Source organism: Emydura macquarii, unplaced genomic scaffold (genome assembly GCF_026122565.2).
Source record: "Emydura macquarii macquarii isolate MOO-44397 ecotype Brisbane River unplaced genomic scaffold, CSIRO-AGI_Emac_v2 contig_2676, whole genome shotgun sequence".
NCBI classification, from domain to species: Eukaryota; Metazoa; Chordata; order Testudines; family Chelidae; genus Emydura; species Emydura macquarii.
In genome coordinates, this window is record NW_027132813.1 from 13,867,883 (window position 1) to 13,939,971 (window position 72,089).

Sequence of the window (72,089 nt, forward strand, 5' to 3'; positions counted from 1 at the left end):
GCAGCGCTGCAGAAACAGGCAGAGCTGGGCGAGCAGCTCAGCACCGCCCCCCAGGGAGGTGGAGGAGCGCAGAACCCTCTTTCCTCTCAACCAGTTTATGGGGGGTCCTTATGGATGTAACACAACCGGAAGCGTGTTTGTGTGGGGGGGCAAGCTGGTTGCTTGTCCCGGAAGTGACGAAAGAGGTGGTGCCCAGTCCAGTGGCAGCCGCGCAGCCGCACTGGGTAGGGGGCGGCCCCTTGAACCTCGGGAAGGATCCGGCGCGGCCGGGAAGGGGGAGGAGCTGCGTCCGCCTCGCTGCGTCCTGACTCCCGCCCCGCCCCGCCCCGCCCTCTTTCGGTGCTCCACCGGCGACGGGCAGGCGGTGGCGGCGGCGCGGCGATGGCCTTGAGCTTGACGGTGAACGCGGAGGCTCCCCCGCTCGGTAAGCGCCGCCCGCCCGCCTGCCCCGCTGTCAGCGGAGGCCGCTCGCCCGCCCGCCCGCCCGCGGGTTGCTGTCATGTTGCATCATGCGGCGCCGGGTGGCGGCCGGTCCGGCTCTTCCATTCATTGCCGCGGCCGTGCGCCGCCGCCTGGCCCGGTGCGGCGGGTGACCCCTCGCGGGTCTGCGGAGCGAGGCGGTTCCTGCGGCCCGGGGGCTCTGTCCCGCTCCCGGCCTGAGTCCTTCTGCCGTCGCCCTGGCTGAGCCCGCTCCCCCCGCGCACAGGGCGTGTGGCAGCCTCGCTCGGGGCTGCCCGGCGGCCGAGGAGACCGAGAGAAAAGGAAAGCGCCCAGGGGGCCGTTGCTGTCTTGTTGGCCCACAGAGCAGGATCCTCCGGCCAAAGCTGCCCGCAGGGAGCCCCCGCCAGCGGGCGTCTCCTAACCTTCCCGGTGCTCAGGTCTGCCTTGCTCGGGGCAGGGCGATGGAGAGGTTTGTGCTCAGTCACTGGGGTTTCAGCACCGTAACTGGATCTTGTCACCCGCCTTCGGAAAAGTGACTGAAATACTACTACTAGCTTTCTGAAACGACGTGGCATCTGTATGATTTACAGTGGGTAACCTTGTAGTAATAGAAAGCTGGATGTAGTAAACACTTATCTGAGAAAATAAACCAGGAGCAAATTACAGATTGAATTACAGTATGGTCTTTTTCAAATGTGGCATTTTATTGATAATGACAGATTAAATGCACACACAACCCTAATGAGCGAGGGAGATGCTCCTCCACTTTTGCTAATGTAATTCATCCCTGACTTGCAACAGCTTGGCTATTGCAGTGCTGAACCTCTCTTGTGGTGGCTTCTCTCCATTAGACTGCCGGCTCTGTAGCTGTTTTTAATATTTAATGGAGATATTGGTGCATTTAGTGGCCTACTTAAAGACATATATATGATTGAGCTTCTTAAGTTACTTAACATGCTGTAGACCAAATTTTTGAGGTGGCCTCAATCCATCTTATAATTTATTTGCCAGTTGTTTCATACATTGTGTACAAGTAATTGTATTTTGTGTACAGATTTCTGTGTACAAATAATCGTATGTGCAAAAGCAGAGAGTATGCTTTTTCAAAAGTTTTTAATCGGTAGTCGCCGTCTGTATACAATAGTGTTGTAGCTGTGTTGGACTCAGCATAAGAGACAAGGTAAGTGAGGTAATATCTTTCATTAGACCAACTTCTGTTGGTGAGAGAGACAAGCTTTTGAGCTTACATAGAGCTCTTCTTCTGTAGTGGTACATGTAATTAACAATCTCCTTGTATTTAGCTGAGACACAAAACTTCTCCCAGACCTGAAGAAGAGCCCTGTGCAAGTTTGAAAGCTTGTCTTTCTCACCAACAGAAGTTGGTCCAATAAAAGATATTACCTAGTGGCTGTTCACTTCAAGATTTAGTTTGAAAAAGCATGTCATATTCTCTTTGCTCTCTTTCCTGCTCCATTTACACAACTACCTGGGGCTTCTTTGTCGCTATACAGAGTCTTACCATTGTAGGTGCAAGAACTTCTCTGCAACTCTTGCTGTCTTGCAGCCTTTCACCCTTCTGCCACACTGATTTTCCATCTCATTGCAAATCACTGCTGAAAATGTACATTCTTGCCTTGCCTCTGTGTCTTAATTCTTTTTATTCTATGCTTTTGTAAATTGCATTATTCAACTCTAGAAAGCATTTTGAGACTCAGGTTGTATGACAGATGATTTGAAACATATATGGCTGTATATTTAAACAAAATCCTGCAGAATAAAATTTAAAGTTTAGGGACTTTCAGTCTCCTGAACATTTTCTAATAACATTTGATTAGAGAGGCATTGTGGTCTAATAGATAGAACACTTGCACAGAAGAGCTGAGTTATATTCCTGGCTCTGCCATAGGCCTGCTGGATGATATTGGGCAAGTCACATCACCTCTCTGTGCCTCCATTTCTCCATATGTAAAACAGGGATAATGATGCTGAGCTCCTTTGTAAAGCATGTTGAGGATGTGCTGATGAAAAGTGCTATAACGCAGTGGTTTTCAACCTATGGTCTACAGGGGTCCGCAGACTGTCATAGAATCCTTTGGAAATCTTAATCTCCATTTGAAATTTTGTAGGGGTCTGCAAATGAAAAAAAGTTGAAACCACTGTTATAAAGGGTTAGGTGGTGGTGGTGGTGGTATTATTATGGAAGACATCATACAAAATTGTAGTTTAGTTGAGGACCTATTTTGTGTTTGACAGATGCTACTGAGTTATACTTAGAGCATGGATTTTAGATAAAAGGATTCTTAGGCCTGGTCTAGACTAGGAAATCAGGTTGGTATAACTAATTTGCTCAGGGTTGTGAAAAATCCATACCCCTGAGTGATGAAGTTAAACTAACCTAACCCCTGATTTGGACAACATTAGGTCAACGGGAGAATTCTCCCATCAACCTAGGTCCCTCCTCTCAGGAGGTGGATTACCTATGCTGATGGCAGAACCACTCCTATTGGCATAGATATTGTGTATGCTGAAGCGCTATAGCACCCCTGCAGCATTTTAAGTAAATAAGCTAGGAACTAGCCCCAAAATTAAGGAGCCAGACAACATGGGCCCAGCGGCTGCTCTCCCTTCCCAGCCCCGCCCCTCTCCCACAACGTGGGCCCAGCGGCGGGGCGCCCTGGCTGGAGTGCGGCAGCCGCAGCGCTCCCCCCTCCTGGCCCTGCACCCTGGCCGGAGCGGGGTGGCCACTCCCCCCAGAGAAATACTAGGTGCCAGAATTAAATTTCTAAGAGCCATGGCGACCTGGCGCTTGGGGTTTGTCGAGCTCTGCCTTTTGCTATGGAAACCATTGAAGAACATGGAACATTTTGAATATAACACTTTAAGGCAAAATAATGATGTTTTTAAAAAAAATCACTTTCTTTTCATAACTCTTTCCTAGTTCATATTAATAATAGTGCTTGTGAACTATGGAAAAGTACTAACTGAATGTAATTTACATTAATTACACAGCTCAGCACATATGGAGTGCTTTTTATCTTCAAAGCATTGTGAAAACATTAATTATTTCTTGCCCATCTCACAAAGATGCTGCAAGTAATACCCCATTTTTACAGATGGAGAACTGAGATGAGGGTCATTAATTGTCAAGCTTAATGCCACAGGAGTCTGACAATTGGGATCAGAGCTTGGGAGTTCCTTGCTTCTAGTGGTGTGTTGAGGCCAGTTTTTTTAATACTACCCTCTGTAACTTAAAATACAGGCTACAGTTAGCTTTATGACAACAAAAATATGCTAAGACAAAGTGGAGTGCATGACTGAGAGCTGTAATAGGCTACAAGGCCTTTACAGTGTAAGGCTCTGATCCTGTAATTGGATCTGCGCAGGCAGCCCCTTATGCATGTGTGGAGGCCTGATGACTTCACACAAGGGTATCTTGATCAGAGAGGAGAGGCCAAGGGCCTCGTCTCTGGAGGGTTAGGGCCCAAGTATGTTGTATGGAAGCTTTCTGTAGTTTTTCTATAGATAAAAAACTGATTTCAGTCTCCAGGGTGGCTAAGCCTTTCACAAGCATTAAATCTAATTAAAACAATGAGCCTTGCCTTTTTTTCTCTCTCCTTTCCCCATGCCACCAGCGGCATTGGTGAGGTGCACAGTAATGATAGACAAAATGTTAGTGTAGTACAGCTGTATTGTGTGAAGGCATTTGTCCAAGATGGTTTTCCTACTGAGTGTAATCTCTTTAATGGCATTTGGATACATGAGTGAGTATTTTTAAATGATGTGTTTAGCTGCTGCTGCTTTAGGCCTGTTACCAAGAGCATGTGGCAGGCCTGTGCTGAGGAGTAGATGACTGCGCTACTCAGGTCAAACAATTTGAGCAAGTCTTTTCTCTAGCTTGGTGGGGAGATGGGATGAATTTTCATGGTACCTTTGGGAACCAAAATAACATTAAAAGCAGCTCCTTCTGAGATCACTACAGATTACTGTGTGCCAGCTTTTATCCCTTCCTCCTAGACCATAAGGACTGCCAGGAAAAAGAAGCTGCATCTTTATAGACTAGAACATAGAGTCCTTCCCCTCCCTCCCCCTGGCCTTTTAGTCTGAAGGCACCAGTTAACACAAATGCTGTGAATAAAAAAATGTAATTGTAACCTATGAAATATTCCTTACTTAAAATACGGCTGACCATTCCTCTGTCTTTTCTCTTTTTTAGGAGCTTTACTGACTGTAGAGCATGTGAAAAATGATGTCAAAATTTCGGTTGAGGAAGGCAAAGAGACCATCCTCCGTGTTTCTGAGTAAGTGACTTTGCATCTCTGCCATCAGCACTGGGTCAGCACTTTTTAAAATTGATTTAATGACAACAGTAATCTTTTGTAGAGGAAAAAAGGAGCAATAATGAATTTATCATTGCACTGTATATTTTTTTGCAACAGTTGCAATTCTTACTTTTTTTTAAGTTTTCACCTTCTAATGGAAAGAGTAGTGGGTGGGAAACATTTAAAGAAAAAGGTTAATAGATCTTTGCTGCTTGTGATGTACACATTAAATAATATTTAGTCTATGTACTCCAGTTTCTTATGGTGACCATCACTGTATTAGCTAAGCATTCACCTCCTCCATGTGCTGGGGATTCTCATAGTGGTAACCATTTTGTGATAAACAAGTGTCTTTATAAATGTGTATTCAGCACTAGCGTGTGTGTATGTGCATGTGATGGTGTGTAAAGGATTTTACTGGTATTAGTTTGTGTTGACCACATCACTCTTGAGAAGTGAAGCCACAGTGTCATCCCCAGAAGGTGCCAATTAACTCTATAGCATGTCATCTCATATTTTGTTTACGCCACGTCTTCCAGAAAGAAGCTATTTTAGAAAACAGTCTTTTTATTGATGCTGATTTTGTATCCTTCCACTTCTAAACCATATGCTGCTTTGTTTTCTTGGAGTAAACAGAAAAAATAATACTAATAAGTGCTAAATATTTTCAAAGTGGCTTCTTTTAAATTGTAAAGTTAAGGATTTTAAGTCTTAATACCTCTTGGCCTGCCAAGAATAGAAACATAAGACTACACATGCTACAGATACAACTCTTATTGACTTAAGTTGAGCTGCACCATTGTCTGTGTACATCAATGATATCATAGACAATTGTACCAGTAGAAATCTGGGACAGGCAGGTCTCCTGTGAGACAAGCATTCTTCTGGAGTTAAAAGTTAACACAATATTGGACTTTAAAACTGTCACTCATCCAGGACTTATTATGCTAAGTATAAATTTTCAATACCTAATTTTTATTTTATCATATTAGAGCAGCTGTGGAAAACTACTGACAGACTAGAAGTTTGAGGTGCTCCAGTGGAGCCCAGACCAGAGTGCACTTGAGGTCAAAGATGCAACATAAATGCAGGTTATTCGATGGTTGCAGAAATACCATACACATGTAGGCATGACATTTGGAGGCACTAGAGTGGCTCTAGAGTTGGTTGTATCAGGCTTTTTGCCTTACAGGATCTTTAAAAAGGGACTGTTCCTCAATATGAACCTCTACTAAGAACTGAGACAAACAAATGAGTGATACAACCTTCAGTTACAGTGATCTCATAGTATTTGTTCTGTGTGATGGTCTTGTGCTTAAAGAACTGGCCTTGGACCCAGGAGGAGTGGAATCTTTCCATACCTCCGGCTTCTTATGTCATACTCAACCAGGAATTTAAACCTAAGGTTGCGGAGATGACCACTAATTAAGGTTTTCACTTTTTTGTAATCTGGATTATTTTAAAATGCTGTTTTTTGTCTTCTAAAATCAATTCTAAACTAAAATTATAAATAATTACAGAATACACAGTAATTGTCATTTTGACTATTGTACCATAATGCATGATGACATGGAGTAGCAGTTCTTTTCAGTCTTTTGCTATACATTTTTGATGTCCTTGATGTACACTTAATTATTCAGAGGCTGATCTTTATTGTATGCATACATACAGTATTTGCCCCTCTTACTGGAAAATATATTTTTCTCATTAATATTTGATTACAAAGTAAATACATTAACTTGACCATCTGCATGAATCTGCCCTTGCAAATTATTCCTTTACATGCTAATGTGCATAATAATGTTATTAGGGGGAATAAGGTGTAGGATCTTCTTTTCTCTTCCAGCAGAGCAGTGAAATTGACAAAAATGACAGCCCCACCACCAATGTAGGGGGACGCAGTGTCTACATGGTCATTGTGTCACCCTAACTACACCGACAAAAAGCCCTATATCTCTCGTCAAGGTGGTTATATTTTGTTGAAAAAATGGCACTTTTGTCGGGGGGGGGTGTGTGATTTCAGTGTGTACACCAGCACTGTTTTGTTGACAAAAGTTGACTTTTGTTGACAAAACTCTCTAGTGTAGACAAACAAGCCCATAGACAAATACAATTAGTATCTACTCCTTGATTCTGTACCAATACAGGCTTATATATTAAGGATTCTAGTCTACTTAACATGGCTTTGATAACTATCTACAAGGAATGGCCCTGCTTACCATTTCATTGCCTCCTGTTATGTTGTTATGGGTCACACACAAGTTGATCAGACTGTCATTGTCACAGAAGGATTGGCTAGAGTGTGACACAAGGGACTCTTCCCCTTCTGCACTCCTGACTGAGATCAGGACTCAGATCTTATTTCCTCTACCACCTGGGAGAGATGGCATGTTGCACAAATACGTTTTACATTTGTAAAAGCAAACAAGCTATGGTTAGGCTTAGAAGGATTAGATTTTTATCAGTAAATATTGATTTCACCGTTCATACAGAAAACGATGACAATATTTCCATCAATAATAAAAATATACAGATGGGCAAAGTGAGAAAAATGCTGTTTGAGAACTTATTAGTTTGATTTAAGGATCTTTGTTTTGTATATTTAGACTTGTGATGTTGACAGTTTGTGATTTAATGAGCATAAAGCTTTAGCTTTTAGAATCTGTCTGTCATTAAATGTTTGACTCGCCCTCCATTTCCTGCAACAGTGAAAACAAACAAAAACAGAAAAATTGTTTAAAACATAGAATTTTTCACAACTGTGACTATTTAAATTGGTACAAATTTTAAAATTTTTAAAATAAACATCAATATCTGTCAAAATTATACAAAAATACATTCTGCTAAGCTTTGTTATAGTTGCTATTTCCTATTATTCTTGTATGAGGAGTCCTTTTATCTGTCAAGATTGCATTAACCTGCATCTCTGTCCATCTGTATAATCTTCATAATTTATTTCCTGTAACAGTGGTATCTCTGTAGAAAGATGATTGTAAATTGAGAAGCATCAGCTAAACTGGTCTCTGGGTAGTGCTGTTGGTAAATGGATTCCATTGCATTGAGAATCAGGAACTACTTTATCTTGGTACAACTTCAAATTCATCTGGAGCATTTCAGACTTTGATTTTCAGGAAACCATTGGAGCAGCAGCTTACTTCCTTAAAGAACAGGGAGCTTTTTAAGATTGCTTTTTCTTAAGAGGAATGTTTTGAAGTGCAGTTAAAATCTGATTAAAAATCTAATTTTTCAACCAATAATCTGAAAAGTATAATGTAATTTAGGTTGTAAAATAATGTTTCGATTGGTAAGGTTACCAGATAGATGCAGTTTGAAAATAAGATATTTATTTTATTAAACCTTGATGACTTTGCATAATGTTTTCAGATCCCAGATTCTTCGGATAGGCTGTAAACTGCATTCTGTCTAGAATGTGAATTTCTGTTTGGTGGTATTCTTTGAGAGAGTGGGAGAGACTGATATTTGTTATATTGCCTCTGCAAAGAATGGTTTTGCAACTTTTTGTACAAATGACCTGTAGATCTTTATAACAATGCCATAAATCCTGTATTCCCCTTTCTTCCCCCGTCCCCCAAGGATTTTTGGCTTTGTTGTTGTGTCCGTTGATGTCACTTTCCATAGAATTCCTTCTCATTGCTTTTGCTAATAACATCAGCATGCATGTGGTCTTATCTATGCTAGTGATAGACTGACACTTCTGGAGTTAGCTTCCAACCAGTAGGAACAAACAATCTAAATTCATGATCCCCTTTCTCGAAAGGAAGGAAAAATGAAACGGTCTAGCCTAAAATGGGCAAGAAGTATTAATGATGTTTTCTAAAACAATTAAAAAAATTGTTAATTGAAAATGTTGCAACCATAGTCAGGCAGCTCCTAGACATAACAAATGTCAGGATCCTTTCCCCATATTTGTTCAGAATTCTTTTCACTAGTCTTACTAATCAAAGTTGACTTTTAATACAGACTATTGAAAGCCGTAAAAATGCTTTCTGCTGCTTCGCATTAGAATAAATGGAGACAAATCAGACATAAAAAATGGTAACATCCATATACCAGTCGGAGAGCACGTCAGTATCCCAGGACACTCTGTAGCTGACTTAAAATTGCCATACTTCTAAAAAAAAATTTCAAAATCAGACGTCAGTGAGAAACTGCAGAGCTGGAACTCCTATGCAAACTTGACACAATCAAATTGGGTCTGAATAGGGACTTGGAATGGTTATCTCATTACAAGAAGTAATTGTCATTGTTCACACATTCTCACCTTCTAATCAATGGTTGTGAATAGGCCTCCTCTACTCTAACTGAATGGACTTTGCTAACACCTACCCTCCCCAATGTTGTTCCTTACCCTTGGATGTGTATATATATACCCCCTATCTGATTTCTATTTCTTGCATCTGACAAAGTGGGTTGCAGCCCACGAAAGCTTATGCCTGCAGAAATTAAATTTGTTAATCTTTAAAGTGCTACAGGACTCTCGTTATTACATTCAGACTTGCTATTGGAGAAAGCAATAGTGAATGCACGTGTAGTTGTCAATGTGTCTGTTAAAGTTCTGTTTAAGAAATTGACCCCAGCATGATATAGTAACAGGATTTGTTGCACATTCATAGATGCCATAATTCGTTTTTGCTTTGGATTATGTGCCTGTTGATCTTCCATATCCTGGAGTCTAGAAGTTTGGAGAGGAGAGTTATAAAACCATGCATTCAGATATTTCATTGTCAGTTTTGATATTATAAATCTCATTAGACTGAACATTGAAGTAACCTGTTCTAAAGACTGGTTGCCCTGGTTAATAAATCAAGAAGATTTCTAGATTAAATTAAAGGATTTGAATCTTCAGTTCTGATTTGTGCTACTATGTTTTCCTTTCCAAGATTGTGGAAATCAAGACTGTAGACTTTAGGAAAAAATTTATGATTGTGATGCCTCTTAGTTAGGGGAGAATAATAACTTCCAGAGCTCCTGTGTGAGTACTAAGGAATGTGTTTTTATTCAGTTCAAATCTAAATGCGTTAGTTTTGAAGCAAGAAACCCTAAAAATCAGACAAATGGGCAAGGCTTGTGAGTGGTGAGGATAAAGCATTGAAACAAATATGCTTGTCGAATTGCCTCCCAGTACTGGAGTGTTTCACAATAGTCCCATCAATAAAAGGAGAGAGGTGTCATTATATATGCTGGGCTCTCAAATGAGCTAGTGCCAAGTATATTTAAAGGCAGCCACAAATCTGCATGATCTTGGGCAATTCACATCACCTTTTTGTGCCTCTTTTCTATTTAGATAGTCCCTCCAACAATTACAATCTCAGTCCGTATATATACAGTGCCTGGTATAATGGTGCCCAACTCAGTTAGGGCCTCTAGGCGCTACTGTAATAGAAATAATAAATAAACCCTGTCTTGTAAGCTGATAGGAAAACTGAAACAAAAATACACTCATGGCCTGTAAAGTTTGTTCAGCAGGAGAGAATCTTTATAAATGCAGCAAGGTAACTGAAACAAAACGAGTAACAAACAAGCCTGGGCAGAGACCTCAGCATACCTTCATACAGTCGTCTTTTGTCTCTCCAGCAGCCCTTTTTTTTTCAGTCCTTCTCTATGCACAGGTGTCCAAGGAAGGGACTCGAAAAAGTGAAACTTGGTTTAACTCCTTTGGTATTGGAGACTAGGCAGTGCCTCTGCACTCTGTCTGATTATTTTTGGAAGATGGAGGGCGAACGTTACCTATTTCATTATGAGCTGAAGTAAATTATTTTTCTCCTCTACTCTCCCTCCACCCCCCAATAAAGCATTGATTTATGTTAATGATTTTTTTAATGCTATTTAGTGTGATCAGCTGGAAGGGGAGGATGAGACATGTGACATTAATAGGTGTCTTATTATTCTGGTAGCTTTATGCCACCTAGAAATGTGTAACAGTTCATGTCAACTCTTTTTAGATCCATTTATGTGTAAATACACTCAAACTGTTAGTAATACGTTAATTCATCTTTAATTTTCCGTTTTTATAGCCATGTTGTGCTCACTGATGTGAATTCCATAGTTCGCTATCTGGCTAGAGTTGCCACTTCTGCAGGGCTATATGGTTCTAATCTGCTGGAACACACTGAGGTGAGAAACAGCTGTTCATACTTTTATGTATGTAGTCCTTGAATGATGCAGCATTTTTCTGTGAGGTCCAACTGCCTGGGGTGCTGAAGTTAAATTTTTGTGAAACTGCTTCCAACTGCACATAACCATGCATCGGAACATGGGAGAGTTATTCACAACTGCTCCTATCTATGCAGAACTCTGATAGGGTGTACATTTTTCTCGCTATCTCTTCAGTTTTGATACTGTCACTTCCTCTGTGTACCATTTGTTTTTCTAACATAGCTGTTGCATGTAGCCTACATCAGAGCTGCTGGGTGAGCTATGCACAAATAAAATCTGTTCCTGCATAGAGATCTCTCAAATTCTTACCCTAACCAACTACCATGTCATTTCTCTTTTTGCCACATGGAGGTCTGGGCTAAAAATGGCTTGTGATTCCCAGTTCCACACTGCAGCGAGGCAGGCTGTATTCTGGTCTGGGAATCTGGATGGACATTTGCCAACTTGGCAGGGTTCCCTGCCATGGAGTCCTAAATTCTTCAAAATTTCCTCAAAGTTAAACTAAGAGATGACTTCAGAGTTACCATGACCCAAAGGGATCCTTTTCAATTATCTTTGTTCATATAAATGAACAAAATGAAGTTATCAGGACTTGGTATGATGTGGAATGAGGAGGAATGTTAGAAAAGCCACATGTTGAATTTTAAACCACTTGCTTGAGATTGATAGTGGTAACAGAATCATTTTGAATGAGTTTAGGAGATGTTAATGAGGGGTTTGACCCACATGCCCCCCTACAGTGTTCTTTTAAGGCAATGGAGATCAGTCTTCAACCCTGCTAATTGCCCACTTTTTAACATATGAGAAAAATGCTGCTTCGTTATGTTGCTTGTGACTTTCTAATGGTTCTTTGTGGTTAAATATATTAACTTCCTAACCCAAATTACAACATCAACCAAGAATATTGATTTTATGTGCAAGACTTAAGTGTTCAAAAACACATTTGCAAGATCAGTAACTTCGATAAAATACGTTTAATTCCCAGCTTTTGGTTTTTTCAAAAGTAAAATTGGGCTTTGAGAAATGTTAAGACAGCTGCATTAGTGGTGGGAATATTATAGAACATAACGTTTAAGTGAGAGAGTTGAATTTTATAGTCCTGTGACATCTGTGCCTGCCACGTCAGCTCAACTGTTGGAAGAATTCCTAGTGCACTGTACAGAACTGCTACATATGAAATGGATTTAGGAGGATTTTAAGAGATACTTTGCAACTAAGGTATCAAGTTTGTATACCAAGAGCCAGATCCTCATCTGGTGTAAATAGACATGGCTCCATTGAAGTCAATGGAGTTGTGTCCATTTACACCAATTGAGGATCTGGCCCTTACTGCTTGAAATATATATATTTAAAATGTGGAGATCTTTATTTCTTTCTCAGAGTAAACTTTTTTGGGGGGTGGGGGTGGGGATGGAGAAGGAAGTTGGGAATACAGTGGGGAAAACTTTTTAAAAGTGAAAAACAGACGGGAGAGAGTGGTGCATAATGTCACTGAACTAGTATATACAGCTAGGAAGAATTGATGTAATCCAATGGAACAGGAATTCTGTCCCTTAACTTTAAAGAATAATTAGATTCACCAGTTTTATTGTATATATACAGGGAGGCCCAAACTTACTGCCCCCCCCCCGACCCCCCCGCTGGACAGAATCATCTAGCTCCATCACCCTGCTGCAGGGCAGAAGCTCTGAGCTTTCCACTCCAGTCTGGTAGACTGAGAATAGAGGGTGCATAGAAGGCTTTGCAAGCTGCACTTTAACTGTAAAAGAGCCACATGTAGCTCACCAGCCACAGTTTGGCTACCCCGGTATATAGTTCCTGAAAATTTTAAATTCTCCGTATGAATCTTTAAGTATCAGTAGTCATTGAAGAAGCTAATTAAAAGTGACTTTTTTTTTTTTTTGGTAATGTGCAATCTAAAAGCATATAGTGAAAAGCATGGAAGTCATGTTCTGTTTTAGACCAAGGCAAAATCTGACTGCTGGACATCAGTGGCCAGATTCTATCCCTTCAATCTGAAGTAACTCCATTGTAGTCAGTCTGAATCCAGTCCGAGGGCAGACATTAAGCATGTAATACACAGTTCACAGAGAAGTGCATCAATCAGTCTTGCTAAAATTGTGAATAATCCCAGAACTAACATTTAGTATTCTATATGGACATTAGGAAAAACTTTCCAACTGTCAGGGTAGTTAAGCACTGGAACAAATTGCCTAGGGAAGCTGTAAAATCTTCATCTTTAGAGGTTTTTAAGAACAGGCCAGACAAACACCTGTCAGGAATGGTCTAGATATTATGTAGTCCTGCCTTGAGTGCAAGGTACTGGACTAGATGACCTCTCAAGATTTCTTCCAGTCCTTCACTTCAGTAATTTTATATTCAGAACCACATATTTAATAATCCTATCCACTTTCTCATAAATGATAGACTTGGATGTGGTTTATGACCAGCAAGAATTTCTATAACTTCATAAATTTTTTTTGTTAAATTTAATGTTGACTTTGCTCCTTAAAATTAGATTGACCATTGGCTGGAATTCAGCGCGACAAAATTATCTACACGTGCCCTGTTTACTTCAGCAGTCCTTGAGCTCAATCACTGTCTGTCTCTAAGGACCTACTTGGTTGGAAACTCCCTGAGTCTGGCAGATTTGTGTGTCTGGGCTGTACTAAAAGGTATTGTTACTTGCTTATACAATTATTGTTCTGACAGGTTTGCAAATGTGATACAATGTTAAAATCTGTTTCCTTTTTTCAGTATCAGGTTTCTGCAACTATTTTTAACAGGGAGAGTTTTGTAGGAGTAAGATCTGGAAATCATAAGGGTTTGTGTTTTGATAACAACTGATGTTTAAGAAATATAAAATTATAGTGTGGTGATTTATAATTGAGTGTTTTCAGCCTTTCTGTTAAAATATCAGTTTTTCATGGATTTGTTTCTTAGGTGTGAAAATATACTGTAGGCTAAAATTTTGCCAGGTGTCTTTAACCAGGTGTAAATTGCAATTCAATTATTATACAGAAATGTTTAATTAAACTGCTTTGTTATTAGAAGGAGCAATCTAATTTTGCTTGTTTTGAGCAGCTAAAAGAAGCATAAATGTAAATTTGCAAGCTTCATTTCATAATGTGAAATAAGCCATAGGTGAGTCTGCTTTTTTTAATTTAAAGTCTGCAGTAACTAGAAACTTTGTTAGACAGGTTTCTAAACTTGATATGTCATAACTGAGAGATTTGTATTCATGCCAAAGTCTGCATGGAATTTAAAAAATAAATCAAATTTGCATCATAGGCTAACATCTTGCAGTATCTTTTTAAAGCTGCATCTCTTTGACCCAACGTTTGAAACTAACATTTTTCTTTTAATTTTTCTCCTTTGACAACAATAAAAAATGTCCTTGCTTGCTAAGATGGGTGCTGTGTCTAAGTCATAACACAGTAAAGTGGTTGAGGTTAAACAACCTTCAAAAAAGTGAATAAACTGATTAACTGTAGCAACATTGCTGATAATATGTTGAGAAAATGCTAGTGTTTTTAAACTTAACAACCAAATTAAATTTTGCTTTTACTGCCTAACTTTTGCATCCAATTGGAGAATGGAAGTTGCTGTGTTTTTTGGCCATCTAATATCTTTTTAAACTATTGTGTGCAATGAGGAGGGATGGCCATATTGCCAATGGCTTCAGTTTTACTAATTATCTCTAATATGGAGGTGGGTGGTATACAAAGAGGTTCATAGTCTTTTTTTTCTCTGGAGGCACTAGGAAAGACTGCAGAGTCTTCTAAAGAAAGTGCAATGTTTTCACCCAGTTTCTCTATGGTAAAGAAGTATCATTTTTCACAACTAGTTGAGATATGAAAATAATAGTCTGTTTTTAATCCACACTGTAATTTTTAAAGTGAATATTACTGGAAGTGTAGCTCTTCTAGTTATAAGGTTACAATTTTAAAAACAAAATCTGTTTCCTAACAGGCAGTAGTTCATGGCAAGAACAACTGCAACAAAACAAGGCTCCAGTCCATGCAAAGCGCTGGTATGGCTTTCTTGAGGCACAGTGTGCCTTTCAGTCAGTGGGTACCAAGTGGGCTGCAGCTGCACCAAAGACCAAAACGGTAAGCTTTGTTCTGATTATATGGTGAAGGTGTGTGTGTGCGCGAATGCAAGCATACTAAAGTAAAAGTTTGTATCTTCTTCTGATAGCTCACTTTAGAAGTTATGATACAGGAAATTAGTTGTACTGTAAATGAAAGATTAAAAAAAAAAAATCCTTATTGAACAGTAATCCAAGTAATTTCTTCTCCAAACACTTATGGATACTGTTAGTGTGGGTCAGCTCTGGAAAAGTGACTATGTAAAAATGGCACCTGTTACTCAGAGGTGCTACCTTGTTTGCATTCAGAGTTCAGTTTGCTTTCTTTAGTAACAAGTGTTTTTACAATTTATGTTAGTACTACAAAGTCAGCTATGGTAGAATAAGATCAATATCAACAGAGTTGTTAGCCAAGTTCCATTTGAAGGCAGTCAGTGGAAGTCCACAGATAAGGACAGAACTTGGCTTGCAGAAGTTTTCTTTCTTGTGATGAGGAATAGAAACAGAAAACTCATCTGGATTTTCCAGTAACAGAAGATGAAACCTGAAAACTTGACCTAACTTTGAAACTGAGCAAGTGTGATATGAAAGCCATTTGAGCATAGACTTGGGACCTCATGTTGCCATTTTTAAGTCTCCTTTCAGAGTAGAAGCTTGTTTTAAGTGTTGTATCTGTTGTACAGCTTGTGTAAGATATGTAATGATGTCCTTGTTAATTTTTAAGGCAACAGAAAAGAAACAAGATGTTGGGAAATTTGTTGAACTCCCAGGTGCAGAGATGGGGAAGGTCATTGTTCGGTTTCCTCCTGAGGCCAGTGGGTAAGATGACTGGTTTTAAGACTGGTTTGTTTTTACCCACATTCCTTTCAAAAACTGTAAGAAAGGAGAGGCATTGTATTTTATCTTGGAAATAGTTACCAGAGTAGTGTGTAATAGTTGAATTCAAGAGCCTCTCCTCTCCTGTCCTGATGATGATGGTCATGTGTATAGTTGGTTTAGTCAAGGATGAACAATGTAATGTGTTAGAGTAGATTTCCATAACAAAAGAGAATTTTCAAAGTCACTTACATGTTTTGTAAAAAGTTTTCATTAGCAAAGGTAGACACTTAACAAAGCTGTTCACTACTAAGAACCTCATCTCATAAATAACAGTAAAAAAAGCAACAGTGCAATCACCAACTCCATGAAAATGTTATTTTCTAGCTACTTTCAATGTCCCATTTCCTCTTAGAAGGATTTGATAAGGTTTAAAATTGCTGTTTAATGCATTTCTCTTGTAGGCTGGTTAGCCAACTTGTGACTTGTTTCAGACTTTGCAGTACTGTTTCTCATTCTGTTAATCACATATAAATTATGCTTTTTGAGAACTAATATATTGTATACACATGTAACTTTACAAATGGTGTGGATGAGAGAACTACAGAACAAAATAATGTAGCTTTTGCAATCTGCATGGCATTCTGAAGGGGAGAGATACCCATATGTGTACATTTCTGGAAAAGTTACTGTAGAAGTAACAGTTTGTACATTTTTGTGGGTTTGGATTTAATCCAAGTTCTTACAGGACATCTCTGCTTCTGTATGATGGAATTCACTAACCCATCTGAATTCCCAGTGTTCTGACAGCTACTAAGTGCAAGTGTTTCAGAATGTTGTGAACTTTTAAAATGCCAATTGTCTAAGATTAGCTTTTTATTATTAAGTAAAATCAAATAGTTTATAATGTTGCAAAGAGTAATTTTAGTCATATCTTCAGGTGCATTATGAAGTCCTACTTTTGAGATATAAAATCTAACAGATTGTATTTCATACAAAATATATATAATATTAAATTGCTTTAATAAGTGTTCAGTATTGCAATAAATATAAAGTAGCTTTTGGTGTTTGATTTGTTTTGAGGATTAATCCTTTCCCCCTCCCCCTACCTGACTGGATCCTACAAAAGAAATGGAAATGAATTGGTTGTTTTATTAACCTTGTTTTCTGAAATGTCATGTTTTAGGTACTTACATATTGGTCATGCAAAAGCTGCGCTGCTAAATCAACATTATCAGGTTAACTTCAAAGGAAAGCTCATCATGAGGTTTGATGACACAAATCCCGAAAAAGAAAAAGAAGACTTTGAAAAGGTACAGTAAGAGAATAGTGGAAGCCATTCGTTGGAGAAATCAGTGCAAAATTAGAACAATATGCAGACCTACTCTGTAGAGCTGTAATGCTTAAACTTCACATGAAAACTTTTCCAATCCTTTCCATGTTTGCCTTAAAAACCAAAAGAGCTTTTGGTCCAGTAGCCTGATTATTTTATTACTTCCCCTTTCTTTCTTGCTGTGGAAACGGAGAGAAAAACTCTCTGATAGGTTCGGTTTGGGATACGGGGGTTAAGCGAGACAGTGATGATTCTGGGGGTTTGCTTAATCAATAAACCCTTTATTTTACAATAAACAATCCTATCCTTATAATAAAACAGTTCTATTTCTATAATAAACAGTTTCACAGCAAGCAATTACACAGCAAACAGTGATAGCAAAGGGCAGGAAAACTCCGTGCACGAAAGGACAAAATGTGCCACCCAAGACTTTAGCGTTTTGTGATCTCTCCTGGATCAACGCATGGCTGCCAGCATGTGACACTAGGGTGCCCGGTTTTGGAGTTCCCCAAAGAAGTTACAAGACAAACACAACAGAAAACAGTTAATCCATACTCACAAACATTATATACACGTATACCATGCTGGCCAAACTCAGTTGCCGTTTGCTTTAGATACTGCAGACGGGAGAGAGCCACTGTGAGTGATCAGTTCACAGTGAAGCGGGCTGGGGAAGATACGTCAGCCCGCTGAGCCGACACGACCAAGAGATATGCGGGGTGCCAGGTAGATTCAATTCCTCTCTGCCTTCTGCCACCTGGGTTTGAACTTTTATAGTTTCCCCTGGTCAGCAGAGGCTAAGCCCCATTGGTTGCTATTTGCTGCATGACCTTCTAAGGTCATGGCTTGGAGTTTAGCCAACCAGGTGCTCCTGGTTTCCTGGTCAGGTATGAACCAGCCAACCAGGTGATTACAATTATCCTGGGCAGTTGCTGACCACGCACCAGCAGGTGGGGTCACTTCATTTCCTTATAAGGAGACAGGTACATGCGGCTCGTGTTGCTGAGTCAACCCTCCCTAGGCTGCCTCTTTATCCACGTGGGGGGGGCAGTGCATGTGGTGCTGCAGACGCCACTATGCGATTCAGTCTCCACACTTGCCCCTCCCCTAGTATTTATAATGTGCATTAACTGCAAAAATCTCCGTGTGTATCTCTTGACAATCAGTTTACAGAATCTACTGTTACTTGACCTAATCACAAATTGCAACCATGGTACTACTGCTTTTGTAATCTTAAACACAGCTTGCTTCAGTGACAGTAACTTTTATGTAACAAAAATCCCAAGTCCACACTGGGAAATATGAAATTGCCTAGGTGTTTAATATTATTGAAGCAGTTTAAACCTTGTTAATAATGTATTCTTGCTGCCACCTTTTCACTATGTGTAGCATCCATGAGGTAGAAGAAAGGAAGGCATCTGTATGACCTCCTGCCACTTCAATTCTCAGGATACATAATCATACAGGAGATTTTTGAGGCTTGCACCATTCTCACTCTAACTGGCAATAAGTTGTACATTTTTTGTCTCCCTTTCTTGTTCCACCCTCCCCTGCAGCAATTGCCACCTATGTATCCTTTGGTAACTTCAGTACTATGAATTAATGATAAATGGATCCAGTTCATTTTCATGTGTGCCATTGTTGATGGTTCTTACTGCTGCTTTCTGGCAACTGGAGAATTTTAAAATTCAGAAGAAGCTTTGCATAGGGTGGAGGATTAGAAAACTTCTCTGCATTTATAAATATTACAGTATAGCTCTTTGCAGGTTATCCTGGAAGACGTTGCGATGCTGCACATCAAACCAGATCAATTTACATATACCTCAGATCACTTTGAAACTATAATGAAATATGCTGAGAAGCTTATTCAAGAAGGCAAGGCGTATGTGGATGATACTCCTGCAGATCAAATGAAAATGGAACGTGAGCAGAGAATAGAATCCAAACACAGAAATAACTGTAAGATCTTTTATGGCTCTTCTCATGGCCCTGTTATCTTTGTCAATGGAATTTAATCTTATTTCATTCTGTTGTTAATCATCCCACCTATCTTTAGTTTTAATTGTATACCATGAATACTTAACAAGCCAGTAGGAACACTGCAGTCCTCCATGGCCAAACCTTCAAGACTATAAAAGACACAACAAGCTTGTCGTTACATAGATGTAATAAACCTTGTGTATATGTTCATGATGTACATGTGCTGTACAACCTAATTCTCACAGCAAGGTGTGTGAGGAATGCTGGACTATTTGATATTTGATTTAAAAACATGCAGCGATAACTTTGATGTTTGATAATGCCAGTAACAAAATATGGTTCTGGGTACCGGAGCCTAGTCACAAATATCTTAGGTATCTTAAAGTTTTAAAATTTTTGTTTGGTAGCTGTTGAGAAGAATCTACGAATGTGGGAAGAAATGAAAAAGGGAACAGAATACGGACAGACATGTTGTCTACGAGCAAAAATAGACATGAATAGTAACAACGGGTGTATGAGGGACCCAACTCTTTATCGTTGCAAAACTCAACCGCATCCACGCACTGCAAGTAACTACAAGTATGTGCACTTTTTATTAATATTGACCTTGATATACTTTTCTGCTCTTCAGCAGGTTTGTTTTTTAACTACTTGGGTCTTGTTGCATTTTCTCAACCAGAATATGTAGCTAATCTCCTTGTGGAAACTACAAAACTTCTTCAGAAGATTTTAAAACCTGAGCTCTGGCCAGTATTTCATAACAGTACACACTGATGAAAATTCTATAACAGATCCCTATTATCATGTCTTCATAAGCTGGGCCATTTAAAAAAAAATTCTCTCCATATATGATGAATTCCATTTGCGTTAAATCTTGGCAAACCATTTTGACTGCCTGTATTATAGGCAGCTAAAAAATTGCATTTTGGTTTTACTTCATCTCTATAAACATAAAGAATGTTGAAGGTTAATCTTTACTGTGAAGAGGTTTCTTTGCCCTATTTAGTTGAGTGGCTACTGCGCATTCACAGCAACTATTTTTTTCATTCAAGATGAAGAGTTACTGCATGTGCATTGACTATATATAGTATTAAAGACTATTTGCAGAACACTATAGTTTATTGCTTGCTTGAAACACCTGTTTCCACCCACTCTTCCCACTGTTATGGATTAAGCAGAGTGGAAATGTTCATTTGATATGGATGTTGAACTAAAATGGTGGCTTTGGCTCTTGGTAGAAATGCATTTAAAACAGAGGCATGATGTACACCAGTGTTTCTCAACCTTCTATGTAGCAAGAGAAACTATGATGTACACACTTGTAATTGACAAATCACTGTCTCTGATTTCGTAATCTCTGGCTGTTGAAGTTTAAACTATAGCCTGGATGTGGATTTTTTTTTTTTTTTAATGATGTGTATTGGTACAAAGTGTGTGTGTGAGGGGAAATGTAGGCGTTTAAAATTTTTTCTTTGTTTTTGAAGTATTGAAGGATTGTGTGATATTGAATTATTTGATAATTTTGCCTTCGTTTTTACAATGTCATTTAATATACTTTTCGTTTGTTTGGGTCTTTTTCATGGATTAACTCTGTCAGATGTGCTGTTTTAACTGGTTTTTGACTGTTCTGGTGATCGTTTTAAGGATTTTTGAGCAATTATAAAAATATGGAGTAATGTTTAGTTCTATGGATATGGTTTTCAAATGTAGGTAAACTGTGTACGTTCTTCGGGCTTATTAATTTTATTTCTTCTTTCTTTTTAGTGTTTATCCTACATATGACTTTGCCTGCCCCATTGTTGACAGTATTGAAGGTGTCACACATGCATTAAGAACAACAGAATACCATGACAGAGACGAGCAGTTCTACTGGATCATTGAAGCCTTGGGCGTAAGGAAGCCATACATCTGGGAGTACAGCCGCCTAAACCTCAACAACACTGTACTATCTAAAAGAAAGCTCACTTGGTTCGTCAACGAAGGGCTAGTAGATGGATGGTATGTTGATGCAATTCTGCTATAGCAACAGTTGTGTGTAATAACCCACGTATGTTATTCATAAGGGAAATCATAGAATGCATGCATCTACTCTTTGATTAAAGAAATACTAACATTTTCACCTATAACCTGCAAGTTCTCTTCTCTTAGTTTTCTTGGCACTTAAATGCCAAGTGTGTAATTGTCTGATAAATGCCTACAACTGATTTCCTCTCTTTTCAGTCTTCTGTGAAGCAAGCCAAATTAGGGAGATGCGGGAGGAATTACAAATTAACCATCAAGCTTATGTTTCCAGAACAAGACACAATGTTTTCTTCCTGTTTTCCAGATATACTAGTATTGCCTTGCTCTGCTTCAGTTTCTTCTGCTATAAATGGGGACACTTTTTTCTACCCCTGTAAAGCACTCAGGTTACAATTTTTAAAAATGGGTTAGACTTCTTAATAGAGACTCGGACATCAAAGTGGCGTGACTGAGAGAATGTTGAGCACCTTTGACTTCAGTGGAAGTTGCTGAGTCTTCCAAACTTGTTTATTTTAGAGAACAGACAAATAAGAGGGAGGGACCTAATAATGCATAATGAATGGTAGAAGAAGGTAGATTGGGAACTTTTATTCCCTGTTTCCCATAGAAGCACAGGGGCGCATTCAGTGCAATTGAAAGGGAGCAAAAACTCAAAACTGATAAAAGAAAATACTTTTACACAATGTATGACTAGGTTGGATCTTGCTGTCACAAAATATTTTTGAGGCCCGGAGGGTAGCAGGGTTGAAAACAGGATTAAATATTTATATGGCTAACAAATATATTTAGTAGTAAATATTTTAAAAAAATAACTAGCTTTGGAAGGGATAAGCCCTTCAGCTTAAGTGCATAAATGTTAAGAGAGAACTTTCCTCCTAACGATGAAGGAGGAAATCTTTTTCCTGGGGATTAGGTTATCCCATAACTGCCTACTGCAGGGTTCCGTCCTCTGAAGCATCTGATGCTAATCACTGTTGGAGACTGGAGAGTGGACTACATAGACATTGGTTTGCTGCTCAAATATGGCAGTTTCTATGTTTGTATTAACTTAAGGATAAAAAGTGATATAGGAGTGCAAAATATGAATATATTAATTAATTATTAAGACTTTAGTACCACTTGGGTTGGTTACATTGTTTCTGGTGCCCTTCCAAGCCTAGCACTGTTCAGACCTATGTTCCTGAACTTAGGAAAGTTGGTGACGACAATGAAAGGATCTTAAATCAGGGCTCAGATTGAGTTGGTGCACGAGCACCTCTTGGTCTTCAGAATCTCAGCTTTCATTTTAAAACAAAAGTGTCTGTTATAGTTGTGAAAAAACAGTTCACGTTTTTAGTGTTAACTGATTCAGAGGTGTTTGAGTCTGCAGAGAGCCTGAACAGTATCTGGGAGCTGAACTGCCTTAGTCATCTTGGATCCTAGATCTCAGTTGCCTAGTGAGGATTATTTTTAATCTAAACATTGAATATTTCATTCTTCATGTAAAAGAAAGGGAAGGGGGGGGGAGAGGAGAATTTCACATCTGCACAACTTACTACGATTTAAATTTTCTTTTGATGCCACAAGTGAGTGACGTATAGAAGATACCACTTCTTTTCCCTACCCCATCAAGGAAGAGCCAAGCCCAAAAAGTTTAGTAGAGTCCATGGACATATTTAAGTCACATTGAGAAGGAGCCAAGCTCAAAGAAGCCCAATGGAACTCAGAGTATTTTGAACATCTGCACAAAATATACTGTGAGCAGTGTCTCATTTTGATGAGTCACATCAGTAGAACTTATTTTGTGGGTGGAGCTTAGAGTGCTACCACCTTTTTCCTCCCAATTTGAAACTTAAATAAGATACAGGAAGAAAGCTGGAAGTTCCAAACTTTGGCATAGGAGGGGCAAAGAATGGCTTTAGAGCAAAAAGGAATGAGGGATCAGGATAGTATGTTGTACTCCCCAATAGATAGTACCAACTTGTGATGGGGACATCTAACTGATACCTTTTCAATTCATGGCAGACATACCCAAGATTGAATAGATGTGGAAAAAAGCTGTCATCAAGAGATGGTTTTTCATCCCAAGTTAGTGTTCAGGAATGCTGGCAAGCAGTGTGGGATGACAACTGTACATAGACAGGCCAGGAGACTAAACTTCTCTGTCAGGCTAACTCCTTTTACCCAGGACTGAATTCACACAAACAAATAATACAGAAGTTCGTTTACTTGAAACTATGGTTTACACAGATATTAAAAAATCAATACTTTATCTCCTGTTAATGAGCAGAATTTAGTGCATGATAGTAGATACTGAATGAACCTTTCAGCTTTATTCTCTTTCTGCCAGGGATGATCCAAGATTTCCCACTGTGCGTGGTGTACTGAGAAGAGGCATGACTGTTGAAGGATTAAAACAATTTATTGCTGCACAGGTGAATGTCTTTCCCATCTCCCTCCGATTCTTTGTGTCTGATTGTAAACTTGGAAATTAAATATGGTGAGCTTTCAGTTAAAGCATTTATGCCACTCTGCCAACATTTTTTCCTTTGAATACTTATTCCTGTCGTGACAGGTCCCAGACCAGCTTACGTTTATGCATGTGTGAGTAGCCCCTTGTGTGAAGTTGTATGGGTGTGCAAGATTTTGAGCCTGTAGTGTGTTGAACTCCTCTTGATATCAATGGAAGTTTGAACTGAGATTGTGGCAGCAGTGGGCCTTTAATATTTGTTTATTTTATAAGATGAGGATTGAGCTGAAAAATACATTGTTGCTTTTGGTAAACATGAATAGTACTTAGCATATATATGGTGGTTAAAGGATTCTACAAACATTGAGAATAATATTCAAGATTATTTATGTTTGTTAATCTTGCCTTCCAGGGCTCATCCCGATCTGTTGTGAACATGGAATGGGATAAAATTTGGTCATTTAACAAAAAGGTACATGCTTGTATTAGTTTGATGCCATTTTTTCTTGGTATCCTTTTCCTTGGGTTATGCAGTGAATCCACTATTTACTGGAGTGCTCATCATATAGAGTAGCGATTTTTTTTTTTAAATATATTGCATTATCTGGCACATTTTCAGGAAAATGGAATGTCTCCTCTTTCTAACATCGACTAGCTCTAATTTTATTGACTTGCCAAACCAATATTGAGTTGTTTTTACTTAGAACTGTATGGAAAGGTAACCGGTAGTTATTGTGAATCTGATCTGAAAACTCTGCATTTCATTTTTCTGCTTTCAAGCTGCGAGCTATCTGTAAGAAGGTATTACTTAATGCTTCTTTTGCCTTAGCACATAGCTTACAGTACCATAAGCATACATAGCATAAGCCATTGTTTTGCAGCTTCATAGCACAATCACGTTTGCTTACATAAAAGCTGCACAAATCCATTTAAAATGCATTATTCCTGTTTTTAAAATACTGCCCAGCTCTGTTTTGACTTATTTGTCGAAGTAAATGGAAACCTTTATTCAGTCAATTCTGGATGCCCAGTTTTCCTTTCTGGAGTGAAAGGACTGAGTGCTTTTGTGTACTCCTGTGCCTGAATATATATTAGATAGCCCTTTTTGATGTTCCTTAACTGAGTGTCAAATAAGGAATACTGCATCTTCATATGGTTAATTGCTTCTTGGCAGCGAATGCTTGGACACTATAATAAGGCGAATCATTAGAATGCTGACTGTATAACTTGTGTGAATGTGTGTGAATGCCTGTAACTCTTGCGCTGGGATTCCTGCTTGTTTTTGCTGAGGCCTTACCCAGATCTGTTCATTTAAGTAGTATTTGCTTGTCTGGCATGTGTCTTGTATTCCTTTCTACCTTTTGTATTTGGTCTATTTTGGTATATAAAGGATTATCAATTGGTTCTTTCTGTTGCTGCATAAATACTAATGACTACTTTGTGTAGTGGTTTTCAAAAAATATGGGGCAGTTAATATATTTAAAACTGTCCCTTGAAACGCTTACTCCTTGGGTAGCACCATATTTATCAGCCAAATTCTGTCATCCTCCTCCTGTGTGTAGTTGCATTGGAGCCAATAATATAGATGAGGGCAGAAGTTGTTCCTATAATTTTCCCACTCTGAGATGAAAGATCTGTACATACCGAGAGCTCTTATTATGTTATATTGTAGAGAGAGTCACCTGGGGAAGTATTGTACTGAATTGTTAAAACAAAGGACATGGTAATCACAATGAAAACAAATTATAATCTTCTTTGTAAAATTACATATTTTAGTTGTTAAATCATACAAGAGCATATAAGGCACCTGAACAAGCCATTGATATTACATCTGTCTGAAACGCTTTAAGGGCATGGCTTCAGCATTTACTAACTCACTGATAAATGTGTGACTTCTGAATCCAGAGCACATTCCTACCTGCTAGTGCTGAGCAATTTGGGTATAAAATAGATTCTGACAACCTGTTTACTTGTAAAATTGATATTTAGTTATGCATTCCTGTTGCAGTGAAAGGATAAACATAGAATATTTACTTGCACTCATTCAATTTAGCACCCAGCTTACTTGTCCATTAGTCTACCACTGTTTCCTGTTAGTTCTCCGCTGCCTTTTGTGTGTACTCTACTGTTCTAAGCACCTCCAAACATTTTATGAAAGTAAGTCTTCAGAGATTCAAGAGGTCTTGTGAAGGGTAGTGCTGGGTGAGGGTGAAAACAGACTTTATAAAAAATATAGGGAGAGGCTTTGGTGGTAAATAGTTCGGCAAGATGGGAAACTCATGAATTTAGTACTATGGTATTGCCTTATTATAGTGATCTAATGCTGCTGTATTAAAATTGTTTCTTAACATTATAGACCCAACTGGTATTCATTTTACAGGCAAAGCTATCTCTGAGCTCAATAGAGCTTTGTCTGTGAGAAATGAACATAGGATCAGGGTCTGTGCTAGCAAAAATGTGTCAGCCAACATGTTGCTTTAAAATGGAGTTATCTGGAAAGAAAGTGGTTCAGCAGGCAGATTAGTACAGTTACATACAGAGTATAACTATATCAGTGTAGCTCTTACTATCTTCTTTCCCAGTGCAGCATTGAATTGCAATCTGGCTTACTTCTAATATGATAGTACCAGATTTGCAGCTTCAGTTTACTAACAACAACTTTGCCTGTTTAAATACAGACTTTCTTGAAAGGTATAAAAAATTGTTGGGGGATTTCTCACATTTGACTATATTTTCTTGTTTGTTGTCTTGTTTATAACTTTCAATTAAAATAGCGTTAAAAGGAAAACAAATGCAGTAACATAAAGAATACCACTTAATAGTCCTATGTTTTCACTTTACTTTTTTATGTAATCTTTTGCTCTGTCACTGTCCAATAGTTATGATTATCTTGTTTCTATTTCCTGTAGGTCATAGACCCTGTGGCACCTCGGTACACTGCTTTACTGAAGGATGAAGTGATCACTGTGAACATTCCTGAAGCCCTAGAGGAGATGAAAGAAGTAGCCAAACATCCAAAGGTTATGCACATATTTGTCATCTTTTAATAACTACTGTATTGTACTGATCATTAAGACTGGTGCTAGCTGTAAGTTAGAGCAATCAACAGGGACCCAGGAGGGAGTGTCTAGTGTTTAAAATTTAGCACTTAAAGTAGGAGATGAAGCCAGGGACTTTGACATAGATTATAAGGATTATTAGAATGGGCCATTGTGATTTATTCTGATCTGTATAATACAGGACAAGGAACTTTCTCTGAATTAACTTCTGTTTGAATTAGATCATATCTTCTAGAAAAACATCTGTCTTAATTTAAAAATTGCTAGTAGTGTGAAGCAGTGTCCACCAGGGGATGGTCTACACTCCTAAACTCATTTTGCTTTTGAACAGAGATGGAGCCAGATCTCAGGAGAACAGAAATTGTGCACTACCACATTTCACCTCTTCCTTATCTCTGTCCTTTCAGACTGCATGTGTTGGGAAAGGAATGACTAAAACTCTCTTGTTGATAGTATTGCCAAATCCAAACACTCAAAAATCATGACAGGCCCCAAAATATCTAGAGGTTGGCTTAAAAATCTGATGGTGGGTTTTTTTAAAAACTATATTGCATTTGAGTTGTTTGTCTTCTGAGCTATCAGGATGCATTGGGCTCACAATGTAAAGCTTTTCTCTGCAACTCCAAAAGTTAGAAACTCCTTTTATTTTATTAATAAAAGTCAAGAGTCACTTGAAATCACATTACTCTGGGAGCTGGGGATTTAAGAAAAGCATGAAATAGAACTTGTGATAAAAATGGCCACATTGTATCACTCAGAGCCACCCCTCCTTTTGCCCTATGGAGAGTACTTTTTCCTGTTTTAGTTATGATGATCCTCAAAGTATATGATGTGTTGTAATTTTTTTTCCGTATACACTCATGTGAGCAGTATGCCAGGGCTCAACTCTGTTACTAAGCCAGTCAACTTGTATGATAACCAACTGTTAATTTTTCTTAATACACAGAATACTGATGTTGGCTTGAAGCCTGTGTGGTACAGCTCCAAAGTGCTGATTGAAGGTGCAGATGCAGAGACTTTTACCGAGGGAGAGACAGTTACATTCATAAATTGGGGCAACATTATCATCACTAAAATACACAGGTAACAAGTGTAAGATTAGAGTTAGAGATTTCTGCATCTCAGCTTTTCATTGACAATGATAGGCTTCTTGCATCTTGAAATATTAAAAGATCGCATGGAAATCATTTTTAAATAGATCACAAAGCTGCATGTTTAATACATAGTACTTTACTGTACTTCTGGATCTGAAATCACCAGTGAATCCAGATACAGGAGAACCTGAAAGATACAAACACCAATGTTACGAAGTGACCAGTCAACTGAATACCATGTGGAACCGGAAGTAAGCAATCAGGCAGCAGCCAGGGGAGGGGGAAGAAAGCAAATACTATACTCTGCCTGTATTGCATCTTAAAGGTCGGCATGCAGAACAGAAGCAGCATGGGATCTGTGCTGTTTTCTTTAAGCCAAGGGTGCTGTTTCACCCCCTCCCACCCTATCCCACTGGGAGGGGAAAGCTGTTTTCACCACCACCCACTGTCCGGAGGGGGGACAAGCTTACAAGTTCAGTCAGAGCTGGGAAAGAAGCTTCCACAGGGAGCTGCTGAGCTGCTGCTGTTGCACCCAAACCTGGCCTGAAGCTGGAGTGGGAGCCAGAGTAAATCTAAAGTACATGTATCCTAGCATGGAGAAAGATTTCATCTACATATCCCCTTTGGTATGTCTTCATAGAAAAGTACTGCTTCAGAAATTATCAAAATAATTCATTTATGCTTTTCATGTAAATTCTAATTAATCCAAAATATTTTACTTGGAATAAAAGTGAAATGGGAGATGGGGAACAGATTAGCTTTCTGAATATGGCCTGTAGTGATAGTAACAGTATGCTATTTTCCAAGTCATTCATGTGGTTCTCAATTTTTTAATTAAGAGAGCCCTTCAGACTCGTGACTAATGCAGACTGATACCTAACCATGAGATTCCCCCTCCCTTTTCCTCTGAAAGTAAATGGCATTTTAAAAGTAAGTTGAAATGTGTGATGATTTTAAATTAATCAGTCATATACGTGACCACTAGTAGAGTTTTTTTTAAAACCAAAAAGATCTAGGTCAAGGATCTATATTAGATCTTTTTTGTATCTGTCCCTGATGGCTAGTGAGTTACAGAACTACACCCTAGAAAATATCATCTTTCCGGTCCAAGCACAGTACATTCTAAGATTATTTTTGACATAGTAATTTTTTATCATAAATTTCCATATTGTTTTCTTTTCTCAAGAGAAATTCAAATATATGCCATAATTGCTGTGTAAAAATACTGTTTAATCACATTTTTCTGTTTTCTTCTTTAGAAACTCAAGCAGTAAAATTGTGGCCATTGATGCCAAACTGAACATGGAAAACAAGGACTACAAAAAAACGACTAAGATCACTTGGCTCGCAGAAATCCCATGTGCTCCTCTCATCCCAGCCATCTGTGTTAATTATGACCACCTGATCACCAAACCTGTCCTAGGTAAAGATGAAGATTTCAAGCAGTACGTCAACCGAAATAGTAAGGTAACTGTTTATTCCTCTCTTCACATACAAAGCTTTTGCTTACTTTTTCTTCTCATCAGCACCAGTTTTTTGTTTTGTTTTTTTAAGGTGTTATGCTCTCTTTTCCCAAATGTGCAAGTTGTATTTCAAAGTAATTTGGGTAGTTCAAACTTAAGCTAGACTCCCTCCGTCTACATTAAAAAAGTAGGTATACTGTTCTGGGGTACAAATATGTCTATGGGATCAGATCCTCAGTGAAGATAACATAAATTGGTGTATCTGAGGATCTGGCTCATGGTTGGCATTTTGATATTGGTGAAGTCTTTACAGTAGCGCTGTTTTGAGATAGATAAGCTTTTTTTTTTGTTGTGCAACAAATTGCAAGTTAATGAAGCTGCATCCTAGTAGGAGGGGATCAGTGTGTTCTGCAGAGTTTCATTATCTGATACAATGGTTTTCAACTTTTTTTCATTTATGGACCCCTAAAAAATGTCAAAGGGAGGTGTGGACCATTTTGGAAATCTTAGACATAGTCTGTGGATCCCCAGGAGTCCCTTGACCAGAGGTTGAAAACCTTTGGTCTAGTAAGTAGAATAAAACGCCACAGGTGAAGAAGTTGTGTAGTTTTTAGGAAGACTTTGCTTCATTGACTCTTTCAATAACATTTGTTAAATGTGCTTTTTGTCAAAGAAATGCTTTATAGTTGTTGCAGTCACTGGGTTTGGTATCTCACTATCTCTGTATAAGACACATTAAACTATGTGGCACAGTTCTGTGGCATTTCTTACATTCATTCTCACTTTTTCTTCAAACCCTGTATCGCCAAATGATACTTTTGGATGGGGAGCTATCTAGACTGAGGTTCTTTAGGAAGAGAGGGAATGCGAAGATGCGCAGAGCTGGGTCTGTACATGACAGTAGCAGAAAAGTAACATGAAGGAATGTTTTGGGACAATATTTCACTTATTAGTTTGAGTTGCACATTCTTATTGTGTAGTTAACTGAACTTTTTTTGTTCTGATACTTCAGAGGTGGGGGGAAAAGAAAATCTTTAAACATATTCCAGTAATTGCTCCGATTAGTTTTGCTATCTCCAGAAGACTAGTTTCTGTGATTTAAAAAAACCCTCATAAATATTTACTTTTCTCTATATAACTTACACTGACTTCCCAGCAGATATGACTCTCTAGCCCTCTGGCACTGATGGTTTGGGAGCTCTCTTTTACCCTAGCATATTCTCATGCTAGCACATTTTGAGAGCATTTTATCCATTGGCATTGAGATTAGTTGACATTTCAGCAGTTGTGAAATTGGAACATCTCTAGAATCCTTCAATGTAGCTACAATCATTCTTAGTATTATTTTAAACAGTGCTCATAGGAAATGGTCTGTGTCCTTTTTAACTGTTACAGCAAGAAGAACTGATGTTAGGTGATCCTTGCCTTAAGGAGTTGAAAAAAGGAGACATTATACAACTTCAGAGAAGAGGATTCTTTATTTGTGATCAACCCTATGAACCGGTTAGGTAAGTAGCTGTAAATAAACTCCATATATAGCCTGAGAATTGCCATTATAGGTCTGTAACATTTGTTTGAATGCATTTCTTTTTAGTACATTCACACACTAATACTGAAGTCTTTTAGGAAGAAATTAATTTTCTTTTCCAGCAAAAGTAAAAACCATTCTAACATGTGCACAAATATCTACATCTTACATTGTGCTACATATAAAGTTTGCAGTTAAACTAGTTGCATAACTGTGGCACCATATACAAATGGTTAATATAATTAAAAAATCTTAGTCATTTTAGGCCTGCATTTTGACTTCTGTAAAAATTCCCCTCTGCCACTCCTTTCCCCTGATTTACTTTTGTGCACCAAAGTGGTTTGTGGATTGTATGTTCTTAAGCCTTCACATAGATAGATGCACACTGTCATCCAGGTGACATTTTCTATGAACACAAGGAAGCTCTGAAATAATGAGGGAGTCACTTTTTCCTTATATTCACTATGAATATGTATATCAAGAATTCCAGAGATGGAATAAAGCAGGTGATTGCCTGATTAGAGAAAAGCGTGTTTATACCTAATAGAGTGAAACACCGAATAATTTTTCGTGTGTGCGCGGGGGTGGGGGGGAATAGATTACCCTGCAATCCCAGGCAGTGTCAAACACTTGATTTGTTTCCTCCTCTACAAAATATGCAGGATGCAAAGCCTAAGCATTTTTAAAATGCACCGTAAAAAAATCCAGATGGACAAATCTGGATTTTTATGCAGAAAAGATGGGATAGCTGCATTCAGCTGTTTTTTCAACTAAATGAGATGAGAATTAGATCCCTGAAGAGAGGGAGTTGTGAGTTAGAGAAATTATGTGAGGAATAAACTTCTGTTACAGTACATGGATCAATACAGAATGTGAACTGATATTAAACTCTTCAGTAGTTGCAATTATTTACAGAAATGCCATTACTATTGCAATGGATTATGTATGTAGGGTAAGAAGTGATCTTGAATGTGTATCTTTTCTCTTTTTTTCAAACAAGTGTTTGGTAGGCATGCTGCTTGTATTCTTTTCTATTGTTGCAGTGGGCCGATGGTGTGTACAATTTTTTTTTCTTTTAACCTTTATCTATAGCCCATATAGCTGTAAAGAAGCCCCATGCATCTTGATTTATATCCCGGATGGACACACAAAGGAAATGCCAACATCTGGCTCAAAGGAGAAGACAAAGGCAGAAACTGCAAAGAAAGAGGTAAATAAGACTTTTAGGAAAGGCTGTCATAAATAACATTACTATTTAAAAAAAAAACCCACAAAAAACCACTGAGAACCTGTTTCTGTTTTCAAAGGCTATTTCTGTTTCAAAGGGAAAGTCTGCTCCACTTGTTGCTGATACTAGTAGTTCTGCATCTGAGGACCTCCTGGTCTTTTACAACAGTGTGTCTGCTCAGGGTGATGTGGTTCGTGACTTGAAAGCTAAAAAGGCTTCAAAAGAAGATATTGATGCAGCTGTGAAACAGCTATTGGCCTTGAAGGTAGAATACAAGGAGAAGACAGGCCTGGAGTATAAGCCTGGAAATCCTCCAGCAGCAGCTGTAGCAGTACCAAATGTGTCCTCCAAACCTGAGACCTCCAGCATTCTGGACTGCAAAGCTCTTTATGATAAAGTAGCCGAGCAAGGGGAGGTGGTTCGCAAATTGAAAACTGAGAAAGCCTCTAAGGTAAGTGTTTAAAGAAACAGATTGAGAGAACAGTAATTCATGAACGATTGCATAACTTAATGTGCTCTCCCATGATGGAGGTGACACTGTCTTCCTCCTTTGCTTTTTTTTTTATCATGAAGTTCACTTGGGCCGGATTCCTTCGGACATCTTTTCTCAAGTGTCATATCCTAAGTAGTGCTGATATGATTAATTCTGTCCCAATAATATTTGAGGAATATTAATCACATCCCTTTAGATGTGAGCAAAACTTACATTTTCCAGGTTTTTGTTCTGCTGAGAAATTGGACCAAATTAGTCCCCCCCCCACCAAATACAGAATGCCTGAATCTGGTCTCTGGCAAAAGTTTTCCACCATAGTCTGTTTCCCTCTTTCTCCCCAACACTTTGCAAAAGAGATGATTGAATTAGGTCAATCATTGTTGCCATTTGGAATCTAACACTTGAAGAAGGAGCTTCCCTGCTTCAAATTGTTCATAAATAAATATAAAAATTGTGAAGTACTTGCTGACTTAATCTTTTGACTGCAGATTTTGGTGAGGTGTGTACATGGAACTATTTTGAACAAAACAGACCACAAAAAAGAAGGAAAATGTGACATTTCCTGCCTAATGATTAAATATTTTGGGAATTAAACTTCTTGTGGCATTGTAGAATCTGAATGAAGGTGCATACTTACATACTCCTTGCATCTGAGGAAGTGGGTTGTAGCCCACGAAAGCTTATACCTTCAGAAATTAAATTTGTTAATCTTTAAAGTGCTACAGGACTCTTGTTGTTTTTGCTGTATACAGACTAACACAGCTACCCCTCTGATACTTACATATGTTACTTTTTAGTGGTGTGTTGTAAGTGTACAAAGTGAAATATTTCTAATAAGTGTTTGCCTGGTGTGGTGGAGTCCTGGTCCATGACTGGGGAGCCTAAGGTCTGCATCAATACAAATAAATAATATGTGAGGGTTTATTTTCAAGAATAAATGTTTTCTTTACCAGATCTATTCAATTAGTGGATAAATAATAGTTATAAATAACCTCTGCATACACTCAAGGCTTCTGCAAACGTGGGTGTGTTTCTTTTTTATAAAAAGTATCCGTTGTTCAGTACAACTTCTCATTCTTTCTATGTCTTTTTACAACTTACTCTTTTTTTCCACCTTTCTCTTCTGCTTCAGGATCAGATAGGTGCTGCTGTGAAAGTACTTCTGACTCTAAAAGCAGACTATAAACAACAGACAGGTCAGGAATACAATCCTGGAAACCCACCTGGAGTGCTCATTCCTTCTCCTCCTGTTTCTACTTGTCCAATAGACAGCAAATCTCTATATGATAAAGTAACTGAACAAGGCGAAGTGGTTCGCAGACTTAAAGCCGAGAAAGCTTCTAAGGTATAATGACACCGAATACTAAAAGACTTAATGGAAAGAGATACATTCAGCTTAGCTTAAACCCTGACTGTAGGTTTTGTGAAGCTTGCAGAAACTAATGGGAACAGAAGTATTTTCATTATTTTTTTAAATTTCAATTCAGTTTTCTTTAATTCTTCTAAATTGTTGTATTTGGCTTCACAACAGTCTTGTGCTAGTGCATGTGAACCAGAAAGGAAAACTAGCCAATCTGTTTTTATTATGCAAGCTCAGTGAACTGCAAAACATAGACATAAATGGTGAAAAAGCAGCTGTTGCTTTAAAATTAATCTAGGGTGGGGTGAGTAACAGAAATATGTTACTGTCAAAAAATCATTCCCCATTTAATCTTTTTCAATTCATAATCTTGCCTACTTGGCCCGAATCCTTCAATGTACCAGATGTGACCAGACTGCTATGCCCATCCGGGGCCGGCCTGGCTTCATTAGGGAGCCATGAAGGCACAGGGTTCATCCTGCATGAATGCTGTCTGACTGGATCCTTGGTGTGTGACTTGTTTCTTCAATTTTAACTCTTCCACATTTTGACACTGGGTGGAAGTCTTCCACAAAATAACCCTGAGCTAATTATCCTGCACTGTTGTTCTGCCTCTCCAATCCTGTATAGTCTAGTAATCTCCACAGTGCAGCATTCCTCTATCTTAGAAGAGGTTTGGATTTCTGACTCCTGAGACATGCAATTCCTAAATTCTTCTCTTATAATCACAGTCCACCATGTGTGAAAAGTCAAACTGACTCACGACAGGTAGACAGGGATTTGAATGACCAGGTTGGAATTTCAGCACTACAGAGTCACTGATTATTTTAAAGCAGTGTAGCATGGTGGGAGAACAAAACTGCCTGTTAGTCCAAACTACCAAAGTAATGAGGGTTTCCCCAGCCAGAGAATGCATTTAAAAGGAAAATTTGTTTCCTTCAGTCATAGCACCAACAGGGAGCAAGAAAGAAAGAATTCATCTGCTCTCAGAAGCCACCAATCTCTCTAAATGCCCTCCTTGATCTTATATATCCTCTTGAAGGGGGGAAGGCTTTTTCACATTCTTTAGTATTTTGCTGTAATCTTTGTTAAGAGATAGTCAGAGCTCCATTCTGCTTCAACCCTGGTAGCACTTAACGTTTCTAGATACTGTGTGGTGGCTATTCATTTCATTCTCTAATTACCACGCATATTTTGCTTATGGCCAGATACAGATTTGACACCTTCTATCTCCTGCTGCCTGCCCGGTTTTATTTGTTGCCTTTTCTTAGTAGAGGGAGAAGACTTTTCTTAAACTACTTTTGAATCCTCTTCTGTGACCATTGCCTTTTTTTTTTTTTTTTGTCTTCCACATAGGATAAAGTAGATGAAGCAGTGAAATGCCTCCTTTCTCTGAAAGCAGAATATAAAGAAAAGGCTGGGCAGGACTACAAGCCAGGAAATCTGCCAGCAAGTCAGCTATCTACTTCACCCCAAACAATAAGCACAGAAACCAGTGGTCCAGACACACCAGAAGCTAAAGCTCTGTTTAACAAGGTGGCTTCTCAAGGAGAAGAGGTCCGTAAACTAAAAGCAGGGAAAGCAGACAAGGTAAATTTTTTAAAAACAAAACTTGGTTGAAAATAATAACCTTAGAAGACATCTCAGTTGATGCTGGGCAACAGGATCAGATCCTGAGAAGTGGAACACCTGTATTTTTTATTATCATTCATGTTAGATATCAGGATGGTCCCTGAAGTACTGGAGCATCTCAGTAGATGATACCTAATGTAAAGATTAAATACTTCTGGGTTTTCATCAGGACACCAAGCTGTGGTGTCAAAACCTGAGATTTTAGGAGTTCTGTCCTCCTTCCCCCTCACGTCTTCCTGGTGACTGCAAACTGTTGTGGTAGGGCATGTGATCTATATGTACATATGTCCTACATATTCAACATCTGTAGGTCCATTTACTCCTGTGATTCAGCTTGATTTCTTTTTATTTGTTGTTCTTCCATGGGAATGGCTTCAAACCAAAGGATAAGATAGATACGGCAGTGCAGGAACTGCTTCAGCTGAAGGCCCAGTACAAGTCTTTTGCAGGAGTAGACTATAAACCTGTCTCTGCCACTGGTGCTGAGGATAAAGACAAGAAAAAAAAAGAGAAGGAGAACAAGTCTGAAAAGCAGAATAAGCAACAGAAACAGAATGATACCCAGAAGAAAGAATGTCAGAAAGGCCAAGGTGGCAATGGCATCTCCTCAAATGGTTCAGGAGAAGGTCAAGGCCCTAAGAAACAGACCAGGTAAAGAAATTTGCAGTCCATCTGCATGTAATCTAAATTGGGAGGTCAGTGGGTGGGCTGAACAAAGCTAAATCAAGAGCAATATTTTAAAATTTTTAGTATCAGTTGGTAGTCTGGGAATACACACAAAACAATGCCACGTTCCATTAAGTGCTATCATGTTGATTTCTCCTTTATATTTATAAGGAGGGAGTAAATCCTTATACTGTAAGTTACATACTATAAGATAAGCGTAATATTTTTTTTTGGTTTCACTACAAATATTACATATTATAGGTAGAGCTGCTGGAGAATCAGAAACTGCAAGAAACCTATGGATTCTGCAGTCTTAAAGCCTGATCTTATGAAGAGCTGAGCACCTGCATAAGTGATCTACTGTCATTGATTTTGCGAGGAGTTGATGGAGCTCAGCTTTTTGCAAGATCTTGCCATTATTGCTAGAATGCTTTTATTTTGGTTGTTGGTGGTAGGATTAATCTTTCATTTTAAATAAAACATTTTTTCTGAGGTAAACAGCCTTCAGAAAATAAGTCATTAAGTTATTTTAGCAGTTTCACAAAACTCTCTAGCCAAGCAATAGCATTAGCGATGTGAAACAGTCTTTAAAAAAATCTTGGGTGTCTGGATCAGCCTCATGCTCTTACCAAACTTTTATTTGAAATTTTTTTATCTTCACAGCATGATGCACTGAGGGATGTAACTGTGGTGCGGGAAGGATTCAAATGTGAAAAGCTGAGATGTTTGTGTGAATGCTCCTCTTCTCCTAGTTAGAGAGGGAGCATCATGATCTGAAACTAAATTGCGGGGAGAGGGGAGATTTTTTGGAGCAATGGGGAAAAGCATGTTTGCAGATCAGACATAAATATACTTCAATATTTAACAAAAGATTTTTAATTACATTAAAAAGTGGGAGGGTTTTTTTTTTCCCCCGTAAACTTTTGTATGCAGCTTTAAGACTACCTTCACTTGGCAATGACCTAAACTACAGTATTCTGTTCTTTTCAAATTCCATAGGCTGGGTCTAGAAGCTAAAAAAGAAGAAAATCTAGCTGATTGGTTTTCTCAGGTAAGTGTGCATCACTTTGAATTAAGGAATTGTTTCACTTCGAAATATGAAAAGTGTGTGTGTGTGTGTGTGTGTGTGTGTGTGTGTGTGTGTGTGTGTGTGTGTGTGTGTGAGTGTGTGTGTGTGTGTGTGAGTGTGTGTGTGTGTGTGTGAGTGTGTGAGTGTGTGAGTGTGTGAGTGTGTGAGTGTGTGAGTGTGTGAGTGTGTGAGTGTGTGAGTGTGTGAGTGAGTGAGTGAGTGAGTGAGTGAGAGAGAGAGAGAGAGAGAGAGAAAAACATAACAAGGGTGCTTAAGTTGCTACCAGCATTTTCCTTTAATGTCTGGACAACTGTTTCTAAGTGCTTTGTAAACTTGTGGACCTAAGTGACGATGGCCACCTGTTGGGGTTTTTTTTTAACCCACCTTATTCATTCCTACATTCTGGCAGTGAAACAGTCAGGATTTGTTGGATCTTAGTCTCTATGAATCTAGCTCAGGATGGTTTATAACCAAAAGTTATTATTATCTGTTATGGGTGGTCAGTGTGAAATGAGATTGGCCTTTAATATAGCACCTCAGGTAGTCCTGCCAGGGCAGTTTTTGAGGGACACTGATGGGGCATGTTAGAGAGGCTTACAGTACCAGATTTCTGGATAAATAGACTGTCTCCAGAGCTATCAATCTGACACCTTTCATCACTGCCGCCATTAGCCACGATTTAATGAATGTGTTTGGTGGCTTTTGGTAGTGAGTTAAGAACACTGATAATTAAAATGGCCTATGCTTGCTTTTTCCTAGGGTGGTGAGGGAGATAAATGATCATCTGCACCCCCTCTTAAGATCCTTGGAACTCTTTATTTTCTCCATCTTGTTACTCACCTTTTAAGGTCTTATATCCACATTCTTTATCTCTTTGGATAAAGGAACTGTATCAAAATCCTTGCAAAATGTCTTAGAGGTGATCTGTAAGTGATGCCAGGAAATAGGCACTTGTCACTGTAGTATCTGATCCCCAACCTTTTTGTCTCCCAACTCTTCTGCTTCTGGGGAGGAAATTGTTAAATCTTTGCTTACAAGCTATTTTTGGCTTTTTTTGGTTTTATATTACAGCCATTTTAAACTTCTGATTGATCAACTTATTGTGAGCTGGCTTGTATTATTGTAGTGCTTTTTGGTGCATACAAATAGAACTGTAATATCTTAAAATTACCTTCTTGACAGGTGATCACAAAATCAGAGATGATTGAATACTATGATGTGAGTGGCTGCTATGTTCTTCGTCCATGGTCTTATTCCATCTGGGAAGCTATCAAGGATTTCTTCGATGGTGAGATCAAGAAACTTGGTGTAGAAAACTGCTACTTTCCCATGTTTGTGTCCCAGGCTGCGCTGGAGAAAGAGAAGACTCATATTGCTGACTTTGCCCCTGAGGTATACATCAGAATTCTTTTAGTTTTTGTCCAAGAGTGGAGTTAACTTTAAAAAGAAACAGTTTAGCTAAAAACTAAGGACAGTAAACTAAGGACAGTAAATGATGTAGGCAGATATTTTTATATTCTTATAACCAGAAGTTGTGTAAACACTTCTTATGCTGCTGCTGTTGCTACTACTCCTGGGGGTAATGATGTCAAATATAAAAATAGTTAACAGTTTGTAAAACTTTTCTTTGATAGTGTTTTTGGAGCGGGCTTGGAGGTCTGCTTTCCATAAGAAAGAGAGGATGGAAAAGAAGTTTTGTTTGTATGTGTCTGTCTGAGTTCTAGTTGGAATGATTATTTCAGTACTGCTTAGATTTAACTATATTGTGTAATTAATGAAAGTGGTAGAACATCTAGAGTCTTGATTAGGATCTTTTTTATTTTGAATAAAAATAAATCAAATTGAAGGAAACTTAATATTTTAAATGTGTAGGTTGCTTGGGTAACGAGATCTGGCAAAACAGAGCTGGCAGAACCAATTGCTGTACGTCCTACAAGTGAAACAGGTAAGAAACTAACTTTCAAGCAGTCAACCGTTTCGGAATGATTGGTACTGCAGAATCTTTTTTCAATTTTGAGACCAGCTGGTGGTCTGGAAGGCAGGATTCCGTGGCTGAACATTGGGGGGGGGGAACTTACAGGAAATATTTTTATTTTTCATTGAAATGTTTCTAAATTTTTCCAATACTTCTAGCTATAAGAAGTTTCTTTAACACATACATTGCAAATTATTTAAAATGTTCTTAATACTTCAGAGAGATCTTTGGTTGGAATTTCCTTCAATTTCTGTGGGTTTGGGGATGAAGAAAGGAGGTTTTGGGTGTTTGAGTTTTTGTTTTTTCCAACTTTGCTTTTAAGAAAAATATATCCCATCATGTCATTTTTATTTTTCATGTTGTGTTTGTAAATTCTATTCTTATGAAATTAATTTTCATTACAATTCAGATTTTAATGTCATTAAGTATAACTAAGATACAAAACTGGAGCAACTCATTGTAAAATCAGATATAATATGCCAAATTATAGTATGATAGTGTGCTACCATAAAATTTTTGAATTAGCTGACTTTGTGGTAAGTATTAATCTAGATACATTTAAATGTTCTAGTCTTAATAAAAGCCAGTGATTTAATAATATGAAAAAAAATAACTGCACATGTATAGTTGCCAGGTTTCCCCTTCCCCTTCATAAAGAGCCACTAGCATAGATGTGGTTGAGTTCTGAGATGAGTGTGAGCAATTTCCCCTCAGACCAGCCCACATGTTACCTGAGGAGTTGGAGTGAAGCAAAAATACTCCTTTCAGCAAGAATTTGTGTCCATTGCAGAATTTCACTTGAGCGGGACAGAAGATGTGAAAGTGCAATCTTCACAGTGGAGCACTGCTTATGATGTTTATAGTTTAGAGACCTATTTCTCAGATCATAATAAACCAAAACATTTTGGTTCTTTTCTTTTGCAGTAATGTATCCTGCCTATGCAAAGTGGGTGCAGTCACATAGAGATCTTCCTATCAAGCTTAATCAGTGGTGCAATGTAGTGGTAGGTACATTTTCTGATTAGTCAACCATTTATTTTTTAAAAGTGGAACATATCACATGGACTTTTGTATGGTTGGTATGTTAAAATAATGGTTCTATTTATTAGGACAATCATTTAATGAGAGATGGCATCAGACTAGTATTTATCAAAATATAAAAAAGATCATTATTTGCAGCGTGAAACGTGGCAGTGGAATATGTATATTCTTTGTTAAAAATTAAATAAAATATTAGTTTAAAAGGATGACATTGTTAAAGTATATTCAACTCCTTTATTTTAAAAAACCCTCCTTTTTAATCCCCAGATTAGGGATTTGCAGAGTGGTATACAGGTGAAAATAGGAGCTTTTGATCAATGCTAAATAAATACCTTTTTAAAAAGCTTAAGTAGTTCATGGTTATAATACTGAATTAGAATGTTTAAAAAAAAGTTCCTTTTCTTTGCAGCGTTGGGAATTCAAACATCCCCAACCTTTCCTGCGCACTCGTGAATTCCTTTGGCAGGAAGGACACACAGCATTTGCTACTTATGAAGAAGCAGCAGAGGAGGTACAAAGCACTGAGTTTTTTTTAACAATTACTGATCTTTGCTTTCAGCAAATGATCTTGCTCTGTAACAGTACAATATGTATACTTCTGAAAGAGAGATTAGGTGGGTGAGAGAATATCTTTTATTGGACCAACTTCTGTTGGTGAGAGAGACAAGCTTTCGAGCTTACACAGAACTCTTCTTCAGATCATCTTATCTTTGTAATAACCTGGGACCAACATGGGTACAACACTGCACACTTATGAAAGAGTGAGTCAAAGTGCTAAACTAAACTAGTTCAAATACTTAGGATAAGTAGGCTTTAATTTATTTTTCCTTTTGCATTTTCTCTAGCTTTTTTTCTTAGCTTCTCAAAACAAGAAATATTTTATATTTATTTTTGAAGGCAATGAGTTTTTTGCTTTCCCTAGTTCATTGTTCCTATAAAAGAAATTGTTCTAAGGCTTTTTTTCTGTATCTATCCCTTATGGAACTAGAAGTGCACGACCCTTTTCAACTGCTTGCATTATACATCTCTGAATACTTGGAAACATGCATTAGTAAAAAGATCTTGATTCACCTTCATCCAGGCTACAGATGTATACAGTATAAACAGTATAAACACCAAAGGAGCTAGGGGTAGCTATTTAGGATAACTTGGAGTAATAAAATTAAACTGAGAGGAAAAAATGTAGGTTGAATATGAAACTTCCTCACAGTACAATATATTAAACTGTCTAATTGTTTCCATGGAAAATAGAAGAAATGCCATTGTTGTTCTTAGAATTTGATTGGACAAAATCACATATAAATAGGGAATAATCCTTCATAGGTCATCTAATCCATTTGATTTCTTAATACCAGCAGGTCTGTTCCACCTCCGATTCTTAGATTCATCCCTTTTTGAATAATTACTTGCTTCAAACTGACAGACTCACAGCAAGTCCCGCTATTTCCCTTAGAAAGATGAACACAGACCTTTTATACCCAACATGTTTTGTTAGTCGCCTACAGTTCCCATGATTGCTGACCTGAAGTCCCAGAATTGTTTTTGGTTTTGGCATAGGCAGTGTCACATGTGAGCTGAATTTTGACCCTCTTCAGGGTTTAAGTTCATTGTGTAACATCAAATTTAAATTTTTTATTTTAACTTTAGCACCAAGTTAATCCTGCTGTCTGGCTGTTTTTGAGCTACTCTTGAGCAGTGCAAAACAGCCTGGATTTCCTGGCCACTTAAGTTGGGTTTACAGCTGCTTTGCATAGCCTAAGTGATGCAGAGGGGGGTCAGAGAAAGTGAATGCGTGATTGATTGGGGCAGCAGGAGAAGGGAGGAGAGCATTGAGTAGCATGGATGTGCATGGGCTTGAAGTGGAATAAATGTGTTCGGAGAAGGGGGACAGTAGTAAGTAGACTGGCACTACAGGAAAGGGGATCCTGGGGAGGGGCAAGCCCTGAATTGTAACATCTTTTGTGCTTGTGTCAGCATCCCTGGTCATACTACCTCAGTGAACAGTGTTGCCAACACAGCACTGCCATAAGGAACCTTTCAAACGATGCCCAAACTAGCATGCAGCCACAGAATCTTTAAAGATCAAAGACAGTTGGGCCAGTGATCAGTGAGAATTTCTGGTACATTTGTCCACATCTTGACTCATTTCAGTTACAACTAGTAGAATTGTAGTATGCAATTTCTCTCTAGAGAAAGAGTGATAATCTGAGTAGATAAAATCGTTTAACAATTTAACCTAATTTTAGAGTGGACAAAATCAGTGGTTTGTATTTTTTTAATAAAATATGGACTTTTCTTTGGATAATTTTATTTAAATTAAATAGTTTTAAAATTACAACCTATGTTAAGGCCTAAACTTATTTTAATCTATTAAAATAATTTAAATTCAATAAAAAACATATTACCCTAGCAAAAATTTGGCATCTAGAAACCAGAGTTTGTTGAAGCACTAAACCAGCTTTTGACAATGGTAGCCTCTTCTGCAAATGTTCAGTTCAAAGATCTACTAATTATAAAATCTTGAAGGAAACCAGAAACAATAAGTTCAGGTCACTAGCTACAGATAATATATCTTACTTTGTTTAACAAATCAATTACTACTTCATAAACTTTTTTCTTCTGTATCCAGCACATTTAAGATAATTTTATTTAATAAAAAAATTAAAATGCTGTTTTAGTACATTTTCAATTGAATTTGAATTTCCATTCAAATTGGCCTTGACACAAATGACAATTAAAAATTAATTATCTAGTAAAACGTTACACTATATAATTGCTAAAATATGTCTCAAAATAGTGTATACACCTGGTTAGCAAAAAGTAGTACCAAATTTAGTGTAAAGGCTATGTACAGTTGCAAATCAACATGTTTTAATGGTTATCAGCCTTTCTTAAGGAAAATAAGTGAAAAAACAAAAATCCAAAACAATTAAAATCAATTATTTTAATCAAGGTTTTCTGCTTGCTGATTTAAATAATGATTAAAATTGTTGATTTAAATTCCTCCCTACCCTAATTACAACTTTATTTTTTCAAGGATATCATGTGCATGACATTTTTAGTGAGTTTTAACTACCTGAAAAGTTTGAAGGGTCTGTGATGTTAGTTTGTGAAGAAGAGTGACACAAGATGTTGACAAAGGAGCCACTTATAATTAATTATAACTCATAAACTAACTAGTAGATTCACTTTTTTCAATTTTCAGCATACATTGCATGCACAATGAGTAAGTGCTGCAGTTTTAGGGCTGATATGCCATATCTTCAAACATAACAAAAGGTCGAATCCCTGCTTTGATTTCTGTTTTGAACTTTATCTCATATGGAGTCTGACTGGCACCTCCTTAGATAATGACTCTTTGTCATTATCTATCTGGACTTAAATATTTGTTTTACAGAAAACATCTACAAAATTTAAAAACTAAAATTTCTCTGTAGTTTCATTTGAAGAGAAGACAAGTAGGATATTAAGGTTTTTATGCATCTATAGGCCGGTCACACCATTCAGTAATATTTTGGATTTGGAAAAAGTCTGAAGAGTAATTTGGTAAATCCAAAGCACTGTAGTAACTTTAAGATTTTAATAATAGGTATTGCAGATTCTTGATTTGTATGCTCGGGTGTATGAAGAACTCCTGGCAATACCTGTTGTGAAAGGAAGAAAGACTGAAAAAGAGAAGTTCGCAGGTGGAGACTATACAACCACTGTGGAAGCATATATATCTGCCAGTGGGAGAGCTATTCAGGTACATACTAATACATGCATTTTTTTCACTGTTTTTGAAAGAAAAGACTGCAAAAAGGAATGTTGCTGACATTATGCTTAGCAGTCAGTGTAAATTTCTATTGAGCAGAGACTTCTGTATGTGTCTGTTTCAGGGAGCAACATCGCACCATCTGGGGCAGAATTTTTCAAAAATGTTTGAAATTGTGTTTGAAGATCCCAAGATACCAGGAGAAAAACAGTTTGCCTATCAAAACTCCTGGGGCCTTACAACTCGGACCATTGGTGTGATGACAATGATACATGGAGATAATATGGGCTTGGTGCTACCACCTCGTGTAGCTTGTGTTCAGGTGTGTAAAAATGACATTTGTTCAGATGGCATAACTGTACTTCCACCAAATTACCTCACCTCTTTTCCTTTCCTGTCTTAAATGGGATTTGTCAGTATTGCCTCTTGGGTGCCTGATGAAAAGAACTCTTAATATTGGGCTACTGAAAAAAATACCTACTTGTAGAGCATTCTGTATGACCTTAGTAAGAGTTATCTGGTTGGTTCTAGAGCTAAATTACTTTTGACATGCAAGCTATATAATCTACATTTCCTATTACCCAAAATTAGATTTTGTTGAATATTTGGCAAAAAGTTTTCCTAATCTAGGGATTTTGCAAGACGTTATCTGGATTTAGCACCACAACACTGTTTCCTAAACCTTCCACATCCTTAAACTCAACACATAAAAGGTTTTATTTTCTGTTGGTGTATTTGGTACTGTACATAATTGATAACAACTTTTTCCATTACTGTGTGTAACATTTTACTTGTATTGTGTCACAGGTTGTAATTATTCCTTGTGGTATCACAAATTCTCTTTCTGAAGAGGACAAAGAAGCATTGATGAAGAAATGTAATGAATACCTTAAAAGGCTGCTCAGTGTTAATATCCGTGTACGTGCTGATTTAAGAGACAACTATTCACCTGGTTGGAAGTTCAATCACTGGGAGCTTAAGGTAAATTTCTTTTCAGTAGATCTTAATTGTATGTTCATGTGGAATTTTTCGTATTATTTACAGGCAGATATTTTCTGTAAATTAGAAAAAAAAAAAAAAAAAAGTTAATTGTTAATACAGCATGAATTGTCACATCTGTTGGAGACTTCTGTTTTTTGAGATTTCATAAAAGCTAATTGAAGAAAAAAGGCTGTTTCTGAGACAGTAGATTCTGACCCAAGCAAAAATTATTATCTTGGACAAGAAATGTCTTGAACTTCTGAATCTCGACTCTATGCACCTGTAGAATTATATATAAGTAATGTTAAGGAAGAAAGGTACATACACCATGTCAATAAAAAAGGGAAAAAAGAAAAGACCATTATGTCAAGCACATCTGGAGTGGGTGGGAGCACACTAGTTAGTGATATCCTAGCTGAGCAGAATGTAAAATAAAGGATGGTCTTGCATGGTACCTCTAAATAAAGAACCCTTTTTGTTTATTAGAAAAGCAACTATTTTAGCACTCAAATACTGTAGCTGAAAGTAGCTTCAGTCCTCCTTGCATATAAAACAAGATATTTGAAAAGTGAAGAGAGTAAAGCAGACCAAGTACAAAGAATGGGATTAAACAAGATGTATATTACTCCATGCTGAAAATGATGAGACATCACACTAAGACAACATGGGGCTCTGTACCGTCAGAGCTGAAAGTTTGTGTAAATGCTCAAATGCCAAACTCCAGTATAAGATTATGTAGAAGTATTTTGTGCAGTCCAAAGGGTCTTGAAAAGAATCTCCCATTGCAGGAAAAGAGGTGAAAATGTCACACTTTATACTAAGGCTCCATTTCCGGGTAGTTTGTTAAGGGTTAATAGATTAAGGCTGTAATGAACAGTTAATTGTTATAGCTGGAGTCCAACAGATGCAATAAGTTGTTGACTAACTTGACTTTCACTCAACTTTGATATCATCTTCTGATGTGCTTAAAAATCGGTTTATAAATCCTTTATAAACAATTTATAAATGCAACCAAAATGTCATGAAAAAGTCTATATAAAATCTGACTCCAGAGCCTTTTGAGAAGTGAGGGACTTGACATTTGAAAGTGTTTATGCTCTCCGTATAGAATCTGTTTTTCCCTCCTCTTACAGCTGCAGTAATGGTCAAAATTGGTAATTTTTTTTTAAGTGCCTGGATTTTTTCCTCATGAAATTAAGGGGCTGATTGTGCTGACTTGAGGTATGGTGTGGTATAGACAGGCACTGTATAAGCTTTCACACACAATTTTGTTCATAAATCTTTTACTTATAAAACTCGTGCCATTCTGGTCTGACATCTCTCTCAAACAGAGATCAGCTAATCATACCAAATTGTGTGGTGATAGTCTCTCATGCTTTTCATTTGTAATTTATGGTAGAATTTCAACCTCAGTGCATTAACTTGCTATCCTAGAGAAAAATGTTCTTTGTCAGAATCTATCAGAGTATGAAAATGATGCAATTTTAAGGCAATGTGACTTAAATGAAAACTGCACTTATTTTGCTGAGCCCAAGTATGTTCACAGAATAAGAAGTGCTTTTCATTGTGAGCAAAATGAGAAGGACCACGTGGGTTTTGGTTTTATTGTATCTAGTTTTAAATTCCAAGCAAGATTTCTGAGGTTCTGGGCAAAGCCAATTTTCTGACTTTTTTTGATTTGGCGTAATTCTATTATAGTAGTGTCCAGAGGTGCTAAGTGTCATTGGTGTTCTGTTGCACTGGACGTTGTACAGATTTTGAGAGAGACAGTACCTGCCCTTGCAATCTGAAAAGCTTTTTGATAATAGCTGTGTGTGAGACTACAGCAAAGAGACTTAAGTACGGGAGAAGGTCGCAGGTGATTTCTGTGTTGGTTTCTTCAATTCCTTCACAGTCCCTCCTTGCTGAGCACCGCACTTCATTAAGCCAAACACTGTATCTGATCACTCCCATTCTTTTACTAAGGAGGTGGAGCCCAGTGCATCAGTCTTAGAACAAAGAGATGGTGATAAAGTATTCTTCCCAGAATCTCAAATGGTGTCGATGGCATACTGTAAATGGAAAAACCAATATTATTGCTGTTACAATTTTGCTGATAGAATTTTGATATCTTTACAGCTGACTTGGGATAAAAGTAAACATTTCCCTCTTAAAAATAGGCCACCTTGCAGTATCAAACTACTTAGCCCTAAGGAGTGGAGGTAAGGAGTCATAGTACGTAGATTAAACGCCAAGAGCTTCTAGAGCCTGCAGTGAGTGGAAGTCTGGACAAAGATATCTTACAATATGTTTTAAAACGGCCAGACTCTAGAATCTGTTCAGTGTTTAGCCTACTGACATCGATTTTCACTGGGAACAAGAAACTGTAAACCATCTCTCCTAAATGAAAGGATACGTACAGCACATTCCTAAAATAAAACATCCAACTATGTGGAGATGGAAGTAACTATCTGGAGACTGAAGAAAATATATATTTTGGGATCTTAGCTGGGAAGGATATTGTATGTATTTAGCATACTGAAAGACATTTTATTTTTGTTTTATTTAAGAAAGGACACTTTTAACTTGGCCCTTTATTTATTATACTCGCTATATTATACTGCAATCTGCTATAACAGTTCCTCTGTAACTTCCATTTCAACATTTCATAGAGAAACAGAGTGCTAAACACACGTACCTTAAGTCCAGGAGATGTGCAAAAGATTAGGAGCTTTTCCATGGAACTCCCCCCTCAGCTGACCCATCTTTTTGTTCACATGCATAGCATCATCTGGGAAGGAATCATCCAAATGAAAGAAGGCTGTTTCTATTTCTTGTTTCAAACACTATCAGAGGAGTATAAAATGGGTATAAAAACCTTGCAGTAGTATTGTGATAAGGTGAAACTAGGAATCGATACAGCTTTACACTTGCCCCAATCCCAATATTTTCAAGTATTAAGACAGCAGAACAGTTCTCTTGTTAAATCATATGGCTGGCTGAGAGTGAGACAAAGAAATAAAAATGTGTAAAGTGAATCCATATTGAGAAAATCATCTTATTAGGATAGCGAAAACTGTATTCTTTTGAGAATGACTAACTGGTTCTGCAGTTTTTATTAATTATGTATTGCATATCTTTTGCTTGTAGGGTGTTCCCATCAGGCTTGAAGTGGGACCACGAGATCTGAAGAGCTGTCAGTTTGTAGCTGTCAGAAGAGACACTGGAGAGAAGTTGACATTTGCTGAACATGAGGCAGAGGATAAACTCAGACACATTTTGGAGGAGATCCACGCCAACCTTTACAACAGGTTAGGCTAGAAGGGAAATAAATCACATGGTATCTGTGAAGTCTGACACAACTTTATTTTAATTGTAGAGGAGAGATCTTAATCTCATTTAGATTAAATTGTGGAGAAAGTCATCTAGACAAGTCTGTGTGCATGCTATTTCATTTTTCAGCTTGAGAAGCTAATTCTGATTCAATCACAAAAATTTTCCCAAGTGTGCCTGTGAAATAGAATTTCCAAATGTTAACAACCCTTCAAGTTCATGTCTTTAAGTTATGCTTTCACCAATATCCATATGGCCCTGACATCTAAAATGAGCACCCTGTACTTTTTACAACATGGTGGCTCTAGGCAGGGTTCTCATGCCAGAAAGTTTTAGAATCTCTTCACAAAAACCAAAATTCTTTGATAACATTGGTGTTTACGTCTAGCTCTAAGGTAAAATTTTCAAAAGCACCCAAGTTCCACTTTCAAAAATGACCCAGACATTTAGACACCTACGTCATATTAATTTTCACTGGAACATAGGCTCCTAAGTCACTGAGGCCCTTTTGGAAAAGTTTATCTGTAGTTACTATGTAGGGCAAATGCTCTACATATATCATGTTAGTAGTACCATAAAATGTAGTTAGTAAAAATACTATATAAAGGGAGGACTAGTTGAACACCAGTAGCACCAAAACAGATGATCCTGGATGCTGGGTATGTACCTTTCTTTAATGTGATCAAAGCTTTTTACAGACTCAGTTCATATATTTTCTGCCAGTTGGATAACTGCTATCCACATTTGGACTATGCATAAAAAAATCAAAGGTCTGTCTCTCTAGTACTTACCTGCTTGTGTCTACAGTCAGTCAAGATTAACTTACTTGCACAACAATGGGAGAAATAGTTGTTAAATACAAGGAAACATTTAATTTTCAAGATATTAATCCGAGGCAACCATCCAGCTATTCACTACAGACGTGAAGGATGTTTGACTTCATTTAATTGTGTTTTTATTATAGTATTTGTTTTCATGTATAGTTTTTTAAATGAAAAAAGAAAAGAGCGCAAAGAAATGATGAGGCTGTTGTGTTTCAAGCACATTTGGGCACACATCACTGTTCATACTCTACAATCTGCACCCAGAATTAAATTTTGTGTCTGAACAGGTGGAGCACTACAGTACATAATACTGCATTTTCTTAATTCCTAGTTCCCCACCTTGCTATCTGTCCTTTTTGCTAGATCAGAGTTTCAAGTTACTGCCTTGTCAAGGTTTTAAATGGCCTTTTCTCTCCTACCCTGGCATGTTAATGGAACAATCATTCTTTCCTCTGGGACATTTTTGTGAGACTGTACTGCGTTGTACTCCAGCAGTTTGAGACATTACCATTGCATGGGCGATTCACTCCTTCACTCTGCGCTTTCTGTCTGGTAGTGTGCAGATCTAGTTTTAATGTTTAGGTTTGGGATTTTCAAAGAGGTATAAGAGTAGGCACCCAACTCCAACTGAAACTTCCACTGAACTCCTTTAGCATTCTTTGTAAATCACAGCCAAAACTCTAACCCAACTGCGTTACCTGTATCATATTAATTTCAGCTTTAATATATCCTATTTTAATGAGCTACTTTGTCCCTGACAAATCCTTGAAGTATTTATTGTGTGTATTAAACTTAATTTTAAAAATTACTGTGAATTTTAACCCATAGTATATATTGTTGGGAATTTAAAACTTTTGGTCTTTTTTGTGACATTTTAGAGTCACAATCAATTTTAGTATCCTGTCAATATAAATTTTATTTTATGAAGGATTGTAGATATGCTTAATTTGTCAAAAACAATGTGATACAAGGTCCCTGCTCTGAGGAACTTACAATTACTTGAAACTACTATTAAAACAAATAATACTCCAAGGTGGAGTGCATGGACAAATTAAAAAACCCAGTAGCATATTTTAGAGCAACTTCATGTATTCTGTTTTATTGTGTATTAATGGTAGCCTCAGTAGGAGCAAAGCCTATTCAAACTTTATTTCACTACTGAAAAATCTGTAATAAGATGATGCATAAGAATATGCTTGTTTTATATTCTTGAGGCCTGTATTTGGGAGGTGCAGGGTTGTCAAGTGTGGTAAAGGCAGTCCTGCTATTCTGATCTGAAGACATTATAAGGTCCCTCTTGATATAAACGTGTTTATATTTGGAGTATCAGTTGACTAAGGTATTTTAATATCAGAAAATGATCTAACTGAAACGAGGTAAATGAGATTTGATTTCCACTATAGTTAGTTTAGCTGTCATGCATTATTACAGAACCTTCCACTCAATTAAATCAACTTAACTGGGGTATCTTTGAGGTGATCCAGTGGGGGTGCTTAGCTTTCTTGTGACTTAATTTGCTGCTGATTCTGTCAGCTTTTATTCCCTCCATATTGTGATACATGCTGCAAACATATGATATGCTTCCCTGCCTGTTCTTGGCTAGTATTTTGTTCATTCTGCAGCAGCTGTATGGGCTGAGCATATTGCAGCTGCTCCTCTGTTGTACTCACTGAGAAGGTAACCTCAGTCCTGCTGCAATCCAAATAGAGCCATTTCCCAACCTCTTGGGCTTGTCTAATAGTATGATGAGACTGCAACAGCCTGGGGAGAAATGTTTTTAGTTGTTTTTAGCATGTTTTTAGTTGGTCAGAATTTCTTCTTTCAGAATAAAAGCTGTAGAAAAATATCCTGGTTAAGAGGATTCTACCATCTTTGTACTTTTTCTCTTGTAATTTCATGTTCTGTGGCTTGGCACAGTTTGTTCAGTTGGTAACTTCTTTTAGAAGATGAATACTCATGTCTGTCTTCACTGAATTTCTTTTTTTGTTTTAGAGCTTCTGAAGACCTAAAAAATCATATGGTGGTGGCCAATACCATGGAAGACTTTCAAAAAGAACTTGAATTAGGAAAGGTAAGGAGTTTCCGAATATACTGAAGTCTGAATAAGTGTCTTTCAACTTTGTTAAAACAGGACACACGTTTTCCTATCCAGTACAGGCCAGTTAGAGATGAGATGCTTTCACAGCCTAAATAAATGCATTGTTACTTTTTGAAAAGGTGCTTGGTGCTTTAATCAAAGTTGCTTGCACGTGGGAAACTTTTCACGTAGAGGTTGGCAACAAACTAACTTTCCCAAATTTTACAGTAGTTGCGGTTGCCATCTCCTATACTAAAGCACATAGATAAAATTTTCCACATTATTAGTCTTTTAAAATATTATATTCAGGCATTAGAGGTGACAAGGCCACTGAGGGTAACTTTACATGCCTGTTATCAAACTGCATCATTTTAAATAAATGAGTGCACTGCTTTTTCAGCAGGAAGTGGCTGTAGCCAATCTTAGTACAAATATATTGTATTCAGGCTAAGATAAACTACTATAATTATTCCGCTACAAATAGTTTAAAAAAAAATTCCAACCATCATAACTGCATTCCAAGTAAGAGTCCAAAGCGCATACAACTTGCGTCAAAGAGCACTGGCCTTTCTGACTTCATCGAAGCCAGTGAGTGCATTGAGAGGTGCTGGGCATCAGGAAGTTAAGATTGATAATCAGAATAACGGATAATGTAGCAGGAATGAATTGTATTAAATTGCATGGTGAGAGCACTAACGATTTATGGAAAATTAAGTTTTGATATAGCAATTGAAGTCTTGATCAGAGATTGACTGTATTTTATAAGAAATGTTTTATTCTTCCCTTGAGGGGCACATTGAACTACCATTGATTGACTTAAGGAGATCCTACCTCTGAAGTTCTATTACACACTCTCCAGAATGTGAAATCATTTAAATGTTCTTGAAGACTGCATCTAGTTAACAACTAAGAATACCTCATTGTGCAAGACTGTAACTGAGGAATAATACAAAAGAAAAAAAAAGATTGTTAAAAAAATGTGGGGTGCCAAGTTAGCTCTACTCTTAAAATGACCATACTGTGGCTGAACATGTCCTTTAAGGGATAGGTACAGGGCCAGTGGGATTTATATTGAGTAGAGAAAAAAAAATATTAATTAACTCATGCATTACTGTTACCTCCATCACCCCCTCCTATTCATTTTTCTGTAATTTATTGCACTCAAACTCATTTGCATATTGTCTTAAATTAGATTGTAATCTCTTCTGAGCAGAGACTGACTCTTACTATGTGTCTGTACAGCAACTAGCACAATGGGGACCCTGATCTTGATTGGGATATATGTTTGCTTCCAAAATATGGTGGTTAAAAAAAAAAAATTGATTTGCCTTCACCTGCGAATCTAAATATAGGTCAGTTATTTTGGACCTTCTCAAAAAGATTTTGTGCCCAGCCTGCTGGTTCTGAAGTAACATTTCATTGATGCAAACTGTTTTTATAGCAGGCTTGACCTACCTAATGATATCCCACAAATAATCAAGATGCTTTCGTTATATAATATGATGTCAATTCATGCTTTTAAAAATTGCCCTTGACCCCATGCGGCCTGCAGGACAAAGGAGAGATGTGAAAAACCAAGGCTTTCCCAAAATGTTGGGAGGAGTGATAACCTTAGTTTCAAAATAAGCTAAGGAAAAAAGCCAGGAAAAGCAAGAATACAACTTAAAGCAAATATATAAAAACATAGTTACACCTAGAACAAACTCATTGTGAGTTAAGGATTCTTCTGGGTTGCCTGACCTTTCCTTCCACCTCAAAGCCCCAAATCACAATGATGCTCACATCTGTGAAGATGATCTGGGAAGGGAGCAGTGTCTGGCCTTGAACACACCACCTCCTTCATCCATGCAGAAGCAGGTGCTAGAGAGTGTCATGAGAAATTATCAACCTAGTTAGTTCTGCAGCTGTACTAGTCCCAGATCATAGATTTCAAACTTGTAAATCAAAGATATAAAGTAGTTATACTTTATTACATGGAAAATAAATAGTGCAGTGAACTTCTTTAATTTGGAAAAATAAACATTTCACCTCTGAAGTTACAAGTGCTTATAATCACCGACTGACTGACTGAAGAATAAAAGTTTCAGGCACTTCATCTCATATATGAATATTTCTGTGTATTAATGTATATAAAAGTAGTAATTTTTCATGGAAATCCTTCTATTCAAATCTCTCTCAAAACCTCACTAATTTGCATTGGCCATAGTCTAAAAGGAGATTTCCCAAGCTAATTTCCCATGTCTTCATGTATTTGGTGTGATTGCCTCTTAGACTGCAAGCTCTTTGAGATGTAGACTTCTTTGCTTTTGTGTCTTAATAAATAATAACTTCATGCAAAGTTTAATGAAAGTTGCATGAATGATCTATAACAGCACTTAAACAGAACCCACAGTTAGCAAACTAGAAAGATTAAGCACAGAATATTAGGCAATAACATTAGGCACTTACTACTCTAGTCCCTCCAAATTGCAGAAAATGAAAGATGCTAATAAAAATTTATATTTTAAGGGCCTGCTCCTGCTTCCACCAAAGACCAAATGGGAATTTTGTCCAAAGAGGAAAAACGTTTCTTGTAGCATAACACAGCACAACAAATTTATTTAGGCTTCTAGTGGGGAAAAACAAAATAATAGTATGTGGAGCAAATTTGCACTTAAGACTTTTTGACATTTTATCAACTGCTACCTTCAACTGTTCTCTTTGCCTCAGTTTTCCACAATATTTTAAAAATAGTAGTCTTGGCTTTACAGTAACACTTCCTAACTGCCACTGTTAAAGTACATGAAATGAACCTAGAACAATTAGACCTCTGAAACAGAGAAATGTACTGCCCTCTCCTCCACCCCCCATTAAGTTAAACATATTGAACAATTTAAGTGGGACGAAGTGGTTAAAAATGATTTAACAGTATTCTTACTGCTTATGGTAATACAACATCATGCTGGTAACAGTTCTGTTTACCTTAATAAAATACTCCTTTATCTTAATGAAAATATTAAAATAAGTCCCTTCATAATAGGTTGTTCTTCAGAAAATATGAATATATATTACTAATCCTAAAATTATAATGGGAAACTTAATTGGGAAAGCATTTCTTTAAAGTATGTAAATAGGTGTCAGTCTGGAATCCATCAGATATATAGGGATTGAGATTTTTTTCTTTAAAATAAATTTAAAAAAAAAAAAAAAAGCCAGAATATCCAGAGGTAGGAGGGGGACATTTTTGTTGATACCCTTTCATAAATGTAAAAATATCCTGTTGCTAAATTTCTAACAAGCTAGCAACCATCACTCTCTAAATTCAGCTGTGAGTTTACACTAGAGTTCTACTGCATATATTCAGGATGAAAAGGCTATAAAAACCATTTTACCTTTGTGGTGATCACTAAGCTGAACCATTCCTGTTTACAACAGGGCAGGGGGGGTGGACTGGATGACCTCTCAAGATCCATTGCTGCCTTACCTTTCTATGAGCTAACTTTTGTAAACAGAGTTTTTATATTGCAGGTAAACTATTTTCTGCTTTGTCATAAGAGGGGATGAATCATACTTTCAGAAAAACTTTCCACCTACGTGCTCTCATTTAGGCATGAATATGCAGCCAGATTGTTATAAGTGCTCAGCATTCAGCTGTTCCCATTGACCTCTTTTGAAAATCTGATTCCTGTTGTAGGAGCTGAGCACTGTTAAACTCTGGTTTTAGATGTCTGAAGTGTTAGACCTATAATGGCAGGATTTGGGGAGTCTTTCTTAAAATAATAGAATGCCTGTTTGCTTTCACTGTACAAAATCTGCATCTTTCTTTCCTTTCAGATTGTGCAGATTCCCTTTTGTGGGGAAATTGAGTGTGAGGACTGGATCAAAAAAACTACTGCCAGGTAAACTATGCAACTATTGAAGAGAATTTAGCCAACTTGAAAACAAAACTTATTTGAGTACAAAACAACAATGGATTCTCGCTCTTGGGTCTTATCTTGTACTACAAGACAGGGCATTACTCCAATTAGCCCCAGAGCTTTTAGCCTGATGAAGTACTGTCTGAGTGTGAGATTTTTCTTTTAAATCTGTTGGGAATTAAGAATATTACATTTGTTTTCTATTTCAGGGATCAAGATCTGGAGCCTGGTGCCCCATCCATGGGAGCAAAAAGTCTCTGTATCCCCTTCAAACCTCTCTGTGAGCTGCAGCATGGAGCGCAATGTGTCTGCGGCAAGAGCCCCGCCAAGTTCTACACCCTCTTTGGTCGTAGTTACTAGCGAAAACACCTTGTTCCTTAGCTCTGAACTCAACTTTTTTTTTTTTTTTTTAATAAGAGTGAATCTCCCCAGATCTTATCAGTTTTGTGACTTTTTAAATAATTCAAAAAACAAAGCCATAAGAAACCATAAAAAACCCCAGTCGTCAGTCTTAGACTAGCAGTAATGCACAGACTTTTCTGTAAACGTCTCTAATAATAAATACTTATTGTGAGCTATAACATGGGTCCATCTTTATTTTTGTGTTGTTCAGTGGAAAGATTTGTTTTCTTACTTTCTTTTTTGGTTGTGCGGGATGAGTGTGCTTTCATGTATACAAACTACAGATTTATGAGTTAAAACCTGAAGAGTTGCAGATGATGCAGCTCAACCAGAGTAAGGGTTGAACTGTCTGCACCATGTGGAGGGTCTATCTATTTTAAGTAATATGGTTTAGTTATAGCAAATGAGTGGGAGCTACATATTCTAAACCAGGCTTACCATTAAACTTGGAGTTTTTATCCTCCCACAGGCTTGCAAGAGATGTAACTAAAGCTGATTAAATGACAGTCTGCCATTCTAATAGCATTTCAGATCCCTTAATTGCAGGGAGTGCCGGACAATAACACTGAAGCCAGCCCTAACCAGAGAAAATCTGAGTCAAATAATGTGATGGGTTGATACACAAACATTACATTATTTTGCTCATCACCCACCACCTACTGGACAGAATGAGAAAACTTGGCTGTCATCTACTTTGCTACCTGCAGCTGGAGTGTTGCCTTTAATTCAAGGGACTCCTCTGGTGTAGATTGATCCAAGTCCTAGCCTTACTATTGCTATCACATACTCTGTTGTGCAGCATAGTGACCACTGTAAAATAAGTTCATTCCTTGAGAGAGTCCTTAATGAAACATGGTCAATCAAACTAATTAAGCGAGAAACATGGTAAATTAAATCAGCATCAGCTTTCGTTCGAAAGCGAGGCCCGTAGTAAATTATCTGTCCAGGATGCACAGCTTGCCACAAGAATTCAAACTTCTATTAGTCTGCCAGCTCCATGACACCTGAAGACAAAATAAAAAGTGTAATGCCAGTTGAGGCATTTGCTACTAGATTTTCCACAAGTACTCGTCATCCTGTGGCAGGCTTTCCTTTTTGGTTCAGAGCGGTAACAAATGTCCACTGACAAAAACCACATCCCACTGTGTTTCAAGCACCAATGTCCAGTCTGGAGAGGCGAATGATTGTTAGTGCTCTGGCCACATGCATTTTAGTTTGTGGAAAATGGCTACTGGAGAACAGCCTGTTTCCTATTCAGGAAATCTGCTTGGAAGAAATATTCCTTTTTTTGTTTTGTTTTTGTTTCTTAGGCAATTTTGCAAGAAAACCAAATGCACAGTAGAGTGGTTAGAGCAGGTGACTGGCAGGAGAGGGTCACCCTTTACTTCATCCTCTGCCACTGATTTGCAGCAAAATGGTGGGTGGTGAGTAACTTCGCTTTTCTGTACCTGAATGGGAATAATATAGTATGTTTTTGGAAAGGGCTTGGAGATTCATTGCAAAAGAGGCTAAGAGGTAAAAGTATTCCCTTCAGCAACTTGGGAATCAAGCTTGTGAAGTACATCACAAATGGTAATCCCTCGAAAGGAACCGATGACTGAAATGTGAGGCGAGTAGGCTAGGTTCTCCTGGCCATTGGTGACTTTCTGATGCAAAATCTTGAAATAGCACTTGGGTTGTGCCTGGTGCTCAGAGTCCAACCTTCATTGGTCAACTAATGGTGTCCCCACTTCCGTCTTGCTGAGCTCACTGTGTGTCTTCTGCAGCCACAGTTAGAACTCTAAAGGGAAGCCTCCTGCAAACAGTAAGACCTATGTTGTGTCTCTCCCCTCTCCCCTCTCAAACATTACACTGTTCTGTACTGAATACCTAGCTCTCCCCTCTGCTCTGACAGTCCAAACCTGGATACCCTGTGTCTGTCTTTATCCTTTCTGATGAATACTAAAGAAAACTAAATGTAGATAGATGAGGTTGTAGAGCAAAATACACTTTCCAAGTGCCCAGCATCAAGCAATGGTGAAGCACAGGGAAAAGAAAAACAATGGAGAAACAACAAGAGAAATGTAAATTTCAGTGTGCTCCCTGGCATGACCCCAGCCTGGAACAGCAGCCAAGTTCAGAACCAGTTGTGGGTCCGTTTCAAGCATTCCCTCACAGCCTACCCACCGTGTTCAATAGCAGTTGCTTACCCCAGTAAGAGTGTGAGCAAGGAAGGTGCTAGTTTCTCATCCTGTAGCTTTCCCACTCCTTTTTGGGGGGACTCCACTTGACTTTAACATTTCTTTGGTCAGGTCAATTTTGTGGCAGAGATTTCATGTACTTTTAAATAAAGCTCTAGGACAGAGGTCTTTAATCTGTGGGGCACACCCCTCCAGGGGGCATGAAGGAACAATGAGGGGGCACAGCAGGGTCTACGCCAGCTCCCGTGGGGGTCAGGGAGGGAGCGCTGCTGCGCTCTGCTCCAAACACACACACACACACACACACACACACACACACACACACACACACACACACACACACACACACACACACACACACACACACACACACACACACACACACACACACACACACACACACCCCCTAACTGTGGCGCCGGCCCTGGCTGCTCCCAGCTGCTGTCACTCTGACTGTGGTCAGGACTGTGGCATCCCCTGGCCCTGACTGTGGCCCCAACCCCAGCTAAGGGGAGGGAGGGAGGAGTGGGGTGGACAGGGGTAAAATGGAGGGCATGACCTAAAACGGTTGGGGACCACTGCTCTAGGATTTTTGCCTAATTTAGAAAGTGTGTTGTCAATGCTGTATCTTTGCTCTGAAGAGGAGAGAGGAACGAGGTGGTGCTGTAAACATGGTAGCATGAATATTATCTCACTTCGTCTCACGGTTTGGAATCTTCACTTGGAGTATTTTGCACAAATTTCAAAACAGTTGAAATCTTTGCCAAAAACAAGTAAAATATTAACTGCTTTAGGTTTTTTCTTACCTGACGCTTTCCAGGTAAATACAGCAATCACTTGAAGATCAGCTGACCCATATTTGCTCACTGCTAAAGTGACAGAATGCCCAGTATTAGAGAAAGGAAGGTAACTATTTTGATAACAGGGTCAACTATATTTAGGGATTTCAGGTAATCTGTTCAAATCCAGGTCTTGGTTTAGGTCCATCACTAACTAATAACACTTTAGGGGGTGGGATTTTCAAAAACACTCTGCTTTGGCCTAACTCTGCTCCCACTGAAATCAAGCTGAGCGCTTTTTCAAAATCCCACTCTTAATTTCTTCTGTTTAGTACCGCATGAGTGTGCTGTACAGGAAGAACAGCACGCTGCAAATACAGCTAGTACACTAGAAATAATGTTTGGAAACAGATTACTTAAACTTTAGCATCATAATCACAGATATCAGTTTTGTAGCTAGTTCCAACAGCGTGGCCTGCTATTGAGATACCCTGTGCACTGATCAGTATTATTTGTAGTAAACCAGCTGTAGACGGCAGAGTACAAACTGGAATTTAAATATGAATTAAGCTTTGAAACTGAGGGAACAGAAATGTGAACAGATCAACCAATGAATAACCGCAATATGAACATTATTCTCAGGTGCACAGAACACTAGGGTAGCTGTCAAAAGGGTTGATGAGAACTTTGGGGAGCAGAGGAAACTTAAATGCACCATAGAACTTAAAACAGAGTGACAGGTGAACAGCAAAAGCCTGAGGTTGGTACAATGATTCAGTGATGAAATGATCAGGAAGCAAATATTAATCCTTGTGGCGGGTTCTGTTAAATACCTACAAATGTTGGGGTTAAACGAGATCGATATTTCACTAATCCCTCAATGTGAGCAGAAAATGACACATTTGAACTGGAGATGGGCAGCTAAATTTCTGACTGCAAGATAATTCACCTCAATAAAAATGTACGCCTGCACTAGCACGCCCTGGTCATCAACCATCCAACATTCTTATTCATAGTGGACTGTACTGCCTGCTGTTTCCTTCCCTCCTTATCTCATGACTAAACTTATATGTACACAAATGGGCAATTTAGGTTAAAAAAAATTGGCTTGTAAAATCTTTAGGGCCAGTGTGTTATGTTTATCACTTAGCATATGTCTGGCTGCTTTATTTTCTTTACGGGAATCAGTGAGCTGAGTGTGCACACACGTTCATAATGAGAATTCAAAAGGGGGACCCATTAAAAGGCTTCACATTCTCCTAGCTATGCAGGAGGAGGTTATTTTGATTGAAAACTGGTGTTGGCCAGGATTCCTACATCTCTTCTCCTCTAGCTACGTTACTCTTTAGATTTCTATGTCTCTTGCTTCCAAACCCATGAGGATTGCGTTTGGCATTAGGAAGTTGGTGAGAGGTTTATAACTCCCAGTGCATATAATTCTGGTTTCCATTAATACTCAGCTTGCATATTTGGGAGCCAAAGCTTTAGGAAGTGGCCTCCAAGTGCATAGGTTTTGAGGATTAATGCGTATGTATGTAATTGTTAGAATTTCCCATCTGCAGAGGCAGGTTTTAATCCTTGAAATATGTGTATGCAAAAACAGGGGCTCAGCTAAGCCCTCTGTGAAAACTTGGCTTTTAGAGAATGTCTTCATCTCTAACTACCCTCTGGCATGAGTCATATTCACTCTGTTCATAACAAACTATATTTAACTGTCCCACACTACAGACCTCAAATTATCTGTAGTCCACAGACACATGGTAATACCTCTCCAGTACTACAACTGGTTGGAAACCGAAATGGCTGAATTGTTAGAAAGGTTATAGAAAATTTTGTATATTAAAAAAGTGCATCTCCCATCATTGAAAGCTTTCTGCCCCGCCGATGGTTCTTGTGGGCCTATATTGAGCTTCCCTCATGCTTGAGAGCTATGATACTGGTAGTGGCAGCTAGCTAAAGATGCTCTTGGTATTGGGGTTCAGTCTGGTGTCTCATTCCCCTCATTTTATTTGTAATAAATGAAGATAATCCCCACAGAGTGGCATATTAGAGGCGTGGAGATAGTGCTTTGGAGCAGCAATTATGTGATTAGCTGTTGCTAAACTGCCCTTTAAACTTATTTTATTGTTTTAGTGCATCTTATAAAAGGTGATTTCCAAACATGGGTTGCACTGCGAGGTAAAAGGAAGAGTTGCAGAACTGTAGCCGCTAACTCTCTAGCTCCTTCTTGTACAGGCAAGACTAACCTCAGAATAAGAGAGTACAGAAATGGGACGTTACTCAGGGAGAAGCATCCGGCTCATCTTAATGTGCGTTCTGAGCCTTGTGCTTTTTGTGGTGGAGTTGTCAGTAGCGTACATTGGTAATTCCCTGGCTCTAGCTTCTGATGCTTTCGCCGTCCTATCTCACTTCATCTCCATGGTTATCGGTTTACTCAGTGTCCGGTTCAGCCGCATCAGATGGCACAAGAAGAGCACGTTTGGCTTCCCCCGGGCAGATGTGGTAGGTGCCTTTGGCAATTCCATCTTCGCCACTGCTCTGATGTTCAGTATCCTAATTGAGGCAATTAAGAGGTATCTCAATCCACAGAAGACAGAAGAGGCACTGATTGTCCTCATTGTTGGACTTGTAGGTCTATTCTTCAATGTGCTAAACTATGTTGTCTTTATGGACTGCTGTTACTGTGGGACATCCATTGTCCAAGAAGACACTGAAACAGGTAAATAATCTAATGCACTTTCTAGACTGTCCAGAACCAGCCTTCCAAAGTGCTATTTGACCATCACCACTTGCCATTTCTTTGTGATGAGCAAGTAAAATATCATTCGTTTTTTCATCATCATTTTAGTAACAGTGGGGAGTCGATTGTGCGCCTGAGCTGATAAATATTTGTGTCTATTTTGCAAAGCTGCTATCATCACATATTTCCTAATACATGTCTGAAGTAAATGGGGTCCTAATGATGGACTTGACCTTTTGTAAAACACCAAGCAGTGAGCAATAAGCAGTGAAAAATTCTCCATACGTTTTCTATGTGGCCAAATTGGAATCAGGGTCTACCATTGTCCTAATGAGGGATGAGTTGTCTAGACTGATCAGAAAGTCAGTGCCTGAACCTGACAGATGCTGAGCACCCACTGGTTTAACTGAGAACTGTGAACGCTCAGCATGTCTGAGGTTGAGATCACTGGTGTGCAAGCAGGGAAAACTAAATACTGCAACAAAGTTTTAATAGTTTTAGTCCAAGGCACATCTAAGGAAATGTTCAAGGTTTGTAGGTCAAGATAAAGGACTGATTAATGGCAAGAGGAGAATTCTAAGCCTAACAATTTATTAAACAGTTTAAATAAGGATTTTAAAAAAAAATTATCTGCAATTTGTTTTACCAGAGCTTACTGCAGAGGTGACATGTTTGTTACAGCAGATGTAGTGGGCTTAGGAGACCCAAAAAGAGCCAGAAAGATACATGATTTACAGCTTGGGTGAGAAATATGGATATTCTATTTAAATCTCTCTTCTCCCAATGAACATCCTGTTCACACCCATGATTGCCAACAGTATTATTACAGTGCCCTAGGACTCCATTATGCGAGGCACTGTGCAAACAGAACAAAACAACTGTTTCTGCTCCAAAGAGCTTACAGTCTTGGTATAAGAGCAGAGAGAAGAGAAAACAGATGAATAGACAGCGTGCAAAGAAACAGTGAGACAATGTTGGTCAGCATGGTAGACAGTGGTCTCAGCACACCTAGAGCAAACCTTCCATCACGCTCTGCAAAGAACTTATAGGTGTTTTTGAGAAAGTGGAACAGATGAACTACAGTATTTTCATTTACTTTCCTTAGAAGTTTTTTTAATGTTTAAAAGAGAACATCCCCTCATTTGCTCTTAATTTCTAGAGCTGCTCATCTATTCTATTTGATCAAAGGTGGCAAGAACCCCCTTTAAAAATAAAATTATTAAAATGAGAGAGGGAAGGAGAACATGTATTTGATAGAAATTCTGCATCAATCAATCAATCATCTTAAGGAGAAAGCTGACACACAGTGGGACAAAGCGACTGGTTTTATAAACCATGTTCTAGATGAGGTAAGAAGTTGGCTTTAAAGGGTAGACAAATACTGTTGAAATCTTGTTAGCATTATAAGGTCCCATCAACAATGTCAACTTCCCCTCCCCCCAAAAACAAACAAACAAACAAACCTGAGAAAACACAGTCATGTAACATGATTGCAGCTAAAATCATAGCTGGCTGTATGGATTGGTGCGGGGAGAATCCAAAACCATGTTTTAAACTTGGTAGGCATATAAACCAAAGCATGATTTCTCTAACAGTTGTTGTTTATGTCTACGTGTGCAAGAATAAATAATATGGTTTCACCACAACTGTTATAGTATCATGGATATAGATTGGTATTCTAACAGTTTCTTTCTTAGTGTAGACAGATTTATGTGCAGAAAGGGATGCATAATTAATTATCAGCAGAGATGCTCATCTTAAGGTGCAGGTGCTAAACATTAAAGGGCTAGAAAGAGGCTGAATTTGGTCCAAAGGTTCCAACTAACACCATTATTATTTCCCAATTCAGCTTTCTGTGCTAGCAACTAATGTTTCCTATCCTATATTTCTTTGCATTCTTAATCTGCTGTGCGGTTTCCAGTTGATGTGTAGACTATTTCTATTGATTATTAAAGATACACTGATGTCTTAATTTGAATTGACAGGGATATTTAACTTCATTTTTGTTACTTTAGGGCTTCATTAGATTCTACATCTTGTTCCTCATAAAAAATCCTAGTCCTCAATTTGTGATGGCATAATAGTTTGTTATGGGAATGACTGTCATCCCAGACAGTGCACAATGACTTCAGGTGATGAATAAGTAATAGCAATAGATGAATGATTAAAATCAAAGGCAGAGACTTTCAAAAAGAAGTAGGGGATTTGGCCAAACAACTCCCATTGAAATTATAGGAAGCTGTGTGGCTAAATCCTCTAGTCAACTTTAGAAATCTCAGTCAAAGGTATTGGTTTTTATGCAACTCTTCTTTGTGTTGGAAAAGATAATGCACTCCTCACCTTTCCTTCAAATAAAAACATAGGTTAAATTCAGCCCTGGTAATTGCAGTGCAACCCCCATTAATTTCAATGGGATTCCAGTGGCTTAAGATGGGTCTGAATTTGGTCCATATACTGTAGGCAAAAATTGTAACTGTTTTGTTTTTGTTTTTCTGTTTTCTAGAAGGTGCCACTGGTTCTTTAATACTTGGGAAAACACAGAGAGATGCAAATCTTTTTCAAAAACAAGATGATACAATCTTACCTTTTATAGTGAGCACCTTTGTCTCTTTTATTCTTCATTCCTTTTCTTCTGCCTTTTGCAGTTTCTTAACCTCACTCTGAAAATGTCATACTTATTTTCTCTAAGAATAAATACATAGGATCCTATTTCGATTAAACTGAAAGAATTAAAAAAGCTTATTCTTAAATGGCAGTTATACTCTGAAAAATGCCTGTGAATGTGTATAAAATCTTTATATTATATATATGTATATAATGAATACATGGGAGTTCCATATTTCTCTTGCTAGTTTTCTGTATTAAATGTGCTCATTTTATAAGTAGAAGACCCAGAAGAAAGAAAGAATCTATCATCACCAGTAATAGAGATTCTATTGGACAAATAAGGCCCTTGAGTTATGCTCATGCAACCCAAATGTCTTCACGCTATGCCCTCCGTAACACCTGTGCAATCCATTTACGTCAATAAGTGTTGAAAAATCACTGACTGGAATTTCATATATAATCCTGTTGATGCACAGAAGGAATATCATCCAGCTTGCTCTCTCTTAGCTGGCTTTGCTCTGCAGGCCTAACATACATTTAAACCCTCTCCCTCCCTCCCCACTAAATCTGACTCTGAATACACAAAGGAACAGCTCAGTTATGTAAAGGTGCCATTGTTATACAGTCACTTTTCTGAGTAGAACTGAGTTTTAAAAAGCCCCCGCTTGTTCTCAGACAGAAATAGCCTTCGTAGTTTCCTCAAACCCTTTTAGGTCATTTCTTATATTGTAACATTGCTGATTACCTAGTCCCTACTTGCTGAACTCCCACTAAAGACCATGTGAGTTTGTTTGTGGACCAGTCAGTTTTGGAATAAGGCCTATATTTTTGTGTTGTATTGAATATATTTGGCTCGTTCCCAGTACTTGCTATGTTGTAGATTTAGGTTTATTTATATTTGTAGCTCTGAAGGTGGATTCAGCGATATCATAATTTGGGTTTTTATAGCACAATGGCTTTTGTGGTGATGAGCTGTGGTGTTACAAACACAGAATGAGGCTGGACCACAAAATACATTTCAGTTCATTTGGTTTTCATTTTTAATTTTTATCTTCCACCATCATCTCTTAATAAAAAAAAAAACAAAAAAACAACCAAGTTGGGTGGAACCAATTGGGGACCTTTTCAAGACTCTCTTTCTAGGAAGGGGGCACTCACCATTAGTTGCACTGACTAACTGGCCTTCTTTCAATTAGTAATCATGCTGCTTTTAGTAAGAAAAATAAATTCAGTGGTGAGTAAATCAGGCCATGCACAAGTATTTGAGGTAATATTCTCTCCTTCATACAATAAGTGAGATCCTTCAGTCCCTACCCAGCAAAACTGCCACTGAAATTGCTTGTTTGCAAGATCAAGCCCATTGAGACTTAAAACAATATTGGTGGCAAATTATCTTACAACACAATAGAAGAGGACACATTTATTACAGGCCAATATCCTTCTGATCTCTTATCTTAAATGTTCACACACAGCCTCTGCTTTCTGCTGTTCTAGGAGAGGCCTGAGCACATAAAAATGGTGCAATGGTTCTGAACCTCCCAAATCAAACTGTTACTTTGGTCAATTGTTGGTCTGGTGCTGTTCAGGGAAGAGATTTTTCTTACCTTGACAGACTTGACTGAGGTACAAGTGATCTAACACGTTTGTCTCTTACGTGCTGATAAGGAAATGTTTTCATGGTTTGTGTGTATACATGCTTCATTTGGTATGATGAACCTGATATTGTGACCATGTTAAAGAAGTGAGGGGCATATTGTATAAATTCCTTTGACTTCTACAATATATACTGTAGACTATGATTTTTATTTTTAAGGAAAAAGGTTTTGAGGCTGGATTGTAAACTCTTCTCCGCAGGGGCCATGTCTCTGCATGTGTTTGAATGGTGCTAAATACAATGGGCCCCGTAAGGGGAGGGCCTCATAGTAATGACATAATATAATTGACACACACAACTATGTTAAAAGAACATTGATTGTGAAGTCAAGCACTCAGAAGTTAGGAAATGCCAGTATTAAGGTTGTCTGTGCAATCTTAATTCGGCCCCCTTGTGCATATACATCATGGTGGTTGTTAATTTATATGATTCACATTCCATTTTTTCCATAGGACCCCTGCCTCAGACAGTGCACAGGATGGATGGTGTTCGGTTTGAGCAGCCATTTTATTCTCATTGTTCAATGCGTGGCCCCAACCTTTAGTTACTGCATACTATTCAAACCCTGCTTGGAAGACAGAATTATTAATTTCCTCCTGGGCATTCCTATGTGGCTCATCACTACAGTATCTGAGTGTTTCACAAACACTTGTAGTATTCCCACTTTACAGGTGGGTAAGTGAGGCAGAGAGACACTAAGGTCAAAATTCTGAGTGTCCAATTTGAGGCATCTAGGTCCTGATTATTTTTTTTTCAAAGTACTTAGAATTATATAGCAGTTCATATGTACACAGCTCAGTTCCCATTGACTTCAATTGCTTCTGTGAGCGCTCAGCACTTCTGCAAATTAGACCACTGAGTCTGAAGTCAGACACCCAAGAAATGAAGAACAGATAGTGGCCATCTGTGAAAAGTTTGGCTTATGTGACTTGACTAGTATTGCATAGGAACTCTGGTAGAGACAGGGATAGAATCCAATCCCCCATAGCAACTTTCAACTGCCTTATCCATGAGACCTTCCTTCCTCTTCCTGCAATCACCTGCCTCATTCACTACACACCTTCCAGCTTCTGCAACAAATTAGGCAGAGGCCCTAGATACAACAGTCATCTGTACTGCACAACCTTGATTCAAGCCCAGAGCAGGTCCATCCTGTGCACTGAATGAGATGGGAAAAAAAACTGTCTCATCATGTCAGTGAAAGACTATGTTATAATGCAATTACATAGGCAACCTTAATTCTGACAGTTCCTAACTTTTGAATGCTTTACTTTTCAACCTGACTAATGTCCTTTTAACATAGGTGGTTTTTTGGGTGTAATCTCCCAATTTTTTTTAAAAGAAAACAAATTGAAAAAACAAATTCCATCATGTGACATAATATTAACATGCGCATGGGTCATCGGGTTGGGAACCTTTAGATCCACTGCACAGACCTCTGCCACTTGAGCTAACAAAGTAACTGGTAGCAGTTGTCTGTTTTCATCCCCTATGTGGACCAGCATTAGTCAGGGAGGAGACACACCCTTTGCCAGTGGGCAGAGGAACAATGAGGCTCAGGAAGTATAGGCTCCATTTCAGGCTCTGGAGGGGTGTGTGCTCTCGTAGGCACAGACTCTTCTGCCATGTTCCCTCCAGCTTGTCCTTGTCCCAGTCCTGTCTCTTCCTCACTCCTGGCTCTTTGTCCCAGTTCCATCCTCCTCAGAGCCAGTTCCAGTCTCCACTTCTCAGGCTTCTCATCCCACTCTTAGTCTCCTTGCCCAGCAAGTTCTAGGCACTCCTCCGGACTTCCCATCAAAGTCTCCTCACCCCTACTCCCAGGGCCAGTCCCTTTGCCCGGCCAGTCCTAGTTTCACCTCTCCTAGCTTCTCATTTAATCTCTGTCCCTCACAGACATATCCTGGCCTCCAGTCACCACTCCTTACCACTGCCTTCCAAACCCAATCTCCCTCCCTCATCAAGTCTCAGCGTGCCCTTCTCCCCTGGCTCCCAGTCCCAGTCTTGCCCCTCAGCTCCCAGTTCCAGTTTCCCTCTCTTCTCTTCCTCCCTTGCCCCCAATGCCTTGGCCCAATCTATTCCCGCACTCTTCCCCAGGTCTGGCTCTTGTCTTGAATGCAGAAGAGACAGAGGCTTCCTGCTTCAGGTTCCCCAGGTGCCAGCTAGGAGGGGATTCACTGTGAATGCAGGAGACGCAGCTTTCCTGCTCGCAGTTTGTGTCTAGCCCAGCCCAGCCCCACTCCTGTAGCCCTGGCTACTGTGCTGGAGGGACCATGCTCCCTTGTGCTGTGCTCAGTCCAGTCACATGTGAAACCTGTGAGGGGACAGAGCATGCTCAGCCCCTCTGTGGGATTGGTGCAGTCTAATCAGCACTAGGCGCTGTGAGATTGGAATAATCAGAGATTTTAGTTGTTAAGCTCCAGCAAGTCTGTCTGGGGGCTTTATGTCAAGGATGTGCCTTTTGCCAGTCCTGTGAAAATCTGCCCAAATTTGGCCAAGCCAAGCTATGAGCCTTCGAACAATGCATTTAAAGTTATAAGAAACTGATACAGTGACTTATAATGGGACGTGTCCAGCAACCTTAATAGGCAGTGTAACCAGTTCCACCTAGGATACTTTATAATAAATATCGTAGCTCATTTCATTTCACAAATCTTTCAGATTATTTTTGTATGTCTAGCAAGATACACGTATCTATTTACTTCTATGTGACTAAGCCGCTTTCCCTGGACCAGGGGAGCACTGGGTTAGTGGGACACAGTAATTCCCTGTACGTATGTCTCAAGAAAAGCAATAAATATTTAATTGGAGAAAGCATTTTTCCTGTTTTCCTTCATGTACTTTGGCTGTGTGTTTTGTGTGCGGTGGGAAAGACTATAAAATCTGTCTGTGATATAGAGCTGTTTATAAAATGGCTGGGATTGAAGGGGCAAATCTAATCAAGCAATGGACATTATGACTATCTTTCAATGTATTACAATTCATTAACTAGAACTTGAAAATGTGTTTTGTAGTTACAGCCATGTGGTGTGGAGCCACGGACTTCAGAAAGTACAGCTTTGATGCTGTGTGTACTTTTGTGAGTCTCTCCATCTAAATTCACCAGAGAGCTCCATATGAGATAAGAGACATGCGAACCAGAGGTCAAATGGAATACATACCATGCTTCTCCTTGGCCCAGCAGAGCCTGAGTTTGTTGACTGCTGAAAGGTTTATCTATTGCCCCAGGTTTTGCAGCCAGGGTGGGCTGAGGTGAGGCGTAATTAGCTCTAATAAGCTGGGTAAGTGGGAAGGTTTTATCATGGATATTAATCTGTTCTGAATTATTGGTATGCCTCTGCAGAGGTTGGGGGCATTTATAAATCAAAGTAAATGACTACATGGCTGACAAATATTCCACATACACATATACAACTTAATAGATGTAGAAAAGGAAGTGCTAGAGCAGAAAGTGAACCTTCGGTTGAGTTTCATTATTGGAAATCTTCCACTGACTTCATTGGAACCAGGATTTTCCCTAAGGTTTGGTATGTGAGAAGAAAAATCTTTGAGGGAAACTGAAAGGCTCAGGGGATTAGGTAATAATATCATGCACTTACAAAGCTGTTTCAACCATAGATCTCAAAGCATGTCACAAAACAGGAACTCATTTTCCCAAATTTTTCCAGATGGGGAAACTGACCCAGGGAAATTGACTTGCATGAAGTCACAGAGCAAGACAGTGGTAGAGAACTTCACATGTTTAGCTCAAAAATGAAGCCCTAAATTAGTATTTTATTAATTTGTATTGTAGTAGTGCCTTAGAGACCCACGTTAGTCATGAGGCTCCATTATAGTAGGCATAGTACACACTTGTCATAAAAACCACAGTATCTGCCCCAAAGAGCTTTCAGTGATGTAGTAGCTGTTTGGCGTATGTGACATGAATTGATGGTCTAACTCTGGTTCCTACCTGACTGGTCACCACACCACAACTTGCACTAATTTGCATCTTTGATGGTCTCAGCAGGGAGGCTGTTACTTTCCAGGTCATGATAGACTGATGAACAATACATTGTTTTCCTTTGGCATTTCACATCTTATAATTATAGCTGGGGATGAAATTAAGGCTAAAAATGGCCTAGATTTAAAATTAAAATAAAGGAGCCCAAATTCTCAGATTCGTAGGCTGGTGAATGTGGAAGAAGTAGTTCCCATTTCTTTCACATCAGCTTTTCTTTCTGCATTCCTCACACTATCACTGTTACCAGTCCTTTTCTAGAATAATTAGAAGAGGAGTGAGTCCAGAGTTCTCACAGTGAAATAGTTCCATTTGCTCTTCTCAAAAAGTAGCTCTCCAGTTTTGAAAGAGAGCTGAAAAGCTTTGTATGCTTTCTGAAGGGGGCAAAAATCCTAACTTTCTCCTTAAAAGAAAAAAAAAAAAATTAGAGCCAATTTTTGGGGGCAGGGGCAAGACTGGCCCATCCACTTGATCTAATTTCAAAATGTCATTGGTAGTGTCCTACAAAAAAGAGTTGTATATATGAGACAGACACCACTATTTTTCTCACCACACACACTACCTGAATCAGAATCAGACTTAGCTCTTTTATAACGGTGTCATTATCCGCATTTTATAGGTGTGTTCACCATGTGGATGGCCAATAACTGTTTTCCCAAAAAGCGCTAACCATTTGAAAGATTGCAAATGATGCATATACTGAGTGATCTGGTTAAGTTTGTCTATAGAGAGATGATTGTCAAAGGCAAAGTGCCTGTTGAGCTCACCAACCAATATCACAATGGATCCTTGTGCACGGTGCTAATGGATTGTGCACAAAGCTGTTCAACCCCTAGTTAGATGCTTGCCAACAGAAGCAATTATTAATGAAGGGCCATATTCTGCTCTCCGTTGCTTCCATGACGTCCAAGGGAGGTCAACGGGTGTGCATGCATATAACTGAGAGTCATCCCAATCTATTCTAAGATGCACAGTTATATTCATATTTGCTGTCATAGATTTGTGTTGGTTTAAGATAATTAAAACAACAATAATAAAAAGATTATAAAGAGAGAAAAGATAAATCTTGAAAGCAATGTTCAATGCTTATCAGTTACCACTAACTGATGAATTTTATGTCTTTAAGAAGCACTCTAATCAGCACCTTTTTTCTGAAATAATATGCCAAACAATCCTCAGCAAATTCTTTCAAAGCCCATGAGTTAAGATGAGTTTTTTGTCTAAACAGTTATCCAGAAACCAGGCCAGATCCTCAGTTGATGTAAATTGGTGAAGCTCCTGTGGTGTCAATAAAGCCATGCTGATTTACATCAACTGCAGATCTGGCCCTGAATCTTTAAGGCAGACAAGATGGATTTTGAAGAGACTGTCAATCTCTTATAAGTAAAGCTGGTCAAAAAGAGGTAAGTATATTTAATGAAAATGTTTAAAACAAAATTTGACATTTTCTGTGAATGTTTTTGTTCCTTCAACAAAAAAAATTGAAAATTAAATTCTTCAAAATAGTCAAAATTTCGAAGTTTAATTTTGGTGAGAGAAAACCCCACTTTCTCTCATTTACACTTTTTTTTTTTTTTTTTTTTTTTTTTTAACTTTTCCCCATTTTTTCTTGTGGAAACTTTTATTTAAAAAAGTGTGAATGATTTTTTTTCCCTCACCAAAATAAAAAAAAAAATGTTTTTCCCCACAAATTTTCATTCTGATTAAAAAGGCATTTTCTTTTTTGTTTAAAAAAGTTGCAATGCAAAACTTAAAACTCTACAAGCACAGAAAGTAAAATAGCCAGAGCACTGCATAGAACAGTTTACAATAATAAAGGTGGAAAGAACTATCTTATGACCTTTGATTCCAAAACTGTTTGTATCATCTAGTTTTGAGTGACAGAGTTCATAATCAAGGTACAGGCAGACTTTCAGAATTACATCACAGCATCTGCTGTGAACAGTAAGAAAATAAAAGGTCTCAAAAATAACTTGATATATGATCATAAAAAGCTTTAATACTGTACAGTAGATTAGAGAATTACAAGGCTGAGATGCTGTTTAAACTCATCTCAGTTCTTTCACTGCAATTCTTTTACTGGTCAAGTAATGCTGCATAGAAGCTCAATGTATGCACAGGGTTAGACAATGAACCTCAGTCTAGAAGTGTTACTAAGTGACAAAATTAAGTTCTGGTCATCTGATTTAGTATAATTTTCAGTGAAAAACTCAAAAAAGACTAACTTTCCCTATACAGTGCCCTCATTGAACCACATTGAATTATGCACTAGGCACCAAGTTTAATTCAGAACAGGAAGGGATATTCTATGAGGGAAGGTTAGTGGGACTGACCATGTTTAACCTTAAAAAGAAGTGACTTCCTAAGTACCTGAAGTGATCAGAAAAGGATTGCTTAGATGTCAGAAAGGGCAGATAATATATGGATGTGATTTAGATACAGTAAGGCCATTTTTAGGTTAGCTATTAGGAGTGGGGTGGGTTGGTGGGAAGGGAGGAGGTCCTGAAAGGCCTTTAAGATTTCAGCTTCTTTTAAAAATAAAACCTGCTCTAAGGCTATGAATCAATTCATTCCATGTCTCAGTTCAGGCTCACCCACCAACATGTCTCAGCCCAGTTCTGAAAGGGGCTGTTCTAGTAATTCATCCTCTG

At 38.3% G+C, this 72,089-nt stretch overlaps 1 protein-coding gene across 3 annotated transcripts; it reads left to right on the forward strand.

The window, feature by feature from the left end:
- Nucleotides 1–334: 334 nt before the first annotated feature.
- Nucleotides 335–55,660, forward strand: EPRS1 (glutamyl-prolyl-tRNA synthetase 1). 3 transcript variants are annotated; one of them, XM_067564938.1, is made up of 33 exons: nt 335–424; nt 4,655–4,739; nt 10,796–10,895; nt 13,456–13,612; nt 14,910–15,049; nt 15,752–15,846; nt 17,030–17,156; nt 18,943–19,135; nt 19,564–19,735; nt 20,921–21,154; nt 23,508–23,592; nt 24,040–24,099; nt 26,537–26,647; nt 27,633–27,769; nt 29,040–29,247; nt 30,639–30,751; nt 31,864–31,981; nt 32,079–32,450; nt 33,625–33,837; nt 35,209–35,442; nt 35,870–36,135; nt 37,150–37,201; nt 38,402–38,611; nt 39,092–39,164; nt 40,119–40,198; nt 40,645–40,746; nt 43,825–43,980; nt 44,114–44,311; nt 44,797–44,970; nt 48,100–48,260; nt 51,099–51,177; nt 54,997–55,061; nt 55,289–55,660. In XM_067564938.1, the coding sequence occupies exons 1-33, from the start codon at nt 382–384 to the stop codon at nt 55,437–55,439; spliced, it is 4,764 nt and encodes a 1,587-aa protein (XP_067421039.1). In that variant the 5' UTR covers nt 335–381; the 3' UTR covers nt 55,440–55,660. The 3 variants fall into 3 exon arrangements, with proteins under 3 accessions (XP_067421039.1, XP_067421040.1, XP_067421041.1); XM_067564939.1 differs by having other exon boundaries at nt 32,097–32,450; XM_067564940.1 differs by lacking the exon at nt 33,625–33,837 and having other exon boundaries at nt 336–424.
- The last annotated feature ends 16,429 nt before the right edge of the window (nt 55,661–72,089 follow it).

What these genes read in the sequence shown, in the direction of transcription:
- EPRS1 (XM_067564938.1), top strand. Translation starts at nt 382, where the DNA reads ATGGCCTTGAGCTTGACGGTGAACGCGGAGGCTCCCCCGCTCG. An exon ending in CTGCACCAAAGACCAAAACG is followed by an intron (nt 15,050 to 15,751) that starts GTAAGCTTTGTT and finishes TTAATTTTTAAG; the next exon opens with GCAACAGAAAAGAAACAAGA. An exon ending in AAACTGAGAAAGCCTCTAAG is followed by an intron (nt 32,451 to 33,624) that starts GTAAGTGTTTAA and finishes CTTCTGCTTCAG; the next exon opens with GATCAGATAGGTGCTGCTGT.